The sequence below is a fragment of the Spinacia oleracea genome, chromosome 2, assembly GCF_020520425.1.
Source record: "Spinacia oleracea cultivar Varoflay chromosome 2, BTI_SOV_V1, whole genome shotgun sequence".
Lineage (NCBI taxonomy): Eukaryota > Viridiplantae > Streptophyta > Magnoliopsida > Caryophyllales > Amaranthaceae > Spinacia > Spinacia oleracea.
Window position 1 is genome coordinate 82,273,510 of NC_079488.1, and position 72,089 is coordinate 82,345,598.

Genomic DNA, 72,089 nt, shown 5'->3' on the forward strand with positions numbered 1-72,089 from the left:
TCGAGAATGAAAGCAGCGCAAAGTAGGCAAAAGAGTTATGCAGACCAACGAAGAAGACCGTTAGAATTTGAAGTTGGTGATCACGTGTTCTTGAAAATTTCACCCACAAAAGGAATAATGAGGTTTGGTCAGGCTGGGAAGTTGAGCCCAAGATACATCGGGCCATATGAGATATTAGAAAGAATAGGAGAAGTAACATACCGACTTGCTTTACCGACCGACTTGGAAAAGGTGCATAATGTGTTCCACGTATCCATGTTAAGGAAATATGTTCCTGATCCTAGCCATGTGATTGTTCACGAACCCTTGATGTTGCGAAACGATCTGACTTACGAGGAGAAACCAATCGAAATTCTTGAACGAAGAGAGAAACGACTTAGAAACAAAGTAATTCCAATGGTTAAAGTCTTGTGGGCCAATCACTTGACATCTGAAGCCACCTGGGAAGTCGAAGCGCAAATGAGATCGAAATACCCCCAGTTATTCATTTAGAAGCAATAAGATGTATGAGTTTTAATATGTTATTTCAATATTTATGTTATAATGTTATTTCATCATGTTTGTGCAACAAATAGAATGATTAAGTGCGAATTGTATGATTTCTATGGATGGCTAGTTCGACTGAGCCCCAGTTTCGAGGACGATACTTTTTCTAAGGGGGTAAGGATGTAATACCCCGAAATTTTTAAACTTGATTTATTAAAATTAAAAATATTTATTAGCTTGATTTCGTTTTAAATAATTACGAATTATCGAATTCCGTTAATTAAAACGTTTTTACGATTTATTTTAAACGATAAATTTATAAACGAAAATTTATTTGTTTTTCGTTAACGATATTTTTATTAAGAATTATTTTAACTAAACATTTCTATTTTTAGTAGTTTCCAAAAATAGCAACAAATTTCAGAAATTTTAGCCTAATCTTGTGAAATGACCGAAATGCCCTACAGAACAAAACTCCATTTTTCTTTCTCCTTTTCCTGCTTTTCACGTGAACCAGAAGAGGGAGAAGTTAACTTCTCCTCTCCTTCTTCTTCTCCCTGAAATTGAGCCACGTAAATGGCAAACTCCAAGTTTTCTTTCCCTTCTTCTTCATTTACAAAACCCATCTCAATTCAGAAAATAGATGGAATCACCAAGAAACCCAAAATCAATTTCACTCACTTCTCTTTCCTGATTCGAAACACCACCACCACAGCAAACCAGCTTCGACCACCACCACCACAGCGAACCACCTTCGACCACCACCACCACAGCAATCACCTTCGACCACCACACCTCCCTCACCCTCTCCCTTCCACCACACGCACCCCCTGCCCTCTCCCTTGCTTCCTCTTTTCCCTCCTTCGGCGCGCCACCAGCGTCGCAACCACCACACCAACCCACTCCCCTCGCCTGGTCAACCCATTTCCCCCATACTTCCCGGCGAGCTACACGACCATCGATCGAAACACCCTTCTCAAAACTCCCCTGCTTCCCTCTCCCCGTTCGCACACTCCTCCTTTTCTTCCTCTTATCCGCGAGCCGCAGCTGGCACCGCCCAGCCACGCCGGCGTTTCCCCATCGCCAACCACCGAGCCCAGCCACCCCAGCTCCCTTCCTTCTCCCCGTACCCTCCCCTGTTTCGGCTCCCCTGCTCGTGCTCTCTTTCCCAGAAACCCAAACAACCAAAATTAGATTTTAAAGCTTTGATTTTATTTTTCCCCAAATCATATTTAAGTTGGGCCAACTTAACCATTTGGGCTTTGGGTAAGACCAACCTAAGTTTTCAGAATTTCTATGGTGTTTATGTTTAATAAATTGATTTTATAATATAATTATTTACTAATAAATCGTTATTATTTTTCAGGTTTAATTATCGATTTTAATAAAGGAAATTACTAGATTTATTTAACAAAAATGGAATTTAAATGATATTCATGACAAACAATTTATGAAATAAATATATATACATATATATTTTTTTGATTGAAAATTTGATTAATATTATTTTCATTAAATTTCGAAAGTATATTTTATTAAAACTCTTTATTTATAAAATTTATTAATTATAAATCTATGATTTTATAAACTATTGATTTTAAATTATTTATCGATCTAGTACTAATTCAATTATTTAATATGTTGAAAGAAATTGGACTCAGAGCTCAGGACGAACGAACCAACGAATATCCTTAGCAAAGTCGCGGAATTAAGGTAACGGCTGTTGCTAGTACCCGCAATTCCCTTATAAATGCGTTTATGAAATTACAATGTTATGATTTATTTATGAATTGAATGTTTTGACATGTTTTATGAATTGCGGGAAATGAAATGTGATTTGATTGAATTATTTATTATAATATGATTGATTGAAATTCTTATCAAACGATCTTTATAAGAAACCATGAATGAAATGATGTTTATGCAATGCCATGAAAGAATTGATATATTTTTTTGATCCCAGGATCTAAATGATGTTTTATCATGATCTCATGATCTAAAGGATTTATGTTACTTCAACTGAAGTAAAAGGCTAAAATGTAAAATTAAACGAAACATGATAAATGAAAGTGAAAGACCTAGTCCGTTTGGCAGTATATGTTCAGAGGTTACTATTCTCGGTCATGCATGTACCCATGGGGCATCCGCCCATTGAGCCAAGGCTCTCATGTTTTTCGGGCCAAGGCCCCATGTTTTATGGACAGCGGTCCATCGTGGAAGACGTTCCACCATGTCATACTTTCCACGGCTAGCATGTGCACCCTAAAGTTATGAATGAATTAAATAAAGGACTTTATAAAATGTTTTACTATATTCTTTTCTCCCTGTGTTATTAAATAAAATGAATGGAAATGAATTTACGTTGCTAGAATAGTTCGTTACTGAGTCTTCGGCTCACCGTTTTTGTTTTCTGTTTTAGGTACTGATGGGGACGATGGACACGAGTAGTGGCGAGGAATTTCACTTTAATATACTCACCTAGTTTATGTTTAAAGTTTTAATAGCTTAATTAAAGACTTTTAGTAAGTTATGTACTTTTACTTTGGGTATTATAAAGGATTATTATATTTTTGGAGTAAGTACCAGCTTATGATTGATGTTTGCCTTGTAATTTCCAAAAGGAAGTTACGACAGGTAATGTCCCGACCAAATTAGGTTAATTCCGCTGCTAATTATGCTTTAATAATTGAATTAGAGGTCGGGGCGTTACACTAATTCTGACAGGTTTCTATCTTTTATGACTTGCCACTTTTAGAAACTACCCTTTACGGCAGTTACTATTTTTAGCAGGTTTTCATAAATAGCAGGTTTCGGGTGAAACGAGAAGGGTGATTGAGATTCGTTATTTTATAGGAGATGCGTTGTCAAGTAGAGATTTATGCTTTCATCATCGAACCTTCCCTTTCGAGAATGGGGACAAAAGTAGGTGTCTACAGTTAGCCCCCACTTTGACTGAGTCTTGGAGTAAGACGATGGTCAAAGTATTAGACGGAGTGCGTCACACAGGCCATGGTGACCTGTTTTTTGCGAGGGTCTCACGAGCCCCCGAGTGATTACATTTGACTTAAGGGTCATCACTTTGAAGTGTCGACATATCCCTCACGTGTCATTGGGATTTGTCAACTGATGGTATAGAAACTTCCTCACTTTGTCATTGGAAGGATCTAAAGGTGCGTAGAAACTCCCTCACTTTGTCATTGGGAGTAGCTACAGATGTTTTCGAAATCAAAGCTGTAAAGTGTAATTGGGCTTGGCCAAGCCCAATCACGAGGTAAAAATGTTTTTAAAGATTCTCATTTTTAGGGTTAGCTAAACGAGAAAACCCCCTTGTTTTTATGGGACGAAAAACGAAGGAAAATCCAGCACATCGTTCTTTTTTTTTTTTTGGAAAAAAAGGAAAACCAATCTTTGAATTTTTTGTGGAAAAAGGAAAGCTACTCACATCGTTCTTTTTTGGAAAAACGGAAAACCAAAAGCTACTCACATCGTTTTTAGGGAAAACGGAAAACCAAAAGCTACTCACATCGTTTTTGGGAAAAACGGAAAACCAAAAAAAGTTATCGCTGCAGCGACTAAGGACCTGCGCGGTTAGTGACGCAGACCCCGCCGGCTAAAGATGGCGAGCCTGTCCGCTAAGGGTGGACACCCCGTCCGATAGAAGTGGACGAATCTGTTTTGAAATTTGTTTGTGTTTATTTTTTGAAAATAAGGACCTACGTGGTTTGCGCCGTAGACCCCGCCGGCTGAAGATGGCGAGCCTATTTCATTTTGTTTTTGAAGATTCTATTTTTCGAAAACTGAAGACCTGCGCGGCTAGTGACGCAGACCCCGCCCGCTGCGGGTGGGCGAGCCCTGTCCGCTGAGGGTGGACGCCCCTTAATTCGTTTTTCAATTTGGGACTCGCGTGGTTCGTGACGCGATCCTGCCCACTAAGATGGGCAAGTTTCCTACTTTTTTCTTCGTGATTTCTTTTTTTTGAGAATTTCTTTTATTCATTCTTGCAAGAGCGAATTCTTTCGAGGGATGCTCGGATTTAGTTGTAACCTGAACGTGGGTTGACAACGGGTTTAGACGCCTTTGTCTTGCGACCGTCTGCTTTCGTGGTTTTGAGCTAGTCTTTACGGCTCGATTTTTGCCACTACTTGGTCTTTGATCAGAGGACCATGCACAAGTGTCAATGACGACCTTTCTCTGAGGTCGAACCTGCTTTTTTTTTTAGATATCCAAACATGAGATGGTGTATGGCGTAGTCCGGGAATGTGATTTTAATTGTGCGCTCCTTGTTGGAGTATATTTTTTCGCGAGCCCCCAAGCACTGGGGCTCGTCGGTCGTTTTTCGCATCTTGTAATCATGTTTGGGGTCACGCTCGTATGCGCGAGCGACCTTTTATAGTAGTGTGTTACTTTAGCGAAGCCGTGGAGTGCGACTTCAGTTTTCAGGCGACGTCCGGTTTTAGCTTGGCCCGGATTAATCCTTTGACAGACAAACATTTTTATTTGGGAGACCAACGACTTAACGACACACATTTTTGGTGTTTCGAAGAATGACCATGATATTTATTTTGATTTGAAAAGTGTACATGAGCATTTTCTGAGACAAGTCTAAGTTTCGACCAAGTTTTAATGTTTATTTTTGCTTATTTGGGAGCTAAAGGTGCTTTTGGGCTTGATCCTACTTGCAATAGGGCCTCGTGTTTAGCAACACGGTTTTAAGTCCTTTCATGTTCCGCGTTTTATGAAATCTGGGCCTTGGGCTGCATTTCCGGCGCCCAAGGCTAGGCGTTAAACATTTCGGCGCCCAGCCATGGGCGCTGGAAGTCTTTTCTTGGTGATATTTGACTTTCGGATTTCCTAACACGTTTCCGAATGGGATCAGGATGTCACTGGGTGCGTTCAGCTATATATAGGGGCTAGATACGTCCCTTTTTTCCACCACTCTCAATTTCTTTCTCTCTTTTTTGCTGTGTTTTAATTACTCATTGCTTTTGCCATGTCGATCCCTACTTTCTTACTCTAACGGACTGTTAGGCGTTGGCTACGGGCCCTTACTCCCACAGAAAAGGCTTTGTTAAAAGAATACCACTTAGAGGCACTTTTAGGCTTACAACAAATTAATATTGATTATAACTTTCTGCATGCTGCCCTAAGCTTTTGGGACTCCAATCATCATGTTTTTGCCTTTCGGGGCAACGAAATATGTCCTTTGCCAGATGAATTTGCTGCGATCCTTGGTTATCCTACTAATGCTACTCCTGCTACCCCTGGCACTATTGAAGAGGGTAAAACAACCATAGGGGCTTTCCTAGGACTAGATGATAACATGTTTGCTGAAATTGTTGTAGGTGACGAGGTTAACTTGGCAAAACTTGTAAAACATCACTTAAGGCCTAGTAAGAATATGACCGAACAGAAATTGAATATTCGAGCCCTTGTATTTTGCTTGTTGAATCACTATTTGCTGTCGAATAACAATGGCGCGTTCGGTGACATAAGGTTGATCCCCTTGATTAGCCAGATGGAAAGTTGCTATTCTATTATGCCGTTGGTTGTTGCCGAGACTTTGCTGAGTGCGGATGAGCTGAAGAAGGATGCCAAATCTGAACATTTTAAGGGAAGCCCCCTATTACTGCAGGTAATCGATTTTTCCTTGCGCACGTATACACGTTTTTTTTTGCGTACACAATGAGTTTCAGCGCCCAGGGCTGGGCGCTGGAATTTTCGGCGCCTGGTCCTGGGCCTTGAAACTGCGCACCAGGAACCGTTTTCTTTTATTATTTTTTGATCGTGCCCGCTTTTTGCAGATTTGGCTCGTGGAACGGCTTAGACTTTTGGAAGCTCCTGTCGATCCTAAACATTATCGCCCTATAGCCTTGGGTAACCGAAAATACTTGCACCAAGGCCAGGACGAGGCCGAATGGACCTCCTTTTTTACTTATGGCATTTGTTCTATTAAGTGGGTGGTACCATGGTGGGGTTTGACTACTATGACAGGGGGTTCTGATGTATCGGTTTATGTTTCTTTGTTGGGGCTATCTCGTCCCATTTATATTTTCCCTTACCGAGTCATGCGTCAATACGGTTTAAGGCAGACTATCCCTTTTTCTGATACGGTACCACCTAAGGTAGCGGCCTTTTCACAAGCACGGGTTCTAGCGTGGGCTAAGTATTATGATGGTCTCCCGCGTTGGGCCGTAGCTACAAATGGCTTTGTGGATCTTTCTGAAAACTACAAGTTGTGGATGAGCTCCGATGATAAAGATGTGAGGACTGAGGCTCGAAATGGGGAGCCGGCTGAGCTTTTGATACCTCGTATTCGTGTTAAGTATGAGGGTCCTGATTCTGCCAAACCTCGTACCTATAGTATTAAGACTGTGAAAGCTCGTCCTGGTCGAAAGCGAAAGGAAGTTCCTCCCCGTTCCAGTTTCAGGCCTAAAAAGATGCCTAACATGAAGGGGCCTGCTGTTGTTAAAAGAAATGCAAGCTCTCGCGGAGATCGTCGCCGGAACAATGTATGGGTTAGGAAGGCTCAGCCGCCTGTAGAAACAGTGGCTAGTCTAGGTGATGATAATAATCCTTCTCCCACCATTGTCTGTGCCCTTGAGGCTGAGCGGGCTATAACTGAGAATGTTTCTGAAGCCTTGGCATCTTTGGAAATTAGTGTCCAGGAGCCGGTTCTTATGGAGATTGATATTGGGGCAGCGCAGAAGACTGTGGGGGTGGATCCTGCGAACATTGCCCTCTACAAGACTTTATTTGATGATCCGGAAGAACTAGAGTAGTGTAGTTCTTGCTAGGGTGTAGGTGCCCTTTATTTACTTCAGTTGTGTTTGTTTTTATTCTTAGCACTTTGTTTTCCTTCTTATTATTTTTTCAATAAAGGCGTATTTTTATTTTTTCATTTTCATTTTTTGTTTCTCCTCCTTTTTTATGTTTTTATATGTCTAACACTTTGCACAAAGAATATGTGTTTTTTTTTATTGGACCGAATCCTTGCCTACGTATCTTGTCAGAATCAGGTCGCGCGTAGTTCTAGCTTTAGAATAAGTTCTAGTATGTCGGATTTCGGTAGATATGCCCTGAGGTGGAAGCATATTACTTAATCGGTCAAACGAGTGAAGTATTATCATTATTTTCGTCTGCCGGTTTTTTTTTGCCGTAAGTCGCGTAAAAAATGAAATTCGACTACTTTTGTATGGCTATATTTTTTGGTGAGCCTATTTGGATACGTGCTATACCGCCCAAGTGTTCGTTATTTTTCCGTTATGTGCGGATAAAATGACGAGCACTTCTAAAAAAAAATTAGGCAGGCAGAGAGTTTCAACGCCCAGGCTGGGGCGTCAAAGATTATTTTTCCGTTATGTGCGGATAAAATGACGAGCACTTCTAAAAAAAAATTAGGCAGGCAGAGAGTTTCAACGCCCAGGCTGGGGCGTCAAAGATTTCGGCGCAGCCCTGGGCGCTGAAAATGACTTGGGCGGTCAATTTTGACGCTTTGCTTCACGTGTTCTTGCATTTATTTCTTTTTTTTCCTTTTTTAGCGCCTTGATTTTTGCTCGTATTTAAATTCAATTTTGAGGCTATTTTGGAGGCTTTTTTGACTGTTAGCGTGAAATGCATTTTTGTCCGGATTAATTTTTTCTATTCGTGACTCGAAACAGTTTTGAAAATGGAGTTAGGGTGCGGAAGTTATGAAGATCTTTGTGTAGGCTTTTGAGGTGGGTTGAGGTGCGTGTCGTTTTTGAAGGATTGGTGGGGGTTATATTTTATTAATTCCCCTTTTAAGCAACATTTGCTTTCGTTTTGGATTTTAATTTCCTTTGACTTCTTTGGGTTGTATGGGTTGATTTTTATGGTTACACTGGTTGATTTTTATGTTTTGGGGATATGAATGGGATGGTGCGGTTTATTTTGTGGGTTTCGGGAATTGGCTCCCATGGCACTATTTCAAAACCGAGTGGGCTTTGTTTGTTGGGCCTAGAGTGGGCCGCCTCTGTATTTTTGTATTTTGCAAGTACATTTGGTGCTTATTTAGTGTTAGAATAAAATTTTAGGAGAAATATTACGCCTTTATTGATTTGGGAAGTAAGGAAAACACACTGAAATAAAACTGACCTATATTCTAAGGGGCCTTAGGACCATCTAAAGTCTCTATTATTTTTTCTACCAATCTAAAGAACTACTAGGCGCTTTTTACTAATGGTGCTCTATGTGGCTCAAGCCTGGGGTTTAGTCTCATAAAACTTCGGTCCTTCACTGGTACTCATCTTGAATTCTATTCCTTTTGCATTGACCCACTGATATGTCTTCACCCATCCGTTCTCGATCTCTTCTAGTGTTGATGCAGGAGAGATTAACCGGGTTGGATCGAAACCTTCATCTTGTAAAGCTAGGGTAGTCATCACAGTCTCGTCCTCCATAGGCCTCGATTCTTTAAACAATGTCCATAGAGCCTGGTTGTCCAATATTTCAGTTGTTTTAGTCTTGGTGAGGTGGGGTGCCTCATCCAAGGTGTGGCAGTCATGGAAAATTTCAAATCCGAGTTTTAGCAAGCCATCCTGAACGAAGGGTTCAGGGAAATCGCAGCATGGGTGTTCTTCTCCTTCCCGAACGAACATCCCGTTAAGGGTTCTTTGATACGGGGGAAGGAGGGTGGGTTGTTTGGCTTTGTTAAGGCGTAGCCCAGACAGGCGGTCAGCAATATCTTCCTCCGTTGGTTCATAGCCTAAGCCAAAGGGAGTAGATTTGTTGGGTAAAGGATGGAATGTGCATTCCTTCTTCCTTATGCCCAATGGGGTTCCTGGGAAATAACCTTGAGCTAGCAGCATTCTAGGGATGACCCGGGATGCATGCGGGTCTAGGAATGCTGGATCATAGTCTTCAATGAACTGGATTGCTTCTTCCATTTGAAACCCATAAAGGTCGTCTGCAGTTTCGGCCGTTCCAACCATAGTACAACTGATGTCGAGAGGAGGGGCGCGGATTTCTAGTATTACCCCGTTATGGTTAAGTTTAACCATTTGGTGCAGGGTAGAAGCCACACCTCCTAAGTCATGGAGCCAAGGTCTCCCCAATAGGAGGTTGAAAGTGGGCTTGATGTCGATTATTTGAAACTCCGTGGTGCGTGCCACAGGCCCGGTTTGTATTGTAAGGTTGATTTTTCCCAACACAGGCCTTCGAGAGTTATCATAGGCTCGTACCCCTTGTGTGGAGGTTTGGAAGTCATCGCTTCCTAGTCCCAAGCAATGGGCGGTTCGCAACGGGTAAACGTTAACCGCCGAACCGTTATCTACGAGTGCTAGGGGGATGTTTTGCCCTTTGCATCCAACTACTAGATAGAGGGCTTTGTTATGGGCACCCCCCTCTCTGGGTAAATCTTTGTCAGTGAAAACTATGGCCTTTTCTCCAGCGTCTCTCGTGACGTGGTTAACCAATGAGTCAGGTGTGATATCTGTAGGCACTGAGATGAGGTCAAGTGAGCGAATAAGCTTTTCGCGATGTTCTTTTGAGGTACACATGAGATCCCAGATGGTAATTTCGGCCTTGGTTCTTTTCAATTGTTTCAAAAGAGGATTTTCAATGACTTCTGCGACGGTGGTGTGCCGTCCATTCTCAGGAGCTTGTCTGACTGGGATATCGTCCATAGGAGGTGGGCGAATGTCAGGCTCGTATATTCTTCCTGATCTGGTGAGGTTGTCGACTTCGGGTTCTTGAGTGGTGGTGTCGATGAGAGCATACCCGGGCCAAGTTTCAGTAAAGAGGTCCTGGCCCGACAATTGAGATAGGTAGATATCTTCAGCATCATCATCCCACACACCGCACACTTCTCTCTCGATTCGATCCATAGGGACCACAGCGAGTGGTGCATGATAGAGTATAAAACTAATCTTGGGGCTTCAACCATCCTTCTTACTCACATTTACAGGTTTTTGGGTGTTTATGTTTCCCTTTACATCCTTCTACTAAAATCAATAAGCTACAATCTCGATCCACACCATGTGTCTTTTTGGGGTATCCTCAAAATCATAGGGGTTTCAAATGTTATGATATATCGAGTGGTAAAATAATTGTATCTCATCATGTCATATTCGATGAGTCCAAATTCCCATTTTCCTCAATTCATACTCCTACATCCCATACGTATGATTTTTTGGGGTATGAATCATCCATACTCATCAATCAATCCCCCTTAATTCCCAGCCTAGTTAGGCCTCCAAAGGCCCAAACAGTGCAGGCCCAAATGGAGCCACTTACTCCTCATCCTAACCAGCACATGTCTCCCTCTAGTCCACTTTTGGAATCAGCCTAGCTGGCCCACATGGACTCCTCACCAGGTCCATCTCTAGTGGTCCACGTGAATTCCTCCCCAAGTCCCCTTCACGTGGCCCACTCCCCTACAGTCCAACTAGCTCCTGCACTCTCCTTACCTTTAAATCAGCATGCCCAACCAATTACTAATCCCTTGTCTTCCACTCATTCTATGACCACTCGTGCTAAACATGGGATTTATAAGCCCAAACGTCAACTTAATTTGACGACTTCGGTTACACCTTCTCCTATTCCTCGTAATCCGAAGGTGGCTTTGTCTGGTACAAATTGGAAAGAGGCCATGCTAGATGAGTACAATGCTCTTATTAAAAGTAAGACGTGGGAGTTGGTTCCCAAACCTGTTGATGTTAATATTATTCGGTCTTTATGGATTTTTCGTCATAAACGTAAATCTGATGGTTCTTTTGAGAGGCATAAAGCCCGTCTTGTAGGTGATGGAGCATCTCAACAGGTTGGTGTGGATTGTGATGAAACTTTTAGTCCCGTGGTTAAGCCTGCCACGATTCGAACTGTGCTTAGTATTGCACTCTCCAGGTCATGGCATATTCATCAGTTGGATGTAAAGAATGCATTTTTACATGGTAATCTCCATGAAACGGTATATATGCATCAACCAATGGGATTTCGAGACCCTTCTCGCCCAAATCATGTATGCTTGTTAAAGAAGTCACTCTATGGCCTTAAGCAGGCACCCCGGGCATGGTACCAAAGGTTTGCTGATTTTGTTTTCACCATTGGTTTTTATCACAGCAAATCTGATCATTCTCTCTTTATATATCATCGTGACAATGAGACAGCTTATATATTGCTATATGTTGATGACATCATTCTCACTGCATCTTCTGATGTATTACGCCGTAACATTATGTCTCTTCTAAGTTCTGAATTTGCAATGAAAGACTTGGGCCCTCTTAGTTATTTCTTGGGCATTGCTATAACTCGTCATGATTCAGGTCTATTTCTTTCACAACGCAAGTATGCTGAAGAGATTATTGAGAGGGCAGGTATGTCATCTTGTGCACCCATCCCTACTCCTGTTGATACTACTCCTAAATTGAGCTCATCTTCGGGTTCATCATATAAGGATCCTACGCAATATCGCAGTCTTGCGGGTGCATTGCAATATCTCACCTTCACCAGACCAGATATCTCTTATGTTGTTCAGCAAGTCTCTCTCCACATGCACGACCCCCGAGATGAACATATGCGTGCCCTAAAATGCATTGTTCGATATATTCAGGGCACTCTCTCTTTTGGCTTACACTTATATAAGTCATCTATTTCTGGTCTTCTTTCTTACACTGATGCAGATTGGGGCGGTTGTCCGGACACGAGACGATCTACATCAGGTTATTGTGTCTTCCTTGGAGACAATCTCATTTCTTGGTCGTCCAAACGACAACCCACTTTATCACGCTCTAGTGCCGAAGCAGAGTATAGAGGTGTGGCTAATGTGGTTGCTGAGTCTTATTGGTTTCGTAATCTTCTCTTGGAGCTTCAATGTCCAATCAAGAAGGCCACTTTAGTCTATTGTGACAATGTTAGTGCAATATATCTATCCGGCAATCCAGTTCAACATCAACGCACTAAACATATTGAAATGGATATTCACTTTGTACGTGAAAAAGTTGCAAAAGGACAAGTTCGAGTACTTCATGTTCCGTCCAGGTTTCAAATAGCTGATATATTTACTAAAGGGCTTCCGCGCGTACTCTTCAATGATTTCCGGGACAGTCTCAGCGTACGAGAACCTCCCGCTTCGACTGTGGGGGTGTGATAGATTATATTTGTATATTATTCTCCATAACATAATTAGCCATATATAATCTTATATTTATAGCTAGTAAATATTTAGGTAATCAAGCTAATTGATCTGATTGATTTACACTCCTAAATTGTAGCCATAATTGTGGCACCGTACATTTGTATATATTCTCTTATTATCAATGAGAATCCTCAACCATTCAAACCATTATTCTCTGACATGGTATCAGAGCCAACGTGACGCAAAGGTCACGGGTTCGAATCTCATCCACCCATCCTTTCAAAGTGCAATATTTCGCGCTAGGTATGAGGAGGCCTATGCTGCATCCACACTTCAAGCCCAAAGGGCTTTCATGTGAGGGGGCGTGATAGAGTATAAAACTAATCTTGGGGCTTCAACCATCAGCTTAAGCTTTTGGTTGAGTTGGTCCTTTGACAGTGCACCTTGAGGTGTAATGTACACCGTAGGGTCGAAGTTCTCATTTTCTGGTTGGTCGAGAGAGATGTGACAAGAGCCGAGTGGGCTCTTGTTGTTGTTGGGTTTGCCAACGTTAGGGAGAGGTATCACTTCATCCTCTATCATGTCCTGGATGGTATTCTTTAGGTTCCAGGAGTTTTCAGTGTCATGCCCATTTCCTTGATGGAATTTGCAGTAAGTACCTTCGACCCAATATTTGCTTTTGACAGGAGGGTCACGGGTGGGGCCTATAGGTCTCAACTTTCCTTGATTGGTTAATCTTTCAAAGGCTTGTACCAAAGTCGACCCGAGTGGGGCAAACTTTCGGTCTCGGATCCATCTTCCAGGGCTTCTTCGGGCGGGAGTCTCTTCTACAGCATGGACTTCTTGGGCTTGGGATGTGTTACCCCGATTATAGGTGTTGTTTTTATATGTGGGTTTGTTTGTATGGTTTTGGCGAGGTCGTCCTCGATCTTTATTCCCACATCATAAACTCTTTTGAAAGTGTCAAGTCCCAGGTACCTAAGGTGTTGTCTGTAAGCCGGGTCCAGGTTGTCAATGAATTTTTGGACCAATTCTGTTTCGGGAGGCCTATTGATTAGCTGGGCCGCCTGGCCCCTCCATCTAGCAAAGTAGGTTGTGAAACCCTCATTTTTCTTTTGGAAGAGAACTTCCAGCTCGCGCATGGTGACTTGGAAATCCATGTTCGACGAGTATTGCTTGATGAAGACATTGACAAAGTCTTCCCAAGTGGGGAAGAGCTTAGGGTCCTGGTGATAGTACCATTTGAGCGGCACAGGTTCCAAGGACAAAGGAAAGGCAGGTAAATACATGGACTTGTCCACGCCTTTCAAGTTCATGGCATTCACAAAGCTCAGTAGATGATCACGGGGATTGTCCGTGGCCTTGAACTTTGGTAAGTCAGATGAACTGAACTTTTCTGGTAGTTTGCCAGGAAAAGGCTCAGGATCGAGGGAGAAGTATTTTCTCCCCATGGTTTGCTGTAGGACCAGTTTTTCAATCCTCTTCTCGTTATCGAGGTCATTTTTGGCTTGTGCAGCCGCTAAAGCTTCATTTTCCATTTTCAATTGGCCCATAAGTTGGGTCATTCGGACCATCTGGTCTCACAAATCTTCGATGGACATGTTTGAAGGTGCGAATCGAGGTTGGGGAAGCGGAGATCCTTGGAATGAGGGATGACGGACGGAGCTTGGAGTCACTAAACCTGATGTTGGCGATGTATCTTCGAGACGCACTAACCGTTGATTCCCTGATCGGCACCAAGTGGCAGGACCAGTCCTAGGCATAAGATAAGCTAAAGTTTAGGTTCCCAAAGTTTCAAGCATTACTTAGTCTAGACTTCGACTCTCTCTATTGGTTTTTTTTTGCTCTTTCTTTTATTGGTACTCTTTTTGGTTTTTTTTTTGGTCATTCTTTGAATTTTCGAAACACTTGCCCGTGTGACATTCATAGTTATTAGCGATTCGGTTTTGGTGCCGAACATTGTCGCCGTAGGAGGCCTATCAACGACACAAAGAGTTATTTATTATTTGTTTTTTTTTTAGTCGCCTCTAGAATCGAGTGCTTTTTCTTACGCCTTCATAGCAATTCCTTTTTTACGAACGTTTTTTGGTGCTACGTGTTTTTTCTTTTGCCACCGAGGCCGCTGCGCCTGACCTGAAGGCCAAGCAGCAACTTCAGCACCCAGCGTCGGGCGTGAGAAATTCTGGCGCCCAGCCAGGGGCGTTGAAAATGCGTCCCTGGCTGATTCTCGTTTTCTGTTTGCGTCTACTTTTGTTTATGCGACTTCGATTTGCGTGCTTGCCTAATAACGTCCTTTACGCGTTGTGCAGCGTTTGTGGGATTCGTTACAGGCCATCCCGAGCGTCGCTTATTTTTGTGGCGATCATTCGGGTTTGCGGAACACGTATTTCGGTATAACTCTTTGGCAAATTAGTCTATGAATGTTTGGGCAATTTTTAAGGTCGTTGGTTTTCTAGGATAGTTTGTCACACACAATCACATATTTCGCTACACATAACTAACGATCATCATGAGGCGATAATAACATGTCATGTAGTTTATGATAGGCTTCTATGGGTAGTTATTTGCGCCTGGTTTGGTACCGCTTCTATCGTAGATCCAACACATGCCCCGGTCGAGGTAGTGTCTTCAACAGACGAATTTCACCCAAGAGGCCAACCCGCAAGTGCAAGCCAAGGGGGCATGCAGGCGAGAGGGACCTAGTGGGCGAGCGATTGGGTTTGAGACGGGTGTACTACTAGCGAAAGTGCCGAGTGGACAACATTCGAAGCGTATGCACCCCCCGATTGGCGGTGGGTATCCTTAGTCCAAACTCCCTGAGGGAGCCAAGATTCATTATGCGGTTCTGCCCGTTCACATTAATATGCTGATTTTCATGTCGTCCCAACTTGATGGGGAAATAAACGCGGGGTAGGATCGTTTCACCCTTCGGCTATTTTGATTACCTACAAGCACGAGTATTTCCTTCACTGTCCCCAGTGGAGTCGCCACTGTGAGGGGGTCGAAAAAGCACGAGGCTAATGCGTGACCTCGTCCTTCGTGGGTGTGACGATTCTTTTTATTCAATCAAGTGTAATTGGATTTCCTGTGAGTTTACACCCAATTGACTAGTAATATAGGAGTCGCCATTCAGTTTTTAACGACAATGAGAAAAACTGACAAAACCCGGTTATCGTGACATAAAGGGAGTGCAATTATGTTTGACCACGACGGCCGTAGGTTCCCTTGTGATCCCTGGTGTGGGGATCTCTCAACATACACCCGCAAGGTAGAGATTGAGGGTTCGGGGGACTGTAACTACCGAGAGGAGTACTCGCTCGTCGATAACTCCAGAGGAAGGATATCCTTACTAGCTCAGCATAAATAATAGAAGAGACATGCGTTAACTATTAAACTAATCTGAGTTGATTTTAGCAATATGCAACATATAATACTAGATCGATCGCGATTATCTGATTTAAATAGCATTAAGGGACCTAGCATGATAATCCAATTTCCCAAAAATATTATATTTTTTAGGCGTGGTAGAACAATCAGATTTAGTTAGTTTAACAGTTCATAAAAGGGCGAGGAAAGCAATTAAATCATAGAAAAGGGACACATTACGACGCACCCTTGAGTGGTGCGTCACGGTTCTCAGAAAACTAACCACTTTGACTTTGCTATTTCTCCTTTTTATTTAACGAATCTCAAATTATGGGACAGGATACGTTCTGTTCGATTTATGGATCGATTGCGACAGAACGTGTGAACAATTTCGCAGCGTGAGGCTTATGCTAGGGGTTGGAGTCAATACTCAGAATATGAATTGTGTGTTGTGATTTCACGTCGAACTTGGGCTATATTTATAGAAAAGAGTTTGTGGAAAGATAGAATTGCAGAGCTCTAATCCACAAAGAATTAGGAAAAAACACGTACCCAGGTAATTCCAGCGCCCAGGCCTGGGCGCCGAAGATTTCGGCGCCCAGAGCCAGGCGTTGAAAATAGGGTCTGGGTTGTTTTCTTAGTCAGATTCGGATTCCTGAAATCCGTAGTGTTTGAGACTTAATCGAGTCTTTTAGTGCGTATCAATTTTATGACGGAATGCGTCTAGGCCCGTTACGAACTCTAGGCTCGTTAGGATTTTAATTAATACGTAACTCTTATTTCCGAATCATATTAGGAATAGGATTCTCGCAGTTTTCTATCTCATTTAGGATTTGTTGGAGTGCAACACCTAATTCTGACAGGTTTCTATCTTTTATGACTTGCCACTTTTAGAAGCTACCCTTTACGGCAGTTACTATTTTTAGCAGGTTTCCATAAATAGCAGGTTTCGGGTGAAACGAGAAGGGTGATTGAGATTCGTTATTTTATAGGAGATGCGTTGTCAAGTGGAGATTTATGATTTCATCATCGAACCTTCCCTTTCGGGAATGGGGACAAAAGTAGGTGTCTACAGTACTAACCTTTGATTTCCCGATCGGCACCAAGTGGCAGGACCAGTCCTATGCATAAGATAAGCTAAAGGTTTGGTCCCAAAGTTTCAAGTATTACTTAGTCTAGACTTCGACTCTCTCTATTGGTTTTTCACTCTTTCTTTTGTTGGTACACTTTTTAGTTCTTTCTTTTGGTCATTCTTTGGATTTTCGAAACACTTGCCCGTGTGACATTCATAATTATTAGCATGTTCGGTTTTGGTGCCGAGCATTGTCGTCGTAGGAGGCCTAACAACGACGCAAAGAGTTATTCTTTTTTATGAGTCGCTTTTAGAATCGAGTGCTTTTCTTACGCCCTCGTAGCAATTCTTTTTACGAACGGTTTTTTTGTGCTACGTATTTTCCTTTTGCGCGGGCACCGAGGTTGCTGCGCCTGACCAGAAGGCCAAGCAGCAACTTCAGCGCCCAGCGTAGGGCGTGAGAAATTCTGGCGCCCAGCCAGGGGCGTTGAAAATGCGTCCCTGACTGGTTCTCGTTTTCTGGTTGCGTCTACTTTTGTTTATGCGACTTCGATTTTGCGTGCTTGCCTAATAACGTCCTTTACGCGTTGTGCAGCGTTTGTGGGATTCGTTACAGGCCATCCCGAGCGTCACTTATTTTTGTGGCGATCGTTCGGGCTTGCGGAACACGTATTTCGGTATAACTCTTTGGCAAATTGGTTTATGAATGTTTGGGCAATTTTTAAGGTCGTTGGTTTTTCTAGGATAGTTTGTCACACGCAATCATATATTTCGCTACACATAACTAACATTCCATCATGAGGCAATAATAATATGTCATGTAGTTTATGATAGGCTTCTATGGGTAGTTATTTGCGCCTGGCTTGGTACCGCTTCTATCGCAGATCCACCACATGCCCCGGTCGGGGTAGTGCTTTCAACAGACGAATTTCGTCCCAGAAGGCCAACCCGCTAGTGCAAGCCAAGGGGCCGGGCATGCAAGCGAGAGGGACCTAGTGGGCGAGCGATTGGGTTTGAGACGGGTGTACTACTAGCAAAAGTGCCGAGTGGACAACATTCGAAGCGTATGCACCCCCCGGTTGGCGATGGGTATCCTTAGTCCCAACTCCCGAGATGAAACACCAAGGGAGCCAAGATTCGTTATGCGGTTCTGTCCGTTCACATTGATATGCTGATTTTCAGGTCGTCCCAGCTTGATGGGGAAATAAACGCGGGGTAGGATCGTTTCACCCTTCGGCTATTTTGATTACCTACAAGCACGAGTATTTCCTTCACTTTCCCCAGCGGAGTCGCCACTGTGAGGGGGTCGAAAAAGCACGAGGCTAATGCGTGACCTCGTCCCTCGTGGGTGTGACGCTTCTTTTTGTCAAATCAAGTGTAATTGGATTTCCTGTGAGTTTACACCCAATTGACTAGTAATATAGGAGTCGCCATTCAGTTTTTAACGACAATGAGAAAAACTGACAAAACCCGGTTATCGTGACATAAAGGGAGTGCAATTATGTTTGACCACGACGGCCGTAGGTTCCCTTGTGATCCCTGGTGTGGGGATCTCTCAACATACACCCGCAAGGTAGAGATTGAGGGTTCGGGGGACTGTAACTACCGAGAGGAGTACTCGCTCGTCGATAACTCCAGAGGAAGGATATCCTTACTAGCTCAGCATAAATAATAGAAGAGACATGCGTTAACTATTAAACTAATCTTAGTTGATTTTAGCAATATGCAACATATAATACTAGATCGATCGCGATTATCTGATTTAAATAGCATTAAGGGACCTAGCATGATAATCCAATTTCCCAAAAATATTATATTTTTTAGGCGTGGTAGAACAATCAGATTTAGTTAGTTTAACAGTTCATAAAAGGGCGAGGAAAGCAATTAAATCATAGAAAAGGGACACATTACGACGCACCCTTGAGAGGTGCGTCACGGTTCTCAGAAAACTAACCACTTTGACTTTGCTATTTCTCCTTTTTATTTAACGAATCTCAAATTATGGGACAGGATACGTTCTGTTCGATTTATGGATCGATTGCGACAGAACGTGTGAACAATTTCGCAGTGTGAGGCTTAGGCTAGGGGTTGGAGTCAATACTCAGAATATGAATTGTGTGTTGTGATTTCACGTCGAACTTGGGCTATATTTATAGAAAAGAGTTTGTGGAAAGATAGAATTGCAGAGCTCTAATCCACAAAGAATTAGGAAAAAACACGTACCCAGGTAATTCCAGCGCCCAGGCCTGGGCGCCGAAGATTTCGGCGCCCAGAGCCAGGCGTTGAAAATAGGGTCTGGGTTGTTTTCTTAGTCAGATTCGGATTCCTGAAATCCGTAGTGTTTGAGACTTAATCGAGTCTTTTAGTGCGTATCAATTTTATGACGGAATGCGTCTAGGCCCGTTACGAACTCTAGGCTCGTTAGGATTTTAATTAATACGTAACTCTTATTTCCGAATCATATTAGGAATAGGATTCTCGCAGTTTTCTATCTCATTTAGGATTTGTTGGAGTGCAACACCTAATTCTGACAGGTTTCTATCTTTTATGACTTGCCACTTTTAGAAGCTACCCTTTACGGCAGTTACTATTTTTAGCAGGTTTCCATAAATAGCAGGTTTCGGGTGAAACGAGAAGGGTGATTGAGATTCGTTATTTTATAGGAGATGCGTTGTCAAGTGGAGATTTATGATTTCATCATCGAACCTTCCCTTTCGGGAATGGGGACAAAAGTAGGTGTCTACAGTACTAACCTTTGATTTCCCGATCGGCACCAAGTGGCAGGACCAGTCCTATGCATAAGATAAGCTAAAGGTTTGGTCCCAAAGTTTCAAGTATTACTTAGTCTAGACTTCGACTCTCTCTATTGGTTTTTCACTCTTTCTTTTGTTGGTACACTTTTTAGTTCTTTCTTTTGGTCATTCTTTGGATTTTCGAAACACTTGCCCGTGTGACATTCATAATTATTAGCATGTTCGGTTTTGGTGCCGAGCATTGTCGTCGTAGGAGGCCTAACAACGACGCAAAGAGTTATTCTTTTTTATGAGTCGCTTTTAGAATCGAGTGCTTTTCTTACGCCCTCGTAGCAATTCTTTTTACGAACGGTTTTTTGTGCTACGTATTTTCCTTTTGCGCGGGCACCGAGGTTGCTGCGCCTGACCAGAAGGCCAAGCAGCAACTTCAGCGCCCAGCGTAGGGCGTGAGAAATTCTGGCGCCCAGCCAGGGGCGTTGAAAATGCGTCCCTGACTGGTTCTCGTTTTCTGTTTGCGTCTACTTTTGTTTATGCGACTTCGATTTTGCGTGCTTGCCTAATAACGTCCTTTACGCGTTGTGCAGCGTTTGTGGGATTCGTTACAGGCCATCCCGAGCGTCACTTATTTTTGTGGCGATCGTTCGGGCTTGCGGAACACGTATTTCGGTATAACTCTTTGGCAAATTGGTTTATGAATGTTTGGGCAATTTTTAAGGTCGTTGGTTTTTCTAGGATAGTTTGTCACACGCAATCATATATTTCGCTACACATAACTAACATTCCATCATGAGGCAATAATAATATGTCATGTAGTTTATGATAGGCTTCTATGGGTAGTTATTTGCGCCTGGCTTGGTACCGCTTCTATCGCAGATCCACCACATGCCCCGGTCGGGGTAGTGCTTTCAACAGACGAATTTCGTCCCAGAAGGCCAACCCGCTAGTGCAAGCCAAGGGGCCGGGCATGCAGGCGAGAGGGACCTAGTGGGCGAGCGATTGGGTTTGAGACGGGTGTACTACTAGCAAAAGTGCCGAGTGGACAACATTCGAAGCGTATGCACCCCCCCGGTTGGCGATGGGTATCCTTAGTCCCAACTCCCGAGATGAAACACCAAGGGAGCCAAGATTCGTTATGCGGTTCTGTCCGTTCACATTGATATGCTGATTTTCAGGTCGTCCCAACTTGATGGGGAAATAAACGCGAGGTAGGATCGTTTCACCCTTCGGCTATTTTGATTACCTACAAGCACGAGTATTTCCTTCACTTTCCCCAGCGGAGTCGCCACTGTGAGGGGGTCGAAAAAGCACGAGGCTAATGCGTGACCTCGTCCCTCGTGGGTGTGACGCTTCTTTTTGTCAAATCAAGTGTAATTGGATTTCCTGTGAGTTTACACCCAATTGACTAGTAATATAGGAGTCGCCATTCAGTTTTTAACGACAATGAGAAAAACTGACAAAACCCGGTTATCGTGACATAAAGGGAGTGCAATTATGTTTGACCACGACGGCCGTAGGTTCCCTTGTGATCCCTGGTGGTGGGGATCGCTCAACGTACACCCGCAGGGTAGAGATTGAGGGTTCGGGGGACTGTAACTACCAAGAGGAGTACTCGCTCTTCGATAACTCCAGAGGCAGGATATCCTTACTAGCTCAGCATAAATAATTGAAGGGACATGCGTTAACTATTAAACTAATCTAGGTCGATTTTAACAATATGCAACATATAATACTAGATCGAGCGCGATTATCTGATTTAGATTGTATTAAGGGACCTAGCATGATAATCCAATTTCCCAAAAATATCATATTTATTAGGCGTGATCGAACAATCAGATTTAGTTAGTTTAACAGTTCATAAAAGGGCGAGGAAAGCAATTAAATCATAGAAAAGGGACACATTATGACGCACCCTTGAGAGGTGCGTCACGGTTCTCAGAAAACTAACCACTTTGACTTTGCTATTTCTCCTTTTATTTAACGAATCTCAAATTATGGGACAGGATACGTTCTATTCGATTTATGGATCGATTGCGACAGAACGCGTGATCAGTTTTGTAGCGTGAGGCTTAGGCTTAGGGGTTTAGAGTCAATACTCAGAATAATAATTGTGTGTTGTTGTCTTTTTCACGTCGAACTTAAGGCCCTATTTATAGAAAAGAATTCGTGGAAATATAGAATTGTAGAACTCTAATCCACGAGGAATTAGGAAAAAAATACGTACCAGGTATTTTCAGCGCCCAGGCCTGGGCGCCGAAGATTTCGTCGCCTAGAACCAGGCGTTGAAAATAGGATCTGGGCTGTTTTCTTAGTCAGATTCGGATTCATAGAATCCGGAGTATTTGAGATTTAATTGAGTCTTTTAGTGCGTATTAACCTTGTGACGGGATGCGTCTGGGCCCGTTACGAACTCTAGGCTCGTTAGGATTTTAATTAATACGTGACTCTTATTTTTGAATCATATTAGGAATAGGATTCTCTCATAATCTCTATCTCATTTAGGATTTATGTTGGAGTGCAACACCTAATTCTGACAGGTTTCTATCTTTTATGACTTGCCACTTTTAACAACTACCCATTACGGCGGTTACTATTTTTAGCAGGTTTCCATAAATAGCAGGTTTTGGGTGAAATGAAAAGGGAAATTGAGATTCGTTATTTTATAGGAGACGCGTTGTCAAGTGGAGATTTATGCTTTCATCATCGAACCTTCCCTTTCGGGAATGGGGACAAAAGTAGGTGTCTACAGCAAGGCAATACTCTTTGCTTCAGAAAGCAAAGTCGTCGCTTAAGAAGCTCTGTCTAGTGGAGAAATTGCAGGCTCGTGCGATTAAACTAATGTGAAATTTTCTCTGATGTTTCCGGTTGCATAATTATGCTTCCTGTTGCATATTTCCCTTTTATGTTTGTACTGGATGTGAAGAAACTTCAAAGGAAAACATTAGTTCTGTCTGACAAGACTTCTATAATTCTGTATATCTATATATGTGTAATTATCATGTGATGATGCAAGCCTGCAACCAACTAACATTCTTTCACTTTTTGCCATTTAATACAACACGGCGTATATTTTCAACATTTGATCCATAAAGAATATGACGAGGTTATGATCTGTAATTTTGTATGTGTAAATGATCAATATGAAGTATTAACATGGACACCAAAGTCGTATTTGATGTGGAAGAAGAAAACTCAAAAGCTTTAGAATTCTAACCTCTAGTGCATTGAATGATCCACTAAGAGTTAGTTTCGTGTTATTCTTGAAAACTTCAAGCTTGAATAAATACCGTGTTTTTCTAATTCTTGCAGGGTTTACTTTGATTGTCGTTCTCTTGATCATCTCATACATTTTGGTTGCCTTTGTTTGTCATGGGCCTTTGCTACCTTCATTCTTTTAAGTATGTGGCCGAGGCATAGTGTTTTTCATATTCTTCTTAGTAGATATATTGCAATGCTGACGGGCCATTGTCTACCATTTTCTGGTGGTGATGATCGATTTCTTTTGAAGCTCGGTTTTTTAATGATGGAAATGCTCAACAAAGCATATAACTTATTGTTGTGAAATTGTTATTTCTCTATTTGGGTATATGCAATGGTTTCCTCCTATATTCTTTTCATTTTTTTGGTTTTAATCTCTTGGCTCTGCCATTCGTTTTTAATTTCTCAAATGGACTATTGGTGGTGGGGTGTTTTGTTTCTTTCCGAGGGTTAATTGTGAACATTGTATAGTACGGAGTAGTATGAAAATTTGTTATACTCTTGTTCAACATTGTATATACATATACATGTGTGTGTGCGCGCGCGTGTGTGTGCGCGCGCGCGTGTGTGTGTCTCGAAAGGTGCCTTTGAATTTTTCGTTTCCTCCTCTACCTTCACTTTTCTTTGGCTATTATATGAAATAGGTACGGTCAAGCGCTCAAGCCTTATCACCAGCCTAGTCCTCTCTATCAACTTTGATTGGCCACCATCGCTAGCATATGAACTCAAACATTTTCTCAATAGTGTTCGAAAAATCCGATATAAAAAGGATTTTTTTTCTGGACGAACTTTATTGTTATAACAATCCACCACCTATTTAGCGAGCAATGAGCCACTTCATGACATTCATTAAAACAAAGCCATTATCAATCAAAGTAGTTGTAAATTTTTTGGTGTCCTTCTACTATGGTTGAGGACTTGGAGAACTTAATTTGATTGTAAAATTTGTGATCATGAATTCATACCATATGACTAACTATAATTTTTTTAAGGTGGGTGTCATCGACCATTATTAAAGATTTCAAAAGGTTGGGAAAAATTAGTATTGTATTATTATTAAATTGTTTGCAATCTTTTGGGATCATTTTCATATTTAAATCACCCATAAAGCAATATTTAAATTTTAGGAGTCGATGTTCTCGTGAAAATTTCACATGATACCTCATTCCGGAAACTCAACTAGTTCAAATGTATAGAACGACCAATCTAAACATAACCAAAAGGCCCCAAAATGAGCTTATTGCGAAGTATTTCAAATTCTAAATTCATGTACACAAACAATTTAGTATTTATATTGATAATGTCACAAAAATTATTTAGGCCTTGTTCCCTTCATCTGATATGGTCTGTTTTTTAAGTTTCTGCACTGGTGATCAAAATATTTTATGTGAGTGCTTTTTGCTTTTGCTGGTCTGGTCTAATCTGGACTGCTTTTATGGTATGATCTAATAAACAATAAGAATAAGGTAAAGAGAACAAAACAATAGTTATAATAAGCAGGTTAGTTCTGAATACTAACAAAAAAATATTAGGATTAAGTGTTACCAATTTTCATTTTTGTTTACATAAAATTTGATAAATAAGAGTGATTTCATTGCTTATAGAACGTTAAATTTCCAAAATACACCAATTTATAACATATTTCTTACTATACCGTCCACGTCAGCATGGAAGAAAGAAAAGTAATTTTTTTCTCGCTTTACTACAAAACCGCCAACTCAAATGGCGGTTTTGTTTTAAAGCAAACCGCCATTTGAATTGGCAGTTCAATGATATAAACCACCAACTCAAATGGCGGTTGCTTTAAAACAAAACCGGCATTTGAGTTGGCGGTTTTGTATGCATCATACCTCATAACCTGCTGTTTCCAGTTTGCAGCCAGAAAGTGGTTGAAATCTAAGCCGCTAATTGAAATAGCGGTTTAGTTGGGTCAATCGCTATTTCAATTGGCGGTTTAGTACCGATTGATAAAAAAAAATTAGTCTGGTTTTGATGTTGACGTGGAAGGTATGGTGGGAAATATGTTACAAAGTGACGTATTTTGAGAATTTAACGTTCTTTAAGCAATATTGAAGGAAATCGCTCGATAAATAACAACTGATAACGATGACAAACGACCCCTCAACCTTTTAACGTTGATAAAATTTTTACTCCATACTTACTTTTTATGTGTGAATGAGCCAAATTAAAGACAACAGAACGACTTAGACTTACAGTGCATCATACGAACCACTAGACCATGACCTTGTTGGTCGGACTTTGATAAAGTACACTGTCATTTGTCAGCACTCAACCAATTGAGGTTGGCATGAGTGGTTAAGGGCCTCTTGCTCCTTAACTAAGGTCTCGGGTTCGAGCCTTGGGTATGGAAAAAATCTCAACTGTCAGGGATGCTGCCCACCAAGGTACCCATGCAAACTCCCGCGGGAGATTAGTCCAAAAAAATGGCCAGCACTCAGAATCAGCAGTATGCGGATGAGTTCCTTGAGAACACAAGAGTGTCCGCGCACACTTTGCTCTGGAGGGAGGATACATCGCAGTTCACCAGCGATGTATCTGCCCCATACCCACAAAAAAAAAGTGAAAAGAAAATAAATTGCAATGATGGCCCACCTCTTAAATAAATGGTAAAAATGTTACGAATTTGCTATATAATGTCAAAGGTTAGATGAATACTGTCAAAGGTTAGATGAATACTGTCATTATTGTGTATATACTGTCATTGTTGTATTAAAATTTGTCATAATCATCCAAAAAGAAGAAAACGAAATGAAACAAAAATAGTAAAGGGACCACTTAAATGACTGGATAAACGTGTTACATATACTCTCTGTCATAATCATCCAAAAAGAAGAAAACGAAATGAAACAAAAATAGTAAAGGGACCACTTAAATGACTGGATAAACGTGTTACATATACTCTGTCATTGTTTGTATAAATGTTATCATTGTTGTATTGAATACTGTCATTGTTGTATTGAATACTGTCATTTATTTCCGATACTTAATACTTTGTTTGACTTTTCAACTAATTAAGTGAAAAGACGATTTTACCCCTGGGTATGGGGAAAAAAACCACTGGTGAACTGCGATGTAGCCAACCTCCTTTGCTCTGTCTTCGCTTTCTGTTCCTCCTCACTTCTCAACTCACTCACTCACCACTTCAACAGTTCAACTCAAACCCCTCTCTCACCCTCTCCAAAAATAAAACCCAGAAATTATCAGTGATTTCTCTGCTACATGCAATTCTGAATTTCGCCGTTTTTTTCATGAGTTTTGCGAATTCAATTCCTACACATTCTCAAGGTTTGTTCTTCTCTGTGTATCGTGCAATTTTTAATGCATTTTTTTGGTTGATTAATTATATTTTTGAAGGCTGGAATTAGGGTTTTGTTTTAATTGGTTGTTAATTTTCTGCGGAATTGTGCTTGTGTTAAAGATTTCTCCTTTATTTGAAGATTTGAGCAACATTGTTTTTTCTTTGAATGGAATTGGAGGTTTTAATTTGAAATTAATCTTATTTCGGCATGGATTTCTTTGTTATTAACCTAATTGCTGGAAATTGTAATTAAGTTGAAGTTTCGTAGGGTTTTACGGAAAATTAATTGGAATGATGGGTAATTGGGGGGAAAGTATATATGCGAGGTCTTTGGTTAATTTACTTGCATTTTCTTTTCAATACAAAGCTGCAATTGCCGAGAATAATCGTCTGTACTTGAGGAGGTTATTTTTCGTTCACTGAAAGCAGTGTGCTTGTGTATCATTTGAGGTTACCAGTGTGTTGAATTTTCTTTTTGGTTTCGGGACTTTTGGCTTTTCTTGTAGTAATTGTCCTTGTATTCACGATTGCATTATTGGGTTGCTGTGTTGAACTTTTTATGGGAATGCAGGGTTGTGGGAAAAGTGCGGTTAAAATTGAATCCGTATCAAGGAGCTGATAAAATAATAGGATGCTAATAGAGATACAGAAGTTATGATACTAGGTTTGCAGGAGTGTTCGTGTGTCGGGGGGTTGGAAAAGTGAAAAGGGTACTTCAAGAATTGCCGTTGGGTTATAGTCTCAACTTATAGACTAATTTACATCGCTTGTGAACTTAGGGTTAGAGTCAGGGTCTTTGGTATTCCCGACTTATAGTGTTTGGCCAAGGCCTTACTAGTGGTGTTTTATGATTTAATACTGGAATGGAATCTGGTGGAGGTTTGCAGGAGTGTTCGTGTGTCGGGGGGTTGGAAAAGTGAAAAGGGTACTTCAAGAATTGCAGTTGGGTTATAGTCTCAACTTATAGACTAATTTACATCGCTTGTGAACTTAGGGTTAGAGTCAGGGTCTTTGGTATTCCCGACTTATAGTGTTTGGCCAAGGCCTTACTAGTGGTGTTTTATGATTTAATACTGGAATGGAATCTGGTGGAGGTTTTTTTCATTTCCTTTATGATGTCCGTTGCTGAGAGCCTATGACTTCAAAATTGAGAGTTCATGCGCGAGAAGTGTCTTTAGTGTTGAGTGTGAACCTTAGTGAAATTTGTTAATTATTAGATATTGACTGATAAGATGTTTTTTGGATCCCCTGGTTGTTTTAAGTTTCAAAATTCATCGTTTTAGAACTTGTTTAGAACGAAATAGCTAGTAGGAAAAAACAACCAATGGATTTACCTCGAGTGATTACGATGGCTTCTCAAGATACTTATCAGACCACGCTTTTGTGGCTTTGCAATAACACCTTGAGGAGACCATCTTTTTCTTCGTCCTTTTCTTATTTCCTCTTTCATCGGATCTTGTGTATGATTTGCACTATTGCGTTTATTTTTTCAAAGGCATATTTAAATCTCTGTAAATTTTACTGATTGTCTGGGCTTGGTGTTTCAATGTCTTAGCTGTTAGTGCCCCTATGGATATTACTGCCTATCTATATAATATTTGTATGTGTACTGCATTGTAAATTATGTTGTGCTGTGAATGGTTTGATTTTCAGAAGGTTGGTGACATTGGCATTTTCCACAATTGGGTAATTTTTGCATGGTGGATATGAAGTTTTTAAAAGGAACCAGCCTGTAGACTAGCGAGAATCATATCGCAAGCACATAAAATGCAACCACCAGGCCCCCCGCGGCCATTCCGAGGAGCCCAATATGACAAAGACATGTTTACCTTTCTGCCTGCACGTTTTAACAGGGATGTTTTAGATGAGTCACCAAAAAAAAGAAAATTAACTTCCTCTGATCACCAAATCACCGATCCTGCTCCAAATGTGAGGCAAGGCATTTCTGGAGCTTCGGACTCCAAGCTCAATGATGGCAGCACACAACGTAAAGAATTTCAAAATTCTACCCCTTCTTCGGGACCAAGGAAATCATCAAAGGGTTATTCTGATCATAGTAAATACTGGGACCAGAATGATTATGCGGAAAAATGGCATCGTAATAAGAGGGGTTTTCATGAATCAGGATCTGAAAATACCGGATATACTTCTTTCAGTGGGCCGTTGCAATCTCCAAATCACAAAGTTTCCTCACCTTTATTTCCTCTCCCAGAGGCCCGTACTCATAAAACATCGAATTTGGCACCTTCAGCGACAGAAAACTTCAATCAACATGATAATTATGAATCAAATTTGCATGTAGCAACTCACAACGAACCAAATTGGCCCCCTAAGGTGACTGAAGACTTTAGCCGGTGTGAGAAACATAGATCAAAAGCACATGTAACAACTCATATTGCATTGGATTGGCAACCTCCATTGGTTCAAGACTCTTACCGGCGTGAGACTCGAGAATCAAATGCAATTGTAGTGACTCAAAATACATCAAATTGGGCGCCTTCGATGGCTCGAGATCTTCCACAGCATGGGAATTATGAGCCAATTGCACATGTAGCTGCTCATGAAAGATCAAATGGGATTCCACCAGAGGCTCAAGACCTCAAACACCATGAGAACTGTGATGCAAATGCACATGTGGTAAGGGTAGCACAATTTCCTCATCCCCAAGAGTCTCGGAGCTATGCACATCAAAGGCCTGTTCAGCCGAGGGCTATGGCATCCAATTGTTATGAGCAAGGGCCCAAAATTTTGGGGGAATCACAAAGATTGCAACAAAATGTTTTCGAGCCAGGACCTGTTATCGGGGGTTTAGATGAAAAATGCCGTGAAGAAACCTACAAGATTGACTGTCCTTCTAATGTCAAAGCACAAGGTGATGCTGGTGGGTTTGCCGGATTTGACAGTGCTGAAACGTACAAGGACAGGTCTTTCTCGAATGTCAAGCAAAGTGATACTGACAGTTTTACTGCATTTGACAGTAACAAAGCGCCTGGGAACAATGTCAGTACATCTGTATACAACTTACAGAGTGAAACAAATAATCTCTTAAATGTTTTGAAACTTTTGAGTGCTGCTTCCGGTGCTGGTTTAGCTGATAATAATAATGATGGTAATGCTCAAGGTTCTGGGCATGATGTTAAAATGATGAAATCACCACCAGGTGCTATTGTTCAGAATCTAAACCATCCTCCAGCAGTTACAAATCTGTCTAAAAACCACGAAGATGGTCTTATTCTTAACAACACTTCTGCAAATGGTGAAAAAGGTTATGCTAAATTAGATAATGAATGCAAGTCTGAAAATGGACCTTCAGCATTTGCTGAGAAGTTGTGGGATGGCACCCTTCAACTGAGTACCTCTGTTTCAGCGTCTGTCATTGCCTTCTTCAAAAGGTTATCATATACTTTTGATTATTCCAACTTATTGTGGTTTGAGTTGTTTGAGATGTTTAATGCTTCTATTCTAAGATATAGCAAAAGACCATTGTTCTTATGTTCTGCTATTTCCAATAAGTTTGAAAAAATGACGAACCTTGATAGAAATTGGAATCAGCAAAAATTGTATTGAAGTAGCGAATTCTCTGAGTATTGCCTGGTTTAGGCGAATGTGGTGTAAGTTTAGCTGATTTTTTGTGTGTTGATTAAGAAGAACGACATTAACTGAATTGTATTGTTAAGTCCCTGCGTTTATGCTGGTTTTGTTGCTTACTTCTTTTGTTAATAATTGTGGTGTATACCGGTGTTTAAAAAAGCGCGCTGAAAAGCTCTTCGGGCAAAGGGCTTAATTAGGTCTGAGCGAAGCATTTGTGGTTAAGCGCACTTTAGCACGCAAAGCGCAAAAGGCGCGCTTTTTGGCGCTTCATTGATTTATTTTAATTATAAATTACTTTACGTTGAAAGCTTTTTTTATATGTTGTTAATGTGTTTTGGACCACACTCTATTAATCTTTAACAATAGAGAGTGGGCCATGAGTCCAAAAGAAAAGGAAAAAGAAAAAGAGAAGAAGACAACAGTCACAACAGTCGGCCCTAGCTTCTTGATAAACACTATGTTATTATTGTTATATGCTTTATTTTTGTTAAAACAAAGAGTAGTATATTTTTGGAAGCAAATCTGATGTTTATATATTTTTGTGGTTATTTTAGGAAGATATATTTGCATAATAGTAACAAAACCTTTAATTCTTAAAAAGTGCGTTTCACTTTGATGAAGCGCGCGCCTTGCGCTTTGCGCTTAGGCTCTAGGACTCATATCGCTTTGGTGCGCTTTGTACTTTTTTATACACTGGTGTATACTTCTGGGATGCACTTTATGCCTTTGCTTCATCTGGAATACATCCGTGATTCATATTGTTAATTGATTGGTCATTGGTGTTGTGTGCTCTCTCCACTTTGCTTCTTTCTGAACTTTTTTGTTAATCTGTTTCTTTATTTGTGCTTTTGGGAGGATATAGATTGTAAATTTATTGTTGTGTACTTGCATCCTTTCGTTGCTCTCTTTTTTGTTTTTAATAGAGTTATGCTTTTATTGCGAGAAACAGACTGCTGCTCTCGCTTTTAGCTGTTCCTGTGATGAGTCGGATGATCATTTTGTTCTAATTGATATTAGAGGGCTCGACTTAGGGCAAGTCTGATTAAGATGAGGTGTCAGTAAATTTAACTGTTAATATTTGTTGATTTTAAATTGTAGCGGAGAGAAGATGCTGGACTTTAGCTGGTCTGAATCTGTGGAAGTTAGAGGAAAAGTAAGATTGGAGGCTTTTGAGAAGTATGTGCAAGATCTTCCCCGTTCCCGCTCTCGTGGACTCATGGTAAGACGAGTTACCTATCACTGTAGTCATATGTCTTTGCTTGTTAGCTGTAGAACATACTTACCTATATTAGATTGTAGATACTCTATTCCTGTTTTTGTCATGAGTTTGAGTGAAAATATGTTCTTTGCCTATCTTCCATGCCAGATTCACACAGTTATCCATATTTGATGGCATACACATGCAGACGTGCGGACAGCCTGAAGCTCCAGCTTCTATGTCTACATCTGTGAAATATGAAATAGATGCTTAGCTTTTAGCATGACGTACATTAATCGTCTTAGGTCATTAATGATGTCACATGCTGTCATCGATGTTTGGCCTATAATTCCATATCATATTTAAGGGTGGTGGCTGCACGGTGTGGTGATCTGAAAAATATCTTGGTTCCTATGCCCCCCGCCCCCCATCCCCCAACATTTTTAGCCAGATGCATCTCCATGGCTCCATCCACCTTTTAACTACTTTTCTAAACACATTACTACCTAACCCACTAATTTGCTACCCCAAACCCACTAATTTGCTACACCAAACAGCCATTGGGATACTTACATTGTGTTTATATGAGAGAATTTGAAGGAAAGGGAAGGGTAGGGAGAGTGATGGATTAGCTTATCTCTATTTAGATTAAATTGGGGAAGGCAATGGAAGGATATAGCTTCCATTCTCTTTTAAGAAACTGATTCCTCCCATAACACAATACCATTCTCCTGTCTCCTCCCTCCCTTTCCTCTACCTACGCACACTCTTGAACTGAAGATGTGAGTTTAAGTAGCATGGGCTTGGCACAAGCACTCTTGAACTCGCTATGCGTGTCTGCTGTTTTACACATAAAATGTATTTTAACTTTCCATGGATAGGGATTTGACTGTGCTGCAAAATTCTAGGGCAAAGGAGGATAATGTGAGGTTCTGGTAAGCACAAAGACCACATTTGAGGAAACTAAAACTAAAGAATAAAATAACTCACTACAGAACAGGGGGCGGGTAAGATCTGCATCAATGGCTTCATTTGCTTGTTTGATAGTTTAGGAAGACCGAGAGGGGCGAGAAGAACTGAAGAAAGAAAATGAAATACAATTTATGTTTAAGTAGTCACTCAGGATGGTGAGAAGGGTACAGACTTTGGTGAGAACAAGTCAAGTGGGATGAGTATTTAGTGGGATAGGGATTAGGGAGACAATGAAAAAGGTAACTCTAAAATTCTTGTTGCCTTTGGTCTTTTGGCCTCGTTTATTTTGGATGAGTGACCATAGGGAAATTCATCTTATATGGAACATGAGCAAAATACTCAGTTCTCTGTAACTTTTCATGTTTAGGGAAAGAAAAAGAATTAGGACGTCAAGGTTTTACCATGATGTTTCTCATTACTTTGTAATATTTTAACCAACACTATTGTAGTTTAAATGCTCTTGCATATTATTAAACTGATTCTAGGTCACACAAAAGGGAAAATATGATGAATATTAGAGGATTGAAGGAGTATGATGTATGATTTGCTAACTCCCGTGCAATTTCAATACTCCACTGTGTACTATCTTCCCAAGTTCCCACGCATCACGTGTTAAGCTGAGTCGATGACCTACTTAAAAATAAGAAACATTTTTGGATTTGAATAAAAAGCCACGGCTGCTTCCGCAGGCTGATGGCCTTCCGTTCCATATTGTTTATATTGCACAAAGTACCTATTTTGTAGTTTGCAGGTGTGATGTTGTCTTTTTTGCTTGTCCCTTTGTGTCATACTTCGTCTTATAATTGTATAATCATAATATACACACCATTGTCTCAAATTTCGCTGCCCCAGAGAGTCAGGTTTGTCATATTACCTTTGCAAGTACAGAATATTGTTTGCATTAGATCCTTGATATGAAAGTTTATAGCTCTCTGCAACTTCACTAAAGTAAGCTCATGAATTTTATTCAACCTTTTGATGTACTCTATAATCAAATCGCTGATTGTAGTAAATAATTCTTTCTAACAAAGCTATCTTTTGAAATTAATTTTTAGGATAAATTGTTTTTTACCAACTAAAAAGTAAAAATTGTATTTTACCACCTAAAAAAATTTAAAACTTGTTTTTTACCACCTGAAAACGGTATGAAACTTTTATGTGGTGCACACTAATTCAATATCCCTCCAACTTTTTACATTCCATGTGTGATTTTCTTTAACTCCTTCACTCTCCTCTCTTTATCGTCATTGAATTTTGTCAATTTTGCCCAAAGTGAGCCATATTGAGACCGTGGCTGGTCAACCGCTAGGCTATTTGTTTTGTCCTCCTGAAATCGTGGAAGAAGAGAACATATCAGAATATTACCGTTACTGTAGCCTCCAACATAACATTTTCATCTATTTTTCCATTTTTCAGGTGGTAAAAAACAAGTTAAATTTTTTTTTTTAGGTGGTAAAATACAAGTTTTAGTTTTTTAGGTGGTAAAAAACAATTTTTTGATTTATTTAGGTGGTAAAAAAGAATTTTACGCATTTCATGTTTCATTGAAATTTTATTTCATGTTCTAGGACTTTGAGAAGTGTAGTTGGTCAATTGGTGTACGTACCAATGGAGCCTTAGAATAAGGAACTATGGAATATTGAGCTTAACCACTGCATGGTCAGCCGTTTTCTCGTGTTTTCTGAATAAAGGTCTATTAACCACATAATGCTTAATTTTGGCCTTTAGAAGGGTCCCTTTATGTTGAAACTTGCAAGGAGTGTTGCTTTGTCATTTCTGCTGAAGGAGTAATATCTTTACTAAGTAGCGTGTTCATTTTTTTCCTAGTTGATGATGGTACTTGCCGGTGATCAAACTTCCCACTTAAAGACCACAGTGCCCTCATCTTGAACAAAGCCCTTTACTAGGCTTCACCTTTTCCATCTTAGATTTGGTAGCATCGCAGGAGTTGACTCCTAGCTTATTATTAGGAGCCTCGACATGTGGACTTGTGAATTTTTCTCTAGTTTAAAGGAGATTCTTCTACAAAAGCGCAAAGAGTCATCATTATCCTTCAATTATGAATTAGGCTTTTTATAAACGTCTCCAACTTGGAAAAGAAAAGAAACTTATTCCTGCTTCTTATATGAGCTAAATCACCCAAATAATCTCTTGTTTCTTTCACTATCTGATGGTTTACAAAAACAAAGCAATATCAATATTCTGTCCTGAGCAAGGTTTGGTAGGTATGAAAGATGTACACAACATCCGAAGAGAGATTGCTGAGAAAAACCCACATTGGGCTAACAATTGGAAAGCATAATATATGGTTTAAAAAGTGGTATACTTGTCAACAATGAAGGAAAAGGTGCTAATAAGGAACTGATTATTTTATAGGCATTGATTAGGTACTGTCAAAAGTGTCGAATGTCTCTTACTGCAGTCCTCAGGAAATGCCTGTTCCGATTTCTGTTAAGGTAATGACCCTTTTCCCAAAAGGAAATGCCTCTATCCAGCTTCCGTTGGGATAAACCTTTTTTCTTTTTCCGGCAAGGGTTAGAGACTTAGAGGGGAAAACTCTACAGATTATGTGCAGAAATTTGTCAGTAACTTTGTTTGGATCAACAGGAAGGAGACTGCAAAAATCCATCTTCTGTTGGGTAATAGCTATGCTTTTACTGTGTTGGCTTGTTGTTTATGTGCGAGTTTTGGGTAAGAATATTTCTTGGGTATGATCAAAAGTATTGACATTTTAGAAGAAAAATGCATCGTCTTAGTAGGACATTTTGAGCATTGGCTGTTCAGGGTCCTTTAAGGTTTAAGCTTTTGTCTGCTGCCACCAGAATTAGGGGTGGCAAAAACTTACCCATAATTTTACAAACTTACACAAACCTATCATAATTTTACAAAGTTAAATGATTTGGCTTTGACATGAAGCTGAGTGCTTTATGAGTCATACTGACTGATATATTATTATAAGGGGCCTTTTGGTTAAATAAGCTGGAATAGATTGGTATTGAAACTTATACCGGAAGGTATGAATTCAAAACCTCTTACCAACATGAATTGTTTGGTACAATGTTGGACTGGATTCTATATATACATTCTTAATGTTTGGTTTTCTCTTGGAATGAATTCTCATTTTATATTTGTTTAACATTATTAGTTTTAAATAATGCTCCGAAATACAGGAGTAACCATTTTATTTATTTATTTTTCTAGAAGATAATTACCCATTACCTTATTTCTTAATTATACTACCCTGTACTTCGCTTCACATTTTTTTGACTCCAAAAATTCAAAGCTCAAAAGTAGAATGAAAAAGAACAAAAAACAAAGAAAATCAAACCTGAAGCATAAACCGAAATTGCAGAAGAAAGATGGGAGCAAAATTACCCAAATCAAAATACAATTTCGTCACCATATTTATTAAATTACTTAAATGTAATTTTCCAAGAATGAACACATTTGTGTCAATCATTTTTGCAATTAAGCTTAACTGCTTGTTTGTTCTATGAGAAGTTGAGAACTATCGTGCTGGAGAGGAAGTAGGAAGCTCCGGCTTGTGATGAGTCGTCGACTCACCGTATTCCGAAGTGGTGGGCGTTGTTCACCCTTGCACTTCTCTCTCCTCTCTCCTCTCTCTTATGTGTATTAGAGTTTGTACCTATGGTGTAGGGTGGGTATGAGATTCTAGGGGGATGAGGTGGAATTAAAACCCCTTTGGAATGAAATTTCGTACTTTAAAATGGATGGATTCTAACTCCATTCCAAAATGCCCTTCCAAACACCCTCTAAGCTAAGCTAATTGACAGTTGATTAACGTATGACCCAACTTGTAGTCCCTGGTCGAAACTAACCCTCAACTGAATTGAATGGCTTATGATTTGCACCGAACAACTAGTCTTCCACCTCTACACCAGCTGCTTCATAGTTGTTTGATGGTTTAATGTCTGGTAAATTTGCGACTGTCGCTTCTACCGGTTCTTATTTACTCGCGTCATGATTGCCAAAACTATGTCTGTTACTTTAAACAGGAAGTGTAGCTTGCGTGCTTCATGTTTTTTTTATGAAAACAGCATAAGAAACGCCATAACTTAGCTGACTTCTTTGCTACCTGCTTCTGCTACACATTTTTAACTGTAAGATTAAAAATTTGTTTTACTATTTACGTTGTTCAAGTTTCCCAACTTCAGATTAAAATTCAGAGTAAAAACTTACTGTACTAAATGTATGGTATTGGTAGCTTAGTTCTAGTAGTACTTCCTTTGGTATATATTAAGTTAGCTATGGAACAGAGAGAATAGAGTACAAAAGACTAGAATGGAGAACCTGCAGTTTCTGATGTCACAAATGGTAGCATCCTTACTGGGAAAAAATTCCGAAGGAAGGAAAAGATACTGAGTACATACTTCTTTGCGACATTTAGTTTGTGTGGGTGATTGATGGGATTTTCTTGTATGTAGGCTCTGTTTGGTTCAATTGAATTTGATTGAAATTAAAGCTGAACTTATCTAAACTGATTTTTGGTGAAAATAACTTATCTGTGAGTGTAAATTGTCTGGACTTAACTTGGAACCTATATGAACTTATCTGAATTTATTGTTGCTAAAATAAGTCAAAATAAGTTAAAACTGGAATCATAATACGTAGACTTCTTCGAACTTGTTGGAATTAGTATGCACCTTTTGAGGGAATTGAAGGATGATGTTAGGGGTCATAACAAAATGGGAGAGTTCAAAAGTTGCTTAAGATTGAGTCGGTCAAAACTTGATTTAACACTTAACTTGTCATAAAGAAGAATTAACAAAGGCTTGTTCTCTTCAATCAATAATAATATTCACAAGTAATAAGTTTCAATAAGTGAACAGAACACGGTCTTGAAAAGATCAGTCTATGGATACGAAAAATGGCCATAACATATCGAATCAAACACTTAAATTAACCGATGATGATCCAAACTGTTCGTCTACAGCATAAAAGCAAGTCTATTGAGCAATACGAGCTCTTATGCCAAGAACAGAGGAGCTTTCGTTAAAGTTGTTATCATAATTATACCAATCGAAGAAAGCATATGCCAACTATTTGTAATTGTGAAATCTAATTACAAGTAACAACAACTCAAATCCGACTAAATTTATACTCGATTGGAGCTCATTGAGTTCCATTTGGCAACCCGCATGGCCGCATGTAGACTTGGTTATTACACAGGGTAGCCCATTGGGTAATATAAAAGGACTATTATTGGATAGGATTATTAGTGGATAGGGTTGATACAACCTAATAATTTAGTAAAAATAAATGTATTTATAACTAATTACGTGTTGGTTTAGTGGCGATTGGGGCTGAACTTGGTAGGGAGGACTCGTGTTCGATCCCCCGCAACAACAATTGGGAGGGGACTGAACGTATCCACCCAGAACTCGTCCCGAATCCGCAATCTCCTTAAGGGTGAACCGGGTGCTAACACCAAAAAAAAAATGTATTTATTTACATGGACTATTTCTTGGCTCTCTTTTCCATCATTTTTTCTTGATAATTTACTGGTCTATCCACTATGACCCGCTATTGACGCATCGACCCGCTATTGACCCGAACCGCTTTGTTGCTTTTAAAAGCAACCCTCTATTAACCCGACTCGCTAATGACCCGTACCGACCCTGCCCTGCCCGTTAACTGGGTCTACTAGCATTTACTTATTTAGATGCTCAAAGTATTGACGGAAACAGTTATCTTTACCAATCATTTGAAATTAGCATCTCATTAACCAAACAGCTTAGATGCTCAAAACATGCTAAATGTTGCCTAATCTTTACGTTTATCGACCAAGATACATGAAATAGCATAAATCTAACGCATAAACGATTTGTGGTTTAGGATTTCTCCCAAAACTTTGCCGCGTTTGGCAGACTGCACCAATGTGCTATGTTATTGGCATACTTGATGTTCTTCACCTATCTTGAATGAAATGGTCATCTTTGCACGTTTTCATTCTTTTGAACAAGTTATGGGATAATTGAACTTAAAAATATTCGATGTTGCTCACGAGCTTCGTGTTGAATAAAACTCACGTAACAAACAAGCCGAAACTAGAATGTTGACCTTGCCTCGTTTTCGTATTGGTAGAGCAAAGTTGAGCTTCATCGAGCCTGACTTGCATTGTTTGTGAGCAGCTTGGTTGTATCTAGGGATAACAACTTTTAAAAAAAAGGTTTTAAATTGTAAACTATTCTTTTCTCTGCTCAGGCAGACTTCATACTACAGAACTTCTGAAATCGAAAAAATAGGTGAAATTTCAGGTTTCCCTGTCTGGCAGAAGATTGGTTTTTGACCGTGTTAACTAAAACAAATATAAATGGAAATAGAAACAACCCATTAAATAAAAAATCAAAAAACAAAGCAGTCTTTCTTATGCAGATTGAACAAAGTTTTACGTCCATAGGTTGTCTTATGCAGTCTTTCTTCTATTCTCGGGACCAAAGTCGAAAAAATGACACTTGGACATGCACTTAGAGTAACGTCTAACACGAGTACACAAGTCCGAGGGACACCATGAAGAAACGGATAGGGAGACAAACTTATCCTACCACTAGGGTTGTAGAGGTCTGACAATCTGAGCTTCTGAACTTACATAAACTAATTTGCACTGAAAGAGTGCTGGTATCCATTTCCCTTCTTGATTCAGCATAATCAACATATAATGGGTAGTATTGTTAGGCTGCTAGCAGTTGCGTAGGTTTTGAATCTGGTCGTTCATAACGACACTCCTTGTGTGCCCGTTTATCTGTTCAAAATATCTTTTTCTTTCTTCCTTTGAGAGTTAATATGCATTGATAAGAAAACTCTAGGCTGCCAACATATACTTAACTCCTTGTATATAATGTGACTATGTGCCCTCTGCCCTTCCCTCGGCCTTGTGGATGCTTAACACTCGTTGGTCATATTGTATGCAACAAGAAACTGGAACTTCACTTACATCATGTGCAAGTTTTCGGTTCAGAGGTTTTTTTGTTTCTTTAAGGCTTAAAAGATCTGAAATTTTGAATTTAGGTGATGTCATTTTGCTGGAAGGAAGGTTCATCTGATGCCGGACATAAAGGCATGAAGGAGGTAACAATTTTTGAGTTAGATTTCTAAAGTTAAATTCCCCAAGCTACTAGAGAATTTCTCAGTTTCTCTTTTGGTAACAGGTTGCAAGGAAATATAAAGAAGGAAAGAGAGTTGGGTTTGCAAAGTTGTCTACTGATATTGATCTGTACATTTGTCCTCATAGTGATGCAATAATCACTATTCTTGCAAAACACGGCTTCTTTAAGGGAATGACCGCTGTCAAAGACAAATCGGAGCTGCTTATTGGATGTGCTGTGTGGAAAAAATACTCGTCTTTTGCTCCTGCCAAAAAAACAGCAGAGGTTAACGCCCCACAATTAGGTCAGAATCCGATGGAAGCAGCAAAATCTGATATAGGTCAGGCTCCGACTGAAGGTGTACAAAGTGGCAGAATAGACAAAAGTCCGGAGCTTTTTCCCTCACCTCAAGTTGAGCATGCTAAGCAGTCTATGGTCACTCAAAATAATTTGACCTCCGGTAGTGGTGCCTCTAGCCTGCTATCAGAGATTAAGACTGATGTGGTACTACATAAGCCTATTTTACCCATTCCTTCGGTTTCCTCAAAACAATCTGCAGATTTTTCTGATGATGATGATCTACCAGAATATGATTTTAGAGCTGCAGTTTCTCAGGCTTCAGTGACCAATACTTCAGCTGTTGCGACACCCATTTCTGCTGCAATGAAGTCAGAGGGTTCGACTGCTGCTTCAATACCTGTGCCAAATTCTAATTTTCAACAATGTGTTGAGCAATATTCTGAAGCACAAAAACCAAGCTTCCCAACTCAAGAACAGAACCAAATCGGGCATTTTCAAGGACCGGCCTCGCAAAACACAGGGCAGCAACATTTCCATTTTCAAGGACTAGTACCACAGAGCGGGAAGCAATATTCTGAAGCTCATCAACCAAGCTTCCCAAGACAGGACCAGAACCTAAGTGGGCATTTTCAAGGACCAGGCACTCAAAACTTGGATGAGCAGTCTCTGGTGAAAGTCTCAAGTTTGCCTACACAGGAGCAAAAAAAAATAGAGAATAGTTCGAAGCCAAGAAACCTTTTCGATGATGATGATATGCCTGAATGGTGCCCACCAGATTTCTTCAAGTCAAGAGAAGAGGCCACTACAAAGGCAGAAGCCTTGTTGTCTTCCAAAGTTTCTGGGATTGCGAATTTAACTTCTCCACCTCCACCTCCACCGCCTCCCCCATTGACCCAGATGCTGCATCCTTCTAAGCCAGTTGCCAATGAAAACCCAGCCGGTACATCATCCCAGATGCAGTTCAAAGAGAGAGATTACGCTTGTACCCATCATCATGTACCCCCACCTCCACCTCCACCAGTTGGTAATCACCCATCTACCAATAATTTCATGCATCATAATAATAATAATCCAGCTGCTATGTCATCCCAGATGCAGTTGAATGAGAGGGAGTACTGTTCTTTCCCTAATGTTCCCCCACCTCCTCCTCCAACCAATAATTTCATGCAGCACAGTCCAGCTTCGACACGTGTGCAATTTGGAGACAATAATCCAGCTGTTTTTTCATCCCAGATGCAGTTCAATGAGAGAGAGTACCGTTCTGTTCCCCCAGCTCCACCTCCACCTCCACCTCCACCTCCTCCAGTTGGTAATCATAGTTCAGCTGCGATGCAATTCGGAGACAGAAAACCAGCTGCTATATCGTCTCAGATGCAGTTCAATGAGAGAGAGTATCATTTTGCCCCCCACATGCCCCCACCTCCTCCTCCTGCTAATCTCATGCATCATAGTCAGATGCAATTTGGAGACACAAATCCTGCTTCTATACCCTCCCAGATGCATGTTCCCCCACCTCCAGTTAATACTGATAATTTCATGCCTCATAATCCAGCTGCTCGATCAACCCAGATGCAATTTGGAGACACTAATTACTCTAATGCCCCTCATCCTCCCACATCATACACTGACAACCCAATGAGTGATAGGGTCATCCATCAAAATCCAGCATATCCTCCCGGTTTCACACCAAATCCTGCTTTTCGGCCTTGTTTTGATCAGCCTGTCTGTCCTACTCGGAGTACAAGGCCATGACTTTTGGGGCTTTAGCTTTCTAGGATGATACAAGGTCATTATAGACTGCCGCTAGTTTCAACTTGTGTAAATAAGATAGAAATAGTTTTCCAGTTAATCTCTATACTTTGAAAGTCTAGTCTTCCATGCTAGTTTCCTGACATCAGTTCTATTCTGAATTCCAATGTCTTATGGATGCAAAGAAAATCCATGTCTGAATTATACAGAATTCACAGCATAACCCAAAGTGGGAGAAATTATACATAATTTCATGTGAAAAAAAAATTCTGTGAACTGATGGAAATTAACATTCATTAATTCATGTAAAATAATCTCGGACGGCAAAGTTCCTTGGGTAGAGAGGAAGGGCAAGACTTCAGTTTTCTATAATGTGCACAAGTTGAGCATTCATTATAGCTGTGAATACCACTTGGTGCCAATCCCAGCCGACCGTTTTTGTGCTGGAAGGGCTCCCTAGCCCCCTCGGTATGCTTCCCATATACCACGTCGGTTCTCGGGGTATATTGGTTGCTTAGAACCATCTGCTTCGCCACTTAAATGACATTTTAACCGATTTTCTAAAAAACTCGCATGTTGAATCAAGGTCATTCTTTGCCTTTAACTGAACAACTAGTGGTTTTTATAATTTTAAACATCCATATGACACATTTTCCAAAATTTTACAAGTTTTGAGACCTAGTTACGGATCCTTCAAATTTGGTGAAAAAAACAGTGTAATTTTGGACATTTTCGAACTCGAAAATATCAGATATCCGAATGCTTACCATATACCCCATGGGTCTACATGGGACATATTGGGTACTTAAAATCATCTATTTTCCTCTCTTAAATGTCATTTTAACCGATTTTCTTAAAAACGCACGTTGTAGAAACAAGGGCATTCCATGGCTTTACCCAATAGTGGTTTTATGATTTCAAACTTTCTTATATGACAATATGATATATTCCCAAAAAATTTAGGAGATTTTGATAACGGGTTCCGAAACCTCCAAATTTGATAAGAAACAGCGTATACTCCATGGGTCCCGTGGGTGTATATTGGATGCTTAGAAGTTAGAACCATCTACTTCGCCTCTTAAATGTCATTTCTTAAAAAAACACGTTGTAGAATGAAGGTTATTCCATAGCTTTAAATGACCCACTATTGATTCCAAACTTCCTTATATGACTAGGAAACATTGCCTACAATTTTAAAAGATTCTGAAACTGGGTCTGAAACCTCCAAATTTGGTCAAAACGTTGTATTATAGCCTTCAATCCCATGGGTCTCGGAGGGCGTATTGGGTGTTTAGAACTATCTATTTTGCCTCTTAAAAGCCAATTTAACCGATTTTTTACGCACGCATGTTGTTGAATCGATGTCATCTCGTGCCCACAGAACGTATACAGATTATCCACCGTGTTGGCTTATGTTATGACACATGTCCTTGGGGCTGAAACCCGTATTGTAAGATCAAAATTGGGGTAGCTGACCCATGCGTCGCTTTTTACCAAAATTTGACTTAGACTTGCATTCATAATCCAATTTTGCCAAAATTTGACTCAGAGACTTGCATTCATAATCCAACACACGCTAACTTCGTATCACGTGCCTTTGAACCAAGCGAGATGGCCAATTGTGTGAATCATGGGTTGAATTTTAATTGCGACTAATGTCATTATTATTAGGTAAACTCACATGTCACTTGACGGTCTAAAAAACAAATTCACCTGTTCGCCATTGTAGGTGAACAATTCAACAATTTGTGAGTCCTAGTATTTCACAACGACGGGAAGAGACGACAATGAAGGATCAATCAAAAAGCAACATAGCTATTAACGCTTGGCTGCCACAAACCAGTCATCCATGTGGTAACTTTTATGACACCCCTAGCTTATAATTCATAAGACTTAAAGGATTATCGGCCACGCTTTCACGGTTCGTATTTGTATAATCAACCCATGAAAATGTTCACGGTTCCTTAATGGCTGATTTAGCAGAAACCTTTGGGCAGACATCCAACATCTAACTACACTAACAATTCAGCATAGTTTCTCTACAGCAAAAAATACCAGGCTAGCAATGCAAATCCATCAGCAAAAGTGCAAAACAGTGACATGGGCATATATCATTTCTTCATCTTTGATTTATGTAACCAAGGATCTTTTAGGGACCAATGTTTCAAACACCACCGCACAGATATAAAACCGGGAAAAAAAAAAAAAAAAAAAAAAAAGACGGGGAGAAAACAATTCAAGGCTTTACAAGGATCCAGTAATTTTAAGAACGTTGGCCAAACTATCAAGTGTCGAAATCATCGACTGTAAGCCAGCCAGCCGAGTCCTCACCCTCCGAGTCTCTTTCACGCAAGCTTGATACCTTGGCTTCCACATTTTTATTCAATCGACCCCAATCACTGGACCCTTCAGGTGATGAACTTCCCGTTAACTGTGATGGCCCTGACCTTGAATGTCTGTTAGGGAGATCACTATCATCGTCTTCAAGATCACTGAAAGAGACATCATCTTCACTTTGAAATTTCTTTGGAGCATCACCAGAAGTTCCTTTAGTAACTGATTTTTCTTTTTCTTTCCCATTGTCATTTATTCCATGCTCTTCAGTTACAACACTTACATTTGAATTTTCATGCTTAGCATCTGATTGGTTAGGATCAGTAGAAGAAAATTTGATCCCATCCCCTGTCTCTAGAATCTTTTTGATGTTGCTACACTCATTACCCTCGACACATTTTGATGTACTTGGATCCTCAGATGTTGTTACATTTTTCACAGATTGGCTATTGTCTATTCGTGTTTCATGACCTTCATTGTCCAAATCAGAGGAGCTACCCGATTGGAGATTGTCATAATTGATGTCATCGCTCTTCTTAGCTCGAAGCATCATCAACAGTGTCTCTCTTGCTTCAACAATCTGCAGGATCAGTTAAACTTGTCACATAATCAGAAATATCAATATCTCCAAGACACTCTCTTATATACACACACTACGCCTTACATAGTAAAAACCTCAGTCTGGAACACTTCTGCAAGTTATTCTCACAAAAGTTTCATCCTCAAAAGCTCTATCTAATCAATGAAGACAATAATTATCAAACTACAAAAGCAAAGAAGTGTTAATATTCAATACCAACCCAGTACTAATGGCCCGTTTCGTAGGCAATAATGTATGGTGGTCATGTGATGGCTAATAAAAACTTGTATGTAAATTTGCAAGGTAAGTCACGAGCAACTATATTCCCAAGTACCCACCACATGTGTTTTTCTTTGTCAACTTAGTAACAACTCATTACCAATTCGGAGGAGCCGAGGAGGTATTAAATAATAGTGTATCTATGAGTGAAGAAGGATTACATATAACATAATGAACTCATAACCATAGCCTCTATTTAAAAGCACCTACAAAAAAGTAGAAATGACTAACTTTCACTTGTCGGGTTGTTTAATGAGGAAATCTATTAGTTTTCCATCGTTTGGTTTGTTTGATGAAGAAAACTGTTAAAAATAAATGTAATTTACAAGAGTTTCTGTGATGCACTCTCCTAACCCACCACAGCCACCAGTTCTGTACACTTGTGCAAGAAGGAGACAAGCCAAGCAAGGAGAGGAACAAGCCAAGGTGGGCAAACAAACAGAACAGTTGGCATTGGACCTTGCTTAAGCGAGGCAGCCACCACAAGCCAAACACTCATTAAAGAAATAAGGGTGGAGGCAGACCTTTTAGATTCTTTGACGCTTGAAGAGGTGGTTTCAACTGCTTGGGGAGAGAACGCTCATGGGTCTGCTATGTACCAGTTGGCGGAAAAAGCTTGAAGGAGTAAAGAAAGAAACCCAAGAGCATGCACAAGGAGGAATTTCAACATGTGGAAAGCAAGATAGCTCATTTCCACTTGGAGTTAGAACTAATTCAAGACAACCTGAAGTCTCACCCTTGTGATCAGGCTCTTCATGAAAAATAAAATTTTCTCATTACAGAACTAAAAAAAATGGTGCAGTGTTGAAGAGAATATTGTTAAGCAAAAATCAAGGTTGCAATGGATTACAACTGGGAATGCAAACACCCATTATTGCTTCAGCCTTGAATAGGAGTGGTAACACCTTAACAATATTAATTAGCTTGTTGCAATCTTTAGATGACCAAACTCTTAGTGCTGCTTCAGACATACTAAAAGAAGTCTTTGGTTTTTATTTGACTCTGATTGGATCTTCAACTGACTCCCTTCCAGGTATTGATCTTCCTATCTTTAGAAACATGCTTCCAGCCGTATGTTAGTCCAACCAGAGAACCTTTCAGAAATAGATGATGCTTTGAAAAGCATATCTAATTGCAAAGCACCTGGGACAGATGGTTTAAATGCCGTTTTCTTTAAGAAAACGTGGCACATTGTTAAATATGATGTTTATGCTGCTGTGATTCAATCCCTCTTGTTCCTAAGTCCAACAATCCTGTAACTATAAAGGATTATAGACCAATTGCTTGTTGTTCTTTAGTCTACAAAATCATTGCTAAAGTGTTAACTCATATGCTGCAAAAAGTTGTGGGGGAGGTAGTTGATGTGGCTCAGTCTGGTGTATTCCTAATAGCCACATCTCTGATAACATTCTGATGGCCACAAAATTGGTAAAGGGGTATAATAGGACAACTCGATCTCCTAGGTGCATGATTAAAGTGGATTTAAAAAAGGCTTATGATTCCATTGAATTGAACTTTTTGTTTTCTGTGCTTCATGAGTTAGAGTTTCCGAAACAACTTGTCACTGATCAGTGTGTCGTGTCACTACTGTGTCTTATTCGATCTTGTTGAATGGGAAACCTTGCCCTCCTTTTCTAGCAAGGAAGGGTCTTAGACGAGGAGACCCTCTCACTCCATTCCTTGCTTTGGGAATGGATATTTTATAAAGATGCATGAGTGAAATGAGGTCTAATCCTGGCCTTAATTATCATCCCAAATGTGAGAGGCTCCAAATTACTCATTTAATGTTTGCGGATGATCTACTCAAGTTTTGAAAAGGTGGTATAGTTTCTGTAAGCCTTCTCTTTTCCGCTTTCATGGATTTATTAGAGCTTCTGCCCAATTTAGAAAAGAGCAGAATCTACTTATGTGGTATTCCTACAGAGATATACTAGTCAGTGAGTTTTGCATATGGAAACCGGTGAATTTCCCTTTAAATACTCGGGAGTACAATTATCTTCTACTAAATCCTCTTTTACTAATGCAAACGTTTTAGTGAGAAGATGGTTGGAAGGGTAAGATCTTGGTCGGCTAAACAATTGTCTTACGCTGGTTGATTGCAGTTGGTTAAGAGTGTACTTATTAGTATGCAGAACTACTGGAGCCATATCTTTCTTCTCCCTAAGCGAGCTCTTAAAGAATTTCAAAGAATATGCAGGATTTACCTCTGGAAAAGATCCGCAGAGCAATCTAAGAAAGCTCTTGTAGCTTGGGAGCAGTTATGCCTTCCTAAGATAGCAGGGGGATTGAACTTAATTGATTTGCCAATGTTGAAAAAGGCTGCAATTTTGTAAGCTATTCCGGGAGTAGCTATGAAGCAAGATAAATTATGGATTAGATGGATGCATTCTTACTACATCGGAAACAAGAGCGTATGGAGTTATGGACTATGCGTATCGCAAATATGTCTTGGGCGTATAGAAAAATTCTTCAATGCAGAGATATTCCTCAGTTTCAGGAAGGTTTTCAACCCTTTTTGGCAGGAAGTAAATTTTCTATCAAGAAGCTTTATAACAATATGCAGGGTCCTATAACAATCTTTCCATGGAAGAGACTTATGTGAATTAAGAGCTTATTCGTCACTTGGTTGGCTGTTCTTCACAAGGTTATTTACCTAGGACAGAATGCAAAAATGAGGTATTCACACCGATGGGTTTGTGTACTTGTGTGTTCTCTGTGTTATAGAAGCTGAAAATATCAGCCAACTTTTCTTTAATTGTTCCTATTCTACCAGAATTTGGGAAGGTGTGCTTCAGGTTTTGTGCATCAATAGAGTGGTGTTTATCCTTTGATTCTGAAAGTGAACGGCTGCTAAGGCTTGCAGAACGAAGCAATATTGACAAAAGCTTCATAAAATGTGTTTAGCAAAATCTATCTATGCTATATGGATGCAGAGGAATAAGAAGATTTTTCAAAGAGGTGTGATACAACAGATGCAGTACAGATGAAATGAAAGAATTGTTAGAGTTCTTTTGTAGTTAAATTTTTTATTTATAGATGTTGCTTATGATAACTTTCTTCCAACCCTTCCTAGAAGATGGGAGGTTTAAGCTTGGAGCATTGTATTTTGTCTAGTTGTAAATTGTAATGGAGCTTTGTTCCTCTTTTGGTTAGTTAAATTTTTTATGTAAGGATGCTGCTTATGATAGCTTTCCTCCAAGCTTTCCCAGAAGGTGGGGAGATTTAAGCTTGAAGCATTGTTTTTGTCTACTTGTAATGGAGCTTTGTTCCTCTTTTGGTTGATAAAATTCATTTATTTGCCAAACAAACAAAAAAAAAAACCAAACTGTCTTGTCTGTTTTATGTTTATGTCTTTAGTTAACAGTTTGTAATTAGGAGGAGGAGGAGAGACTTTATGTTTATGTCCTTAGTTAGCAATTTGTAATTAAAAGGAAGAAGGAGAAGAGACTGAGAATTATGTTGAGAGTATTAAGTAGTATTGGAAGAGAGAGGACCTCCCAAAAGTTCTCACGTTTGTAGCCACAAGCTTTAAGCTTTATCAATTCTGATCAAGCATACAACCATCCATTACTTTGCATTTGTTGAGTACTGCGTTCATAACAAGTTCTTTATTTCCTTTGTTTTCCAATGTTTTTCCAGTGATTTTAACAGTAAAATATAACTACTTCGTAGAAGATTTCCACAAATGTCTTCAATCTTAATCTTCCATAGTTTTCTCTTTGTATAAAATACATGAAAATAATTGAGTATGTTGATTTCTACACTTTTACTTGGACATTCTCATTAATGTCGAATTGCCAAGCAGTCAAACACAATACAAGGGTCAAAAATAATGTTTGCACAAGAGGAAAAACAATGACGCGAGAGAAGGGACAGCAAGGATGAAAGTGCATAAAATATCATGTCTATGATGCAAAGAGGACTCAGCTTTTCAAATATTTCAACAGACAAAGTTAGTTTTGATTTTTCAAACCAAAAAGAATAATGCTGAGAGTAAGCTAGGAATGCACCAGCAACTCAGTGCATATCAAGACTACCCTAAAGGTGCAGTAAGTAAAAAACACCAGCCAGAAGTCACAATCAAATGTAAGAAACTGACCACTGAGTTTAATAAGAAAATAATGGAAGTGCAAATCTTACATCAGGAGTCGATAAAAGCTCCAGGTCCTCCTCATTTAACCTTGGAAGCAACAAAATAAAATATATCATCCAAAACTGCTTCTCGCTCTTGTCCCTGCTAATTCGGCTTTTGAGACCAGCCAGACTTGGAACCAACCGCTCAACAGTTGAGGCATGCTCGTACTGAACTTCAGACATATCAAACTCTGCAAATAACACAAAACAAAGTTGAGGAAGTGACAATAACCAGTGGCAATAATATAGCAGCAGGCAGAACACGGGTAATAAAATCAGAAGGCAATTTTTGATGCATTCAGACTGCATTTATCAATCAATCAAAAGAAAAACAGTAACTTTGACAAACAAATAGTAGTAGAGTACTATCATTTTTTTATCGACCATCATCATCTAAGCTTGTAGTGGACATAAAGACTGCTTGAGATAAAAACCCTAAGTTGTGATGCACTGAAAAAGAAGGAATACCCTATACGTACTGCATTTCAGAAAAGACTTCTTACAATCACTACAGTCTACTCTTATTCGGACACAAATGTTAAGATTTACAGTGATCTTCAAATCCATTATAGTACTCTATGTCACATCAATGTCATCACCAATTACGCTTTCCACCAATCCACCCTAAAAGATATTTGATCTTTGTAAAATACCACCACATGATATGGGGACAAGCATAAAATAAACGTGCCTTAATTCCAGGACATTCCAAAAAAAGAAAAGATACAAACTCCCTTTGTTGTTTATTATTTTTCCCATTTTAGACTTCTATCACTGTTCAAATACCTTGCCTTTTTTTTTACTAATACTCCTTCCGTCCCTTTTTGTTTGCTCCATTTTCCATTTTGGACCGTCCCCAAAAGATTGCCCTGTTACTATAAATGCTTATGGGGCCACAACTTCACTCTCATGAAAAATATATTTGGTCCTTCCATTTTTATCTCTTCTCAATTCCACTCAACCAATTCTTAATAAAACACTTTTAGTGCATGGGCAAACAATTAGGGTCGGAGGGAATAGATAGTTAAAGATATTAATTGTCAAAATTGTGCGTTGGGAATCATGTAAGTCTAAGTGGAACAATAAAAAAGGCAAATTTGTCAAAAACTACCTTCTAAAATCGAGTTTTTGTGAAAAATTACCTTATAAAAAAATGATGTAATTAACTACCTTATAAAACATTTACCTTTGGTAGGATTATGAACAATTTTTTTTTGGCAAACATGTGAGAATATATTACCAACAAAAGGGAGAAATACACCCTAGCCTGGAAGGAAACAGAGGGAGACTCCCAGTGCACCAAACCTGAGCAACTAAAGCTCAACACACTGAGCTAAGAAAACAATGTGAATTACAAAGTAGCAAACCAATCATGGTCTACTCTACTGACTGTCCTACTGATTAAACTTTAGACCCTAAGCTTAGTCTCATTCTGGACTGCTTTCACAAGTGACTGTTTAGCTGGAACTTGAAAATCCCATACAGCAGTATTTCTTGCTTTCCAAATCTGGTACACCAAACCTGCCAGAGCAGCTAAAACAACTTTCCTTCTGAAGTCCTTTTTGCAGTATCTTCTCACCCATTGGAGAAGTTGAGGGAGCTTATTCCTGGAGTGTTGAAAACCAAGCCAGGAGAGAACTGAAAGTAAGCAATCAGTGCTGAAAACTAGAGCTAGACTATTCAGCATTGGTGTGAGTGACAGTGATGCTTGACCCTAAACCATAGGGTGAATCTATGCTTTGGCATAGTATACCTATTCCAAACATACCTATGCCAATGTACTCTTGGTTTCTGAGCACATAATCCTTTGTAAGTGTCTCCAATAGAGAACTTAGGATCAGTAAGCCACTGAGAAGAGTGAAGAGCCCAACTGGCAGCAAGAGATGGGTTATACTACTGCCAGCACTTGTCTTTGACATAGAGTGTGTGAACCCATTTAACCCACAAGTTGTCTTGCTTTTGGCTAATAGCCCATGCCAGTTTACCTACAGCAGCCTGATTCCATAAGGAGATGTTCCTGAAACCTAGGCCCCCCTGATCTTTTTGGTTGTAAAGATTGTCCCAACTAACACTGCCAGGTCTGCAGTCATCATACACCCCATACCATAAATAGGATCTGCAAATAGCAGAATTTTTCTGGGTGATCAGGGGGGTAGAAGGAAGATTTGCCCCCAATATACACAGATACACATCAGGACTGAGTTCACCAGTTGCATTCTTCTAGCAAAAGAGAGGTGCCTAGTGCTCCACACCTTGATTCTGGAAACCATTTTCTCCACTAAAATCTCACAGTCCCCAGCTTGCAACTTCCTAGAGCTGATAGGAACACCTAGGTACCTAAAAGGTAACTCCTCTAGTTGAAAACCAGAGATCCTCTGAATGCTAGATTTTGTAGCATTATTCACTCCACAACAATAAATGGAGGATTTATTAGGATTCCCTGTGGCATCAGAGAACAACTTGAAGCCTTCTAGCATTAACTGAATAGATTATGAACATTGATTCAAGATTCCGGTATTGACTTTATTAGATGTATCTCACATAGCATCAAACAGGAAAAGAGGTAAGTAAATAACACGTAAGATGCATATGGTAAAGTCAATCCCAGAATTTTGATTCAACGTTCATAATTCAAGAAAATGTAGTATCTTACACCATAAGGTAGTTAATTACAACATTTGTTTTATAAGACAGTTTTAGCAAAAACACGATTATAAGGTAGTTTTTTACAAATTTGGCATAAAAAAAGGAACAAATGAATATTACACAACTCCTCACTCCTTGCGCATCAAACTCAAGTCCACTAACAATGGTGCTCATTGCCTACATCACCATCAGTCGTCCTCATCTTCTCATCTTTCCTTCTCCAAAACTAGAAATATCTGGAATAGATCACCAAAGATCTTAAATAGATCTATAGTCAATCTATAGAACACCATTCTTTTAGCATTAATCATTAATTACAAAAGTACCAAGGAACAGATAAAATAACAATGCATCTGTATTTCCTAACTCCTCAAAAACTATCGTGAGACAGGTGAAAATCCTCTATGAATCTTTCCCATTATCATATTCCTGACTCAGCTCCCAAAATCTTTATCAATTACAATTATATTCCCAAACTTGCAATCTGCTTTTACTAGTAGCATTTCCTCTCTTTAACAACTTTTTCTGAAAGTCTTCAGCAGCAACTCTCTCAAAAAAGCCTACCAACTCATCCCAACTAGCTAAATAGTTATAATTAAGGATGAATGTATCTTAACCTCCAGAGACAATCAAGCTATGTGGTTATTATTGCTGCTACAATTAGCTCACAGTCACCAGTAACACATACCTAGTGAAAAAATGAAACCAAACGACAACAGACATATTCACACAAAAACATCCTGGCCCCTCAAAGAAACACAAAAGTTCAATGGTCACCACTCTACAACAGGATAAGCATCATCCTTTTACCATTAATCATTGAATCTTTCCCCGAAGACTATGGGGGTGTTTGGTTAGGAGAGGTTTGAGGGAAAAAGAGCTTTTTGGGGTGAATTAGACGTTTGACCTTTAGAAAAAGCTAATTGGGAGTGTTTGGTTATGAGAGGATTTGAAGAGAGTTTTGGGTGAAAAGGCTAATTTTAAAAAAGCTCAATATAGGAGCTTTTTACAATTAGAGGTTTGAGAAAGTGGATGAATATGACTATTTTGTCCTATTATTGCCTATAATTACAACCACTATCAACCTTGGTACCCTACATATTTTTCTCCTAAAACATTACTCACACTTTCTTTTTCATTTCACCTTATTTACTAGATTCGTTTTTTATTGTAATAAATTTTATATTAGTACTTTGAAGCAATTGAAGTATATTGCAATCATGCTTGAAATATCATTAGTAATATTTCTCTATTTGAAAAATATATATTATTAAAAAATTTAAGTTAAGAATTTTTTTTAAAATAAATTTATTTTATTTAGTCAATGTTTATTAGAAAAATATAAAGAGAAAAAAATTAACACAAAAAACTATTTGTCTAATATTAATAAGAAACAAAGTATGTCAATGTCCTTAATGGTCATTTTACATATTAAACAGCTAACAACTATCAGCTAATTTACCAAACACTTTTACACAAACAGCTAATGCAACCAGCTAGTCAAACAACTAATACAAACCGCTAACCGCTAGTCAAACCAACTATCAGCTAACAGCTCCTAACCAAATAGGGCCTGTAATATTAAACATTCAGTTCATTAAAAAGTCGAAAATTTCTACAATTTTCTTGTAACATATGGTTACTGTCAAAAGGAAACTGTGATTTTTAGATTCTTCCTTGTTAATACTGGTGCAGTTGACTGCGACCAGGCCAATCAGGCCTTTTCAGTTCACAAGCCGGATGGCCCGGGCACAGTCCATCACCCACCCGTCCAATGAGGTTAATTCAGTTGACAAGCCGGATGGCCCGGGTACAGCCCATCACCCACCCGGCCAATCAGGCCAATTCCCTTCACAAGCCGCATAGCCCGGACACAATTCATCACCCACCACTAAAGATGGTCGTGGGCCGGGTCGGATCGGTCCCACGCCAAACACACTCTGCATCGGGTCGGGCCCGGGTGAAAAGTTCAAGCCATCGTGTCTAAGCCTAATTTTACTAAATTTAGCGTGTTTTGTCGTGTCGTGCTTTTTCCAAAAAAAATGTGGCCCACAATTTCGTGCTAGTGCCGGGCCTCGTGTCGGGTCGGCCTCGGCCCGTCCGGCTTACATCCATCTTTACCCACCACCACCCCCCTCTCCCCCATACATCTTAACTAAGAATGTCTGCTTGAATGTTTCCTGTTAATTGTGATGAGTTTGTGTTTGTAAATACTAAATACTCCGTTGACACAAACGTTCTATTTTTCGTTCAGATTTGCCCGCTCTGCAAAAAGGAGGTGAAGTTTCATTGAACTAGCTATGTATCGCGCTACAACAAACCGCCATTTTGTTGCAAGTTCTGTAAGAAGCACCCTAGCTATGTAACATATACATCAAGTTAACTAATCACTATATGTCACAGTTTCTTGTCCACATCGCCGCAATTTTTAAAATCTCCCTAAATTGCATTATAAGATTCACAACCACCATTGCATATCACATCCTAAATCACCCTAAATTGCAGGAGGCAAAACCAATCTCATTTCATAAATGAAGATCACAGCTACTGTACACTAAAACACCAATGCATATCACAACCATCAAATTCAAGCAGGAATCTCCGAAAGGAAGGTGAAAGGGGAGGAAAATAAAAATCATCAACAGTAACATGTACTCTAGATCACCAACAACCCAATAATCCCCTAAAAAAAGCAAGATAAACCCCAAAATCAAAATCAAGGTTACATAGATTATTATATCGATTTAACAATCACAATCTCAATCTTAAACCGAAACCAATAAATTCAAGGGGAAATCCCAAATTAGGAAACTTAAATTTAATAAGTGATTGATTATTACCATGATCGAGTGATAAAGGAAATTCAGTCCAAAGTTCAGGGCGGTTAGAAATCTGTTGAGCAAACTCAATTACTTCATCATTAACCCCAACATCATCATCATCATCATCATCATCATCATCATCATCATCATCATCATCATCATCATCCTCATCCTCATGATCATGATTATCACCATCATTATGATTCCTATTACTACTATTCACACGATTAACATCATTTTCTTCATCATTTAAATGAAGAAAATTGGAAGCAAGTTTGGAAATCTCAGAGACAGCCCTGTTACTGGAGAAGAGAGAGAGTGAAGATTTGAAGGTACCCTTTATTTCTTCCAAGTCACTTCGGATACCCTCGAATGTTCTAGAAGATGGGGACCCACCATCGCAGGAATTGGAGGTTTCCGGCGAAATAAACGCGCGAAATTGCCGCCCAATTGATTCCCCGATCGCCGTAAAATCCTCCTTCACGCCGACGCCGGAAGAAACGGCGTCGTTTCCGGGGTTATCTTCTTCATCATCTTCTTCTTCCTCATCATTGGAAAACTGAAGGGACTTGAAGGGGTTGAAGGGGTTTGGGAGTGGAATTGAAAGCCAAGACATCAAAAAAATTGTGGGATTTTCACATTAATTCCAGTAGAGATTGAAAATTGGCGTAAAAATCTGCGAATCTGAGGATTTGATTGAAGAATCTTGATGGGGTTGGTTCACTTTTTGTGAGTTTTTTTGGGAACTTTTTCGATGTTAGGCACAAATTATTAGGTATATCCGGTTGTACGTAGCTCTACATGTAACCGGATCGTTTTGTGTTTTTTAATCCCTCAAAAAAAGCACTTTTTTTTTTTTTGTTTAAAATCACATCTTTCCGTTTAAAATCACATCTTTCAGTTTAAAAGCACATTTGGACAATTTTAATGCACATATGTTTTTCAAATATTATGATATTGAATATCTTCTTCCAATTGGGAAAATCCTAAACTTAAAAGGTGAGCAACCAACATCAGTTTACATATCCTCTCAAATTCTTCGCGCTCATATGTTTTTTTGTACTAATAATGTGTTCTTTTGAAATGTATCTGCTTTTAAGCTACTCCGTATAAAAATATACTTTAACCCGTAAAAATGTGCTTTAAACTATAAAATTGTACTTTTTAAGGGGTTAAAAACCAAAACTACCCGGTTGCATGTAGAGCTACGTACAACCGGGTGTACCTTTTACCAATTAGATAGTAGGAGCTTTTGCTAGAATAAGCAATTCTGTGAGTTGTACAATAAACCTTTTTCCTGTGTTCCTTCCATTCATTCACATCAGTGTTAATGGGCCGAGCATAATCGTGAACTATTCGATGTTTGGCTAGGCAAAGCTCGATTAAAAATCGGCTTGTGCTTGGGTTTAGCTTGAAATTTTAAAGAGCCAAGCCCAAGCTATTTTAGACTCGGCTCGAAAGTTCGTGAGAAAGTTCAAGTATGTCTAAGTCAATACTATTTATTAACAATAAATAACTAGTGTGACTTAGATTTCACGGTGGTTAAGTAAGATAGGTTGTATGTATGGAGTAAAACTACCTATGAAGAATCATTCACACACCTAGTATTAATAATAAATTTTCCTTCTCCAAATCAGTGTTATTTTAAAGAATATCGAGACATGTGATTTCTATCAACATTTTAGTTTCGGTTTTTTCATGAAATGCCCCTGAGGTTTCACGAAATTCACCAAATACCCCTGCGTGTTTCAAAATACATAATATACCCCTATTTTTTTCGTACTGTTCACCAAATACCCCTATTTTGACTTTCCGTTAGTCCTCCGTTAAGTCATGTTTATAATTCACCAAATGCGCCTATTTATAAACTTTTTGAACAATATACACCTATTTGTAAACTTGTTTGCACCAAATACCCAAACTGTTTTTAAACTGCATAATTTAAATCTAACGGCTAGTTTGCATTTCTAATTTTCCTAGCAATGAAGTGGAGCAGCTTGTAACAAATTTCCAGCAATAAACAGGGATTATATTTCATAAAAAGCTGATTAATTTGCATAGTAACTTTACAAAAACTTAGATTGCCATTGCCATATACTTTGAACATTTTATGGAAACGAGTGAAGACAATTTAACAAGTTCCTCCTGCAACCTGTCAAAAGCTCACACCGAGATAGAAAAGAAGAAGCTTTCTTTGATTCACACCAAACAGTACAGATACAAAAGACAACAGCTTGAAGGCTACAACTCTCAAAGTAAGTGACTTTAGGTCACCAATCTCCTATCTCAATACAAGTTGCTCAATGCCTACTCTATCTCTCTCCTCTTCTATTTAAGAATTACATAGTACACTTCATTAATTACTATTCTTGCCTGCTAGCAGTGGGGTAACAACTCTCTCCACAAGCCTTGTGTTGCTCTACTGCACTGCTGCTGCCTCTAGTGGCTTCTGTTTCTTTCTCCTGGTGTACACAATAGCAGGTGGTGTGTTAGTGGTGTGGTTCATCACAAAATGATGGGAGTACAAATAAAAAGTCTCATAAATGGCTTGAAACAATTGTAACCCCGTGAATTTTTTCTGGAACAATTTCATGGAATCAAAACACAAGCAAAACACAAGCAGATTCATGGCCACCATGATCTTGAATCTTTTGAAGTCATAAGAGCAGCTCTTCTCTTCTGGGCAATCAGTTTCCTTCCCCATGAACTGTTCTCCCACTTGTTCTTAACATCTGCCCGACATCATAGCAATTTAACAACAAAGCATACCCAAAGAAAAAGCAGCAAAAGATCAATCCGAGATCAAAAAACCATACCAGCAACCTCCATAGCTTGGACAAGGGTCTTCTTGTTTGGTGACTTCTCGATCTCAACCTTGATATAGGTCAAAGAGCTTCAAGTTCATTTGACCTCTAACCATGTTAGGAGCATCAACTAGAACCTAAAATGCAATTTAACGTCAAAATTAGGATTGGACAAAATCTCATTCAAGGGATCATCAAATCCCAACAATAACATAGCAGTTAATAGCTATGGCACAAATGGATATCCTGGAGGCTCTAACACCAACTCAAAATCATATGTCGAACATGGATGCAACAAACAAAACTAAAACTTCATATGATTGGTCCAAATTAAGGGTCAGGAGTCCAAGCATGTTATGGTGTCGAATACTCAGATATTCTAGAAAAATATAATACCCATACGAAAACATAATCAATGTTAATATCCTATCAAAATAAGATTTTAATATCAAATGTACATTCTTGGCATTTCCACCAAACACCATAGTTCTCAAATTAACTGATTACAACAGAGATGTCCATTTCCAGCAGAAAACTTGTAATATCAACAAATCATGTTTTCGGGACAATAAAAAACAATCATTGATGGAAATCCAACTAATAAAAAAGCGTAGAAATGCAATTTCAGTTCAAATTATATGCTTAATATTAATCCAAAATCAACAAACAAAAACCTTAAATCAAAACCCTAAAAATGCAGAAAACCCATAAATTTCATTGGAAGTAAGAGAAAGAGAAGAGAGAAATTGTAAGGCTACATTAATTTAACATATTATTATAACAATTGTGATAAATTTCTACTGAAATTAGCAGAAGAGAAGAGAGAGAAAGATCACCATTTTCTCCGGGATCGACTCCTCCCCTTAATCGACGTCTCTCGCCTTGACGAAATCTCACTCGTCGACAACGCCAATGGAGGAGATAGAGAGTTGACCGGGTCACCGATGCCATCAACGGTGCAACCGAGGAAGTCGAACCCTGGCCGAGGTAGGCGACGGTAGCGAGGGCGAAGATGGTGACGGCGGTGAGGAGTGGTGGTTGAGTGGGAGGAGAGAGAGAGAGAGTTTGCAGGTGAAGGGGATGAAGGGGATGAAAGCAATATAAGGGCAAAACCGTAAACTACTGTTAACGGAAAACTAACGGACGTTAAGTCCAAGTGCATTTTATGAACAATACGGAAAAATAGGGGTATATTATGTATTTTGAAACACGCAGGGGTATTTGGTGAATTTCGTGAAATCTCAAGGGCATTTCATGAAAAAACCGTTTTAGTTTTGTTTTACTATTATAGTAGAATTAAGCCCAATTAAGCCCGTGTGATGCACGGGTTAATTTTAGTTTGTGTTATATTATAGTTCTATGATTCTTTATCTTTGTAACAGATTTTTATCAGTAGGTCTTTTATGGACCCGGTTATTTAAGTATAAGCACATGCATATTAATTAAGAATATGTTTACATAAAGGTTTACTCATATATTTTTTTTAATCTCGTGATGTTAAATGGAGTATTATACTTTTTATTATCTCCTAATACATTATGCAGGTATGAATCTGAACTTTAATATTTTTCTATTTCTAATTACATTAATTAAAATAATACTCCATAGAGTTTAATAGTCTTAATTCAAATAGTACTCCCTTATCCTCATGAACTTAGCAGTTAGCCTTAGCACACTTACAAGTTTTACAATCTCATTTTCTCTATCTTCTTGAACTTGTAAAACTTAACATTTTTTCTCCCAAAACTAATTAATACAACATTTATCCAAGTATCTTTATTTCAAAATACTTATCTTAAAACTATTACCTCAAAATTCACGAATAGTTTTAAAAAACTTAATATTTTTCTTTTTTAAAATGAAAATGCAAGTTTTTTACACATATTTTATAAACGTATATTTCATGAAATACCCCCGAGTTTTGAAGTAATTCACTAAATGCCCATCAAGTTCCAATAATTCACCAAATACCCCTGACAATTGACTTAATGCCCAAAATACCCTTACTGATAACGGTCCGTTAGTCCGCCGTTAGCCTAGTTTCATAATTCACCAAATACCCCTATTATTAAACTTATTTCACCAAATGCCCAAAACTTAAAAATAGTTATTCCGATGTTCCAACGGCTAGTTTTTTCGTTTGAAAAGTAGTTGTTGGTCTTGCTTGACTATAAAAACCCATTTTCTGAATGTTTCTTGTAATTTAGATGTTGTTTTGCTTTGCTTTTCTAATTTCATTAGATTTGTGTCATGAGTTTTGTTTCAAAATCATCATCCACGGACAAAGAGTCCACATATATTAGAGTACCTAACCAATTTTGCTATTGTGGTAGGAAATTTGACATCAGAAGCTCCGATACAACACTCAATCCACAAAGGTTGTACTACAAGTGTGATCCTTGCAACAATCTGAGATAGTGCAAGGGAGTAGTTGAGCAAGAAAACAGGGGGCAGCAGCATGAAGGACAATATTGGGGAAGCTTAGACGAAGGAGAAAGTACTGAAAATAGGGGAAACAGTAAGATGCAATAGGACAACAAATGAAGAAAAAGTTGATACTGTAATGCCAATACAAGGCATCTTACTTTGATTTTGAAATGAAGAAAGGCTAATCCTATTTATGTCATGGTTTGGGATGGACAGGCAGAACTTAGGACTCAGGAGAGCACGCAAGTACTTTTAGCAAAGAAAGGTCAGGACTTCAGAGAACTCTTAGCAAAGAAATTGGGAGGCAACCAACATATGAAAGAAGTCCGAGTGCAGGGTCTTATTATTGGTATAGAGTTGGATGTACAAGCTGGCCCGCTAGTTGATGCTTGTCGAAATTCAGAATGTTAAATTGTTAATATTAACTGCTGGAAAAGGAAAATAGTGAGATTGGTTCCTCCACTGACCATATTAGAACAGGAGCTCGAAACAGGTACTGATATTCTCCTCAAGTGTTTCTCGTCCCTGGGTTGAATCAATTGAGATGAATTTGTGTACGATGAGTCGATTCTTGTCAAATTTCCTTGTGACATCAATAGATCCAAAGCTCATAATTGGCATCGTAGCTGTAAATCAGGAATAAGTTTTCCTACTAGCTTCTCTGTGGATTATGCCTTGGGTTTAATGTACAAATTGTCATTTCAACATATCCCACTCGTTAATCAGAACATTGATTTTCTTTGATGCTTGGATTCTTTTCATAAGTATCTTTCTCCCTTATTGTAAGGCTTAGTTTGTTATTTTGATACCTATAAATTGCGTAGCTTTGTATTGAGTGGAACACACAATCAACATTTTTATTTTCTCTTCTTACTACGTTTGTTCATAATTAGCCTTTAGATACTATCACAACTTTAGTGGATCAAGAAGGCATAAGCAAACAATAAGCAACGACTAATTTTCAAACGAAAAAACTAGCCGTTAGAACATCATAATAACTACTTTTAAGTTTGGGGCATTTGGTGACTTAAGTTTAATAATAGGGGGATTTGGTGAAATAAATTTTTAAAAAGGGGCATTTTGGGAATTATGAAACTAGGCCAACGGTAGACTAACGGACCGTTATCAGTAAGGGTATTTTGGGCATTAAGTCAATTGTCAGGGGTATTTGGTGAATTATTGGAACTTGATGGGCATTTGGTGAATTACTTCAAAATTCGGGGGTATTTCATGAAATATCCGTTTTATAAATTATTGTGTTGCTAACTTACTTCTAACCAAAAGTTTTCTAGAGAGAGAGAGTCTAAAGCAAGAAAAAAGTAAAACTCCTTTTGTATCTTGGTAACCCTAGGTTATGGAGGAGGAGACGCCGTCTCCATCCCCAAATCAAGAGCATCGAGATGAAGACATGCAAGAAATTGCGCAAACTGAATCGTATGTGGGGGTAGATCAAACAGGAAATCAACATTATTATGAAAAACTTAATGGAGATCAAGGTTCGCATGAATCGGTTCAGGGACTATCAAACAAGGTAAGTGCTCTTTCTTTCCGTGATGCAGTATCAAAATCTACGCAATGGTTTGAGGAGGCAAAGAAAATCATTACAACTTCGAAGGAATGGAACGATGAAGAAGAACATATTCCACCGGATAGTAATCTTGTAGTAACCTTTGACAAAACTACGCTGGCTCGATTAAGGTCACCATGGAAATTAACTCTTATGAGTAAATGTTTGGGAATAAATGTGAAACTCTCATATATAGATTTGAAGGTTAGATCTATGTGGAGAATTGAAGGTTTGATGGAAACCATTAATGTGGGTAGAGGAGTTTATTTTTTTAAGTTCTCATTAGAGGAAGATTATGAGAGAGCTTTATTTGGAGGGCCATGGTTTATCCTTGATCACTATATTATGGTAACTACTTGGAGACCTAATTTTAGATCATCAATCAGTCCCTTTGATAAAATAACTGTTTGGGTGAGATTTTCGGAATTGCCAGTAGAATATTATGATAAGGAAGCCTTATTTAATATAGAAAAAGTGGCAGGGAAACCTATTAGGGTAGATTACGCTACGGATAAAATCACGAGAGCTAGATACGCCCGTATTTGTCTAGAAATTGATTTGGAAAAACCTTTAATTACGAAGATTTGGGTAGGAGGGGATTGGCAAGTTTTAACATATGAAAATATAGATATCTTATGTTTTGAATGTGGAAAGATAGGTCATCTTAAGCAAAATTGTGTTAAATCTAAACCTATCATAGCTACTACTAGTTTGAAGGAAAATCAAAAGAATGAGGTGAACATTAAAGATAAGTTGGGCCCAAATTTTAATCAGATTGATACTAATACTAACGAATTAAATGAGCTATCTGATAAAAATATGGACCAGCAAGATTATGGCCCATGGACTTTGGTTTCGAATAGACGGAGTAATAATAATAACTATAAGAATAAACAGAAGATAGAAAATCCTAGAGGAAGAAATTCTGGACATTTATTGAGCAACACAAGGATTAATGAATATGGAAAAAATAAAAATCTTCCTTTTAATGGCTCAAAAAATGCTTTGGTTAACGCCATTTCTCATGGGAAAGGTAAGCTGCCTTCATCTTCCACCCAATCAGCTTCAATCCCTACTTTAATTGATCAACAAACAAAGCTTCATCACAATGAATCAAATTTTTTGGATACCTCAACAAGTAAAGGCAATAGGGAAGTGATGAAGGAAATAATGCCCTTGGTCCAAGTATGCATTCAATGATAAGTCTAATAAATGCGGTTCAGTATTAATTAACAAGTTAATAATTCAGTGAGATCAAGTGAGCTGAATGCCTAGCTAGAGGCCGCTTCAGTTCAAGTGGAATTAATGATATTAATCCACAGCTTACTCTTAACTGAACCCGTAGGGTCACACAAATAGTACGTAAAAGGATCAAGTATTTAATGGCATTAAATACTCCATCTATGGATATTCGGAATCGACGGATCTTGGTTTCAGTGGGAGCTGAGATCGTCACAGGCAAGAAATGAATACTCCGGAAACGATGATATTGCCGGAAACGGAAATATGGATCGTATCGGAAATATTAATATTATCCAAGTCGTAGATGTTGCCGGAAACGGAAACATGGTACGTATCGGAAAATATTATCGGAAATGGAAATATTGCCGGAATCGGAAATATTGTCTGAATCGGAAATATTATCGGAATCGGAAAATAATTCCGGAAACGGAAATATTAAATATTTGTTCGAAACGGAAATTAATTCCGGAATCGGAAATGTTAAATATTGTTCGTATCGGAAATGAATTCCGGAATCGGAAAATTAATCGGAAGCGCGTCGTACGAATTAGCATCGGACGAGCTTGCTAGACGAAGGCCCAGCACGAAGCCAGGCCCACGTCCAGCAAGGGAAACGCGCGCCACAACACGCCAGCCCAAGGCTGCGCCAGGCCCACCGCAAGGCAGGCCCAGCGCGCGCCCAAGGCTGCGGCAGTCGTGGGCTGGGATGCTCGGGCTGTGCGCGCGCGCGCATGGCGCCCCTCGTGGGCTGCTGTGCGTGCGTGGGTGTTTGTGTTCACATACGAAACCTAAAACGTACAGGATTCGTTTAATGATTAAATTCCTAATTCTATTTGATAAATTAATTAAATAAGAGTTTTATTGTGATTCTAATTTAATTAATTCGTATCCTAATTCGATTCCAATTCTCTTTCCATACCCCTATAAATATGTGGCCTGGGTTCACAATTTATAACAAGTTTTTCAAGTATTCAAAGTGAGTTTTTGAGAGAAAATTCAGACACATTCCTTGCTCAAAAGTGCCGAAATTTTTAGTACCTTAAGGGCGATTCTAGTTGGTCAATCTTAAGGCGGATCCGGACGTACTGTGGACTATCTACGGAGGGACGACACTTGGAGTCCTAAAGACTTGTTCTTGTTCGGTTCGGGCGCAGCTAGGGAAGGCACGCAACAAAGAGTATGCATCTAAACTATGCTATATGATTATGTGTAAATAATATGTATTCCTGGCTAAATGGTTTTTCCGCATGATTTATGAATTGTCATATGTATCATAACCTAACAGTGGTATCACGAGCCTCTTATTATTTTCATAATCTAAATTGCATGAACATGGTTAAATATTACAAATTTGCAAGAATTAAAAGGGGTGATTAATTTTCGTAATTGTTAATTAATTGCAAATTGCGTTTATTTAAATATACGTACGCAGTTTTTCGGCAGTTTCTTCGTTACTCATCCAAATCGAGTGATTTTTGTGTCAATTCCGCATGTAAAAGGCATTCTAAAATTTTGACAAAAATAATTTTTTTCTGCCGAACCCGGAATTCTCAAATTCGAAGCCTAACTATAACTTTTCGAAGGTTTTAGTTTTTCGAATGCAAAATTTCGTAAATTTAAGATGTTAAATTAAATATTTGCGATTCTTGTTGATAAATCTTGAATTTTTGATTGACCTACTTTATATGTTTAACAAGTTTGAATGCCTAGCCTTGTTAATTATGCAATCTAATTTGTAATTATGATTAATTTGTTGAAAATTAGAATAATTTAGAATTAATTTGATTTTCATAATTAATTATAATTTAATTAGATACCTATGATTAAAAACCACCATAAAAATTGTAAATTTATGATAAATTTTAAATTTTTATGACCTAGGCTTGAATCCATGATAATCGGAAATCAATTGAATAATAAATTTTCGATTTTTCGCCCTAAAATTATGAAATTAATATTATTTATTAATTTGTCATTAATTTTAAATATAAATTTTTTAAATTTTATGCGATTCGTTCATATAACTTGCACGCACAAAGCAATGGACGCTGCGTGTTACCCTTAACGGGTGTTGTATAGTGCGGGCATGCGACGACGAGCAAGGGAGCTCGTCGCCCGTGCGGCGCGAATGCAATGAGCAAGGGCATGGTGCACGAGCACAAGGCAGCAGCCCTGCCTTGTGTCGTGGGCTACGAGCACTGGACGAATGGGCATGGGCGAAGGCAAGGCACGACAGTCGCGTGTGGGCAGCAAGCGAGCTGCGCCACAACGCGCACTGCCTCGCGCAAGCGCGCGCAGCCTCGCGCGCAGCGCGCGCAGCCTCGCGCGCAGCGCGCGCAGCCTCGCGCGCAGCGCGCGCAGCCTCGCGCGCAGCGAGCGCAAGCTCGCGTGCCACGAGTGCTGCGCCCAGCGTCGATGCCTCGCGCAGCGAGCGCTGGCTCGCACAAGCGAGCGCTGGCGAGCGCGCACAGCGAGCGATGGCTCGCGCACATCGAGCGCTGGCAAGCGCGCACAGCGAGCGATGGCTCGCGTGCATCGAGCGTTGGCGCGCGCGCAGCGAGCACCAACTCGTGCGATGGCTTGCGAAGGGTAGAAGCAGCAGCTATGCGACGCAGCGCATGGGCTGCGCGCACATGGCCAGCGATGGCTGTGTGCGTGTGGCCCATGGGCGTACGATGCGTAGGGTGTTTGCGTTACGATTAGATCGTTTTGAATGTTTAATTTGAAATTTTCAGTTTACGTAATTTTAATTAATTTTAAAATTAATAATTTAAATTATTTTCTTGGATTTTGATTTTGAATATTGTAATTATAATAAATTTTTATTTATTCTAATTATTTTACTAAAATTAAAATCATGAATTAATTTAAATACGACTGAAATTAAATTAAACTTTTTGGATTCAATTATAAATTTATATGAGCTTTAAATTTTAATTAAATTTGTATGTTTCCGGTTAGACTAGAAATACATTTTTATGTTTAAAATTAGTAAAGCATATGAATTTATTGGTTTGAGTGGGAGCCCTTTTTAGTCATAAACTCTTGATTAGGTTTACAAAACCTTAAGGTTAAAACAACTTGATTAGAATTAATAAGGACTGAATAATTGGTAGATTATTGGTGCCCTTGATTAATTGCTGCAAATGTTTACGTGATGCATAATGTGTTTTACTAACCAGCTATGTGGGCCATTCATGATAATGAATGGGTGAATGGTATATATTGTATATGTACTGTTTTGCAGGTTATGAAGTGACTAGTATGGCCCAAGTAGGATAGAAAATATGGTCTGCGTACCATTAATTTGAATGTAATTGGTCTAAAGTACCAAAGTTGTTTTTCAATTCAAATATGGTCTGCGTACCATCAAATAGTTGTAATTAGTTTTAATTATAGCTTATCCTATTTGAAGAAAATGGTGCCTCCCACGGAGATTTTCAAGACGGACTTTGAAGTTAAAGCTTCAAGATGAAGTCGGGCCATACTAGATCACATTTATCTTATGCATGTTTTAAGTTATTTATTGCTTTTAAATATGTCTTAAAATGCATGAGATCATAAGCTTGATTATGTTGCATGATTAAGGATTTTAGTTCACTTAAAATCTAACCAACATAGTAAGAGCCTTAAGTTCCAAACTTAAAAATTGAGTTAAAAGGTGTCATGCCAAAATATACACTTGCTTGGATATCCTTTACATCAATCTAGTAATAGTTTTCGCTCAGCGAGGTGTTACTTATTGGTCCTAAAGGGGCAAGGTACACAAATAATTGTGAGTACATGTTAGTTTTGGTGAAACTCAACGATATAAGTAAGGAGTCCTTTTATGTCGTGGCAAAATCGATAGGTTTACCTAATAAGTTCTTAGACGTACCTATCAACCAAGAATAGTTTCTAGACTATTAGCAAAAGGCTTTTGCTTACCTAAGATGTTTTAGGATTAAGTCGACAAACTGTGCTTAGTTCTTCAATGATTTTAGGATCTTGGAATCATTTTATTCACACCTGCCGGAACACATAACTTGAATAAAATTCTTAATAAACATTGAATTATGCATGTATGCTAGAATTTAAGTTTATTAAGAGAAACTGTGAATGGTTATTTATTTGTTTATTCTTTTCAATTGTAGTTTTTAATATGGCAAACAACAATTCATTCAACATTCGATCAATTCTCGAAAAGGAGAAGTTGAACGGGAAAAACTTCCTTGACTGGCAAAGGAACTTGCAAATAGTTCTTATGCAGGAAGAAAAGGAGTATGTCCTAGAAGAGGCGATGCCCGAAGCCGCAGGCGACGGGGTCACTCAGGCAGCCCTCAATCGTTGGATTGATGCCAACAAGGATGTGAAATGTCTAATGCTCGCCACCATGAGTGCGGATCTGCAGAAAACGTTCATCAACTCAGATGCTTTCACAATCATCAGTGAGTTGAAGAACATGTTCCAAGATCTGGCTCGAGTCGAAAGATTCAAGACTCATAGGCAAATTCTTGAGACCAAGCTTAAGAAAGGCGAGCCCGTAAGTCCACGTGTTCTCAAAATGATTGGACTCATTGAGAATATGAGTCGGCTGGATCAGCAATTTTCTCAGGAAATGGCTATAGACACCATCCTCCATTCTCTTCATAGCGGGTATGATCAGTTCAAACTGAACTACAGTATGAATAGTCTGGACAAAACGCTCACTGAGCTTCACGGTATGCTGAAGACCGCTGAAAAGACGCTCAAAAGTGATAAGCAGGATGTGCTTATGGTGCGTGGGGGCAAGTTCAAGAAATCTGGAAAGAAGAGGAATGCTAAGAAAGGTGGCAACAAGGCCAGCCCAACTAAGCAAACTGGCGCCAAATCTGTAAAGAGGAAGGTCAGTCAACCCACTTCTGAATCCGAATGCTTCTACTGCAAGAAGAAGGGGCATTGGAAGAGAGATTGCTTGAAGCTAAAGGAAGATCAGAAGAACGGAACAGTCGTTCCATCTTCAGGTATTTTCGTTATAGACTGTATACTTGCTAATTCAACTTCTTGGGTATTAGATACAGGTTGTGGCTCACACTTATGTTCCAATCCACATGGACTAAGAAGAAGTAGAAAGTTAAGCAAGGGTGAAGTCGACCTACGAGTGGGAAATGGAGCACGGATTGCTGCATTAGCTGTAGGAACTTACTATTTGTCGTTGCCCTCCGGGCTAGTTTTGGAACTGGAAGAATGTTTCCATGTTCCAAGTCTTACTAAAAACATCATTTCAGTTTCTTGCTTAGATGCTAAGGGATTTTCTTTTTTAATAAAAGACAATAGTTGTTCGTTTTATTTTAAAGAGATGTTTTATGGATCTGCTAGATTAGTCAATGGACTTTATTTATTAGATCACGACAAACAAGTATATAACATAAATACCAAAAAGGCCAAAAAGGATGATTCAGATCTCACCTATCTGTGGCATTGTCGATTAGGCCATATAAACTTGAAACGCTTAGAAAGACTTCAAAAGGAAGGAATTCTAGAACCATTTGACTTAGAGGATTATGGTAAATGCGAATCATGTTTACTTGGAAAAATGACAAAGCAACCTTTCTCTAAAGTTAGAGAAAGAGCAAATGAACTATTGGGTTTAATCCATACAGATGCATGTGGACCAATGAGTACAAATGCTAGAGGTGGTTTCAGCTACTTTATCACTTTCACTTATGACTTCAGTAGATATGGTTATGTCTACCTAATGAAGCATAAGTCTGAATCCTTTGACAAATTCAAGGAATTTCAGAGTGAAGTAGAGAATCAATTAGGCAAGAAGATTAAGGCACTGCGGTCTGATAGAGGCGGTGAATATCTGAGCTATGAATTTGATGACCATCTGAAAGAATGTGGAATTCTATCAGAATTGACTCCTCCAGGAACACCACAATGGAACGGTGTGTCGGAACGGAGGAACAGAACCTTGCTAGACATGGTCAGGTCAATGATGGGTCAGGCCAAACTTCCATTAGAATTTTGGGGACATGCACTAAATACAGCTGCACTCACTATAAATAGAGCTCCGTCTAAAGCTGTCGAAAAGACTCCATACGAATTATGGCTTGGAAAGCCTCCAAATGTGTCTTTTCTTAAGATTTGGGGATGTGAAGTATACGTCAAACGATTAATTTCAGACAAACTTCATCCAAAATCTGACAAATGTATCCTTGTGGGCTATCCAAAGGAAACAAAGGGGTATTACTTCTATAATACATCTGAGAACAAGGTGTTTGTTGCTCGAGATGGTGTCTTTTTGGAGAAAGATCACATTTCCAAAATGACAAGTGGGAGAAAAGTAGACCTCGAAGAAATTCGAGTCGAACAACAAACTCTAGAGAATGCTCAAGATGACATTCAGGATGAAACTCGGAGATCTTTAGAAGAATCTGGTGAGAATCATGGTCAATCTAGAAATGTTACCCCGCGTAGATCGCAAAGATATAGATCTCAACCGGAAAGGTACTTAGGTATTTTGACGAACGAGAGCTATGACGTTCTATTACTTGAAAGTGATGACCTGCGACTTACAAACAAGCTATGACGAGCCCTAGATCCAAGCAATGGCAAGAAGCCATGCAATCTGAATTAGACTCCATGTCTGAAAACCAAGTATGGGATTTGGTCGATTTGCCAGATGGCTACCAAGCCATTGGAAGCAAATGGGTTTTCAAACTGAAAAAGGACAAGGATGGGAAACTTGAAGTTTTCAAAGCTAGATTGGTTGCAAAAGGTTACAGGCAAGTCCACGGTGTGGATTACGATGAAACCTTTTCACCAGTTGCAATGCTAAAGTCTATTCGGATAATGTTAGCAATCGCTGCATATTACGATTACGAAATATGGCAGATGGATGTCAAAACTGCTTTCTTAAACGGCGTTTTAACAGAAACTGTGTTTATGACACAGCCTGAAGGTTTTGAGGATCCAAAGAATGCTAGAAAGGTATGCAAGCTAAAGAAGTCAATCTACGGATTAAAGCAGGCATCCAGGAGCTGGAATATACGTTTTGATGAAGCAGTCAGTGACTTTGGTTTCATCAAGAACGCAGACGAATCTTGTGTATACAAGAAGGTCAGTGGGAGCAAAATTTCTTTCCTAGTATTATATGTCGACGACATATTACTTATCGGAAATGACATTCCTATGTTGAACTCTGTCAAGATTTGGCTTGGGAAATGTTTTTCGATGAAAGATCTAGGAGAAGCACAGTACATATTGGGCATCAAGATTTACAGAGATAGATCTAAAAGGATGATTGGACTTAGTCAAAGCACTTATATCAATAAGGTGCTTGATAGGTTCAAGATGGCGGACTCCAAGCGAGGCTACCTACCCATGTCTCATGGAATGACTCTAAGCAAGACTCAGTGCCCAAAAACACTTGATGAGCGTAGACGAATGAATGGGATTCCATATGCATCATTGATTGGTTCAATAATGTATGCTATGATATGTACACGCCCGGATGTTGCGTACGCACTCAGTGCTACGAGCAGATACCAGTCAGACCCAGGAGAGGCGCATTGGACTGCTGCCAAGAATATTCTGAAGTACCTGAAAAGGCACAAAGATGACTTCCTGGTCTATGGTGGAGATGATGAATTAATTGTTAAAGGCTATACGGACGCAAGTTTCCAAACCGACAAAGATGATTTCAGATCACAGTCTGGGGTTGTCTTCTGTCTCAACGGAGGAGCAGTAAGCTGGAAAAGTGCTAAGCAAAGCACCATTGCGGATTCTACAACTGAAGCGGAGTACATTGCTGCACATGAAGCAGCAAAGGAAGCTATATGGCTAAGGAAGTTCATAGGTGAACTTGGTGTAGTCCCCTCCATTAAAGGACCAATAGCCCTGTATTGTGATAACAACGGAGCTATTGCACAGGCAAAGGAGCCTAGACACCACCAGAGAGTCAAGCATGTACTTCGTAGATTTCACCTTCTACGAGAGTTCGTTGAAAGAAAAGAAGTCGAGATAAGCAAAATTGGAACTGATGACAACATATCAGATCCATTGACTAAACCTCTGCCGCAGGCGAAGCACAACTCGCACACTGCAGCTATGGGAATCAAGCATATTGGAGAATGGCTTTGATGTCTCTGTTTAATGTTTTAAAGTTTTAGAGTTTAAATCTTTGTAAAACATTATTGGTTAATCATTCACAATAAATGAAAAGAATTCATTTTTCCATTTAATTTGTGGTTTATTAAATGATGAGTCCCTTCAATTTGACGATATATTCAAGATAGACTGTCAGGACCAGTCCTGTGACTAAGAAATGTCTATCAAGTGAACTTGAATGTCAAAGGTTGAAAATGGTCCCTAGTCGGAGTTTTCTATAAAATTGGACGCATAGAAAACGTTAGACGATTAGAATGCAAGATGACTAGTAGTTCTATTTCTTGAACTATGTGGACATGGCAATGTCATAATCATTTGCATAGATACTTACTTTGGGAAAACTAGTATCGGACAAGACCTATGAAACTTTACTGTAAGAGATGAAAATCTGTCATAAGTAAATTTCATTAAAATTATTAGACACTAAATCCTCAATACCTGAGTGATTTGAGATTACTTGTTTGAGAACTGGTTACTTTGACGTTGACCAACCGTCGCACCGTAAAAGGAGGCTATAAAGGCAACGCTCAGGTAATCACCTATCAAACGAAGTCTAATCTCAAGATCGCAAGATTGGGATTGTCCTCCCATAAATCGGGATGAGATGCTTAAAAGTTGTACAAGGCCACTCGGAGAGCTAGAAACTGTGAAATGCATGGCCGTGCTCGGATGAATCATAGGCTATGATTATCTGTTATTTGATCAGTTGAACTCTGAAACCGAGGAACACCTCTGGACACAATAAGGATGACAACTCTTACCTTATGTTCAAGAGCAAGCATCGAGCGACAAAGGAATTAGGAAATGCACACTTGTCCCTAAGGACAAGTGGGAGACTGAAGGAAATAATGCCCTTGGTCCAAGTATGCATTCAATGATAAGTCTAATAAATGCGGTTCAGTATTAATTAACAAGTTAATAATTCAGTGAGATCAAGTGAGCTGAATGCCTAGCTAGAGGCCGCTTCAGTTCAAGTGGAATTAATGATATTAATCCACAGCTTACTCTTAACTGAACCCGTAGGGTCACACAAATAGTACGTAAACGGATCAAGTATTTAATGGCATTAAATACTCCATCTATGGATATTCGGAATCGACGGATCTTGGTTTCAGTGGGAGCTGAGATCGTCACAGGCAAGAAATGAATACTCCGGAAACGATGATATTGCCGGAAACGGAAATATGGATCGTATCGGAAATATTAATATTATCCAAGTCGTAGATGTTGCCGGAAACGGAAACATGGTACGTATCGGAAAATATTATCGGAAATGGAAATATTGCCGGAATCGGAAATATTGTCTGAATCGGAAATATTATCGGAATCGGAAAATAATTCCGGAAACGGAAATATTAAATATTTGTTCGAAACGGAAATTAATTCCGGAATCGGAAATGTTAAATATTGTTCGTATCGGAAATGAATTCCGGAATCGGAAAATTAATCGGAAGCGCGTCGTACGAATTAGCATCGGACGAGCTTGCTAGACGAAGGCCCAGCACGAAGCCAGGCCCACGTCCAGCAAGGGAAACGCGCGCCACAACACGCCAGCCCAAGGCTGCGCCAGGCCCACCGCAAGGCAGGCCCAGCGCGCGCCCAAGGCTGCGGCAGTCGTGGGCTGCGATGCTCGGGCTGTGCGCGCGCGCGCATGGCGCCCCTCGTGGGCTGCTGTGCGTGCGTGGGTGTTTGTGTTCACATACGAAACCTAAAACGTACAGGATTCGTTTAATGATTAAATTCCTAATTCTATTTGATAAATTAATTAAATAAGAGTTTTATTGTGATTCTAATTTAATTAATTCGTATCCTAATTCGATTCCAATTCTCTTTCCATACCCCTATAAATATGTGGCCTGGGTT

The 72,089-nt window shown here is 39.3% G+C and overlaps 2 protein-coding genes across 2 annotated transcripts; one reads left to right on the forward strand and one right to left on the reverse strand.

The window, feature by feature from the left end:
* Positions 1-26,146: 26,146 nt before the first annotated feature.
* Positions 26,147-41,534, forward strand: LOC110776196 (uncharacterized). The gene is made up of 5 exons (XM_021980754.2): positions 26,147-26,329; positions 27,996-29,734; positions 31,032-31,152; positions 39,133-39,192; positions 39,273-41,534. The coding sequence occupies exons 2-5, from the start codon at positions 28,110-28,112 to the stop codon at positions 41,259-41,261; spliced, it is 3,795 nt and encodes a 1,264-aa protein (XP_021836446.2). The 5' UTR covers positions 26,147-26,329; positions 27,996-28,109; the 3' UTR covers positions 41,262-41,534.
* Positions 41,535-43,334: 1,800 nt separating this feature from the next.
* LOC110776195 (protein IFH1) lies at positions 43,335-54,841 on the reverse strand. The gene is made up of 3 exons (XM_021980753.2): positions 54,072-54,841; positions 48,592-48,776; positions 43,335-44,172 (listed from the first exon to the last, which is right to left on the reverse strand). The coding sequence occupies exons 1-3, from the start codon at positions 54,667-54,669 to the stop codon at positions 43,543-43,545; spliced, it is 1,413 nt and encodes a 470-aa protein (XP_021836445.2). The 5' UTR covers positions 54,670-54,841; the 3' UTR covers positions 43,335-43,542.
* Positions 54,842-72,089: the final 17,248 nt, after the last annotated feature.

Bases quoted from the DNA above. Each gene is read 5' to 3' on its own strand.
- LOC110776196 (XM_021980754.2), top strand. From the start codon at position 28,110: ATGCAACCACCAGGCCCCCCGCGGCCATTCCGAGGAGCCCAATATGAC. The intron at 29,735-31,031 runs GTTATCATATAC...TTTAAATTGTAG, and splicing joins GTCATTGCCTTCTTCAAAAG to CGGAGAGAAGATGCTGGACT. The intron at 31,153-39,132 runs GTAAGACGAGTT...TTTTGAATTTAG, and splicing joins CCCGCTCTCGTGGACTCATG to GTGATGTCATTTTGCTGGAA.
- LOC110776195 (XM_021980753.2), bottom strand. From the start codon at position 54,669: ATGTCTTGGCTTTCAATTCCACTCCCAAACCCCTTCAACCCCTTCAAG. The intron at 48,777-54,071 runs GTAATAATCAAT...TGTTATTTGCAG, and splicing joins TCCTTTATCACTCGATCATG to AGTTTGATATGTCTGAAGTT. The intron at 44,173-48,591 runs GTAAGATTTGCA...CTGATCCTGCAG, and splicing joins AGCTTTTATCGACTCCTGAT to ATTGTTGAAGCAAGAGAGAC.